The sequence below is a fragment of the Nuphar pumila genome, chromosome 10 (genome assembly GCF_984573655.1).
Source record: "Nuphar pumila chromosome 10, dmNupPumi1.hap1.1, whole genome shotgun sequence".
NCBI lineage: Eukaryota > Viridiplantae > Streptophyta > Magnoliopsida > Nymphaeales > Nymphaeaceae > Nuphar > Nuphar pumila.
The window spans coordinates 113,647,612-113,708,559 of NC_143258.1; the positions used below are offsets into that span (position 1 = coordinate 113,647,612).

At 34.9% G+C, this 60,948-nt stretch overlaps 2 protein-coding genes across 5 annotated transcripts in view; one reads left to right on the top strand and one right to left on the bottom strand.

The window, feature by feature from the left end:
* Nucleotides 1-5,104, bottom strand: part of LOC149827973 (uncharacterized) — a 9,533-nt gene extending 4,429 nt beyond the window's left edge. Inside the window, exon 1 of the mRNA XM_090018304.1 lies at nucleotides 4,260-5,104. Within this exon, the coding sequence (XP_089874430.1) occupies nucleotides 4,280-5,104 (825 nt within the window). The 3' untranslated portion in view covers nucleotides 4,260-4,279. The remainder of the gene's footprint in view (nucleotides 1-4,259) is intronic.
* A 30,728-nt stretch (nucleotides 5,105-35,832) lies between these two features.
* On the top strand, nucleotides 35,833-53,053 carry LOC149827974 (E3 ubiquitin-protein ligase makorin-like). Of its 4 annotated transcripts, none has more exons than XR_016434990.1 (8): nucleotides 35,833-35,918; nucleotides 37,523-37,610; nucleotides 37,749-38,536; nucleotides 50,045-50,114; nucleotides 50,987-51,075; nucleotides 51,198-51,249; nucleotides 51,395-51,567; nucleotides 52,753-53,053. XR_016434990.1 is itself a non-coding variant. In XM_090019768.1 (7 exons), the coding sequence occupies exons 1-6, from the start codon at nucleotides 35,908-35,910 to the stop codon at nucleotides 51,229-51,231; spliced, it is 1,080 nt and encodes a 359-aa protein (XP_089875894.1). In that variant the 5' UTR covers nucleotides 35,833-35,907; the 3' UTR covers nucleotides 51,232-51,249; nucleotides 52,753-53,053. The 4 variants fall into 4 exon arrangements, 2 of the variants coding, with proteins under 2 accessions (XP_089875894.1, XP_089875893.1); XR_016434989.1 differs by lacking the exon at nucleotides 35,833-35,918 and adding an exon at nucleotides 36,181-36,269; XM_090019768.1 differs by lacking the exon at nucleotides 51,395-51,567.
* The last annotated feature ends 7,895 nt before the right edge of the window (nucleotides 53,054-60,948 follow it).

Here is a 60,948-nt window from a genome sequence, read left to right on the forward strand (position 1 = left end):
TGTGAAGTGGGTACAGCAAAGTGACTATAAAAGAGTCAAGAAGTGAATGAAAACGAGAAGCAAAAAGGAGCAACATTGTCATCTATAGTATGCCACAACTGCATCTAAGATTAACTAACTAAATCTTTATCTTCAAATATAGGCTCACCATGTTACTCATCGAGTCCAAAATAATTTTCACACTTTTCAACAATACTATTATGAATGGGCCTTATATGTATTAGCTATAGAGATAAATCAATCAGTATGGGCAATTTAAATCCAAGCAAATCATTATTCACTAAAACTATAATAAAAATTTAGCAAATAATAACAGATAAACTTAAGCACAAAGCTATATAAAATTATTTCCATAGGGGGGTGCATAATAGCGTTTGCGTTCTTATAATGACAATTAAATTTTCAGTGCCTTTACCTTGACTTATTCTCTATAAACACCTATAAGAACTTTGGTGCTTTATAAGAATGAATGGTGAAATTATAGAAAATGAGTTGTCATTTATTTCTAAATCCAATTAAAGTAGGTCAACTATGGTTTTCTTACTGTAGGAATCACAAATCTCTTAATTTGTAAGTGTTCAATCTAATTACTGTCTAACTGCCATGTCCAGAAACCTTTTTGATTGGCTTGTCCTTGGAAGCATGCTTCCTCAACATGAGAAAACAAGCTTCCAAGAAAATGAACTCCTGAAGATATGTATGAGGTTTTGGTAAACACGTTTCACCTTTTTCCTTTTTTAAAAAATGATGAAACTAAGTTGCTTTTTTACTTGCTACATTTCTTCACATATATTGATAACATAATGCTATAACAAAACCAATCTAGCAAGAGATTAGGTTTCCTAAAAAGCTGCTAATGCCCTTTTCACATCACTAACTACAAAGCATATAACTTCTTGTGATGTTTGTTTTTTTCATATATATTCATCCAAGAATTATGGAGCTATCTAAGCATTTTCTTTTAAGTTGCTACAGTCTTTGCAGTTTTGACAATAACACCATGATAATGAGCTAGCAAATTCAACTATGAAGAGATTAGGTTTATTGGAAGTTGTTAATGTCCTTTCTGATATTATCACCTGTGCATCTTATGATAGATTCAATGTCATGTGAAGCTCCTTTCTTTCCCACATACATTTGTACTGCACTTTGTTCAGAATTCAGTGTTAGGCATAAGATGATATTCTAGGTGGTCCATTCCTTTCCATGGGCTTCTATGCTATTGTGAGGTAGCAGTGCTGAAAGTAGCAAAAAGTTGTGGAAGATAAGGTTTATGTATTGGAGGTGCATAGAGGATGGTAACTCTTTTTACTTTGTGAAGGGAAAAGAGTTTACTATTCACATAGTTTGAAAACTCACCGGATCAACTCGTTGACTAGATTGACTCGGCCCGGATCACCCAGTTACTGGGTCAAAACGAGTACAAACTCGTTTTGTACAAAACTCGACCGAGTCACCGAGTTGACCCAGCCGAGTCATGGGCGAGTCATGCATATATATATATATATATATATATATATATATATATTATTTTTTATTTATTTATTTATATAATTACATATATTATATGAAATATAATATGAATATTATGTATGTTATGTATAAAAATATGGTTATACATGTATTAATACAATTATACATTAAATATATTATAAAAAATCATATAATGCATATTATAAATAATATATTGGTAAAATACTATAATATATACATAGTATATAAATATATTTATATATTTTATATAAAATATAAAGTTAACATGACCCAGCCGAGTCACCGAGTTGACCCAGCCGAGTGACATCAACGAGCCGAGTGACGAGTCACTATGTTTTAAAACCATGACTATTCAAGTGGGATGGAGAAGAAGAGACTCTTCTAGGGCCATCTTGGAAAAGTTTGATGTTTAGCTTGTTCTTCTACGCTGAACACATTGTTTATTCATAATCAGAACGATCAAACTATCATCACATTCACTTCATCTTGGAAGCATGTAATTGATATATCATTCATGGATATACATTTCAAAACCAGTGATCAAGTTAAGTCAAGACTAACTTTATTGTTTTTGAGATATATTAACAGGAAAACGTCAAGTTAATGTCCAACAGATTTTGGGGTGTTATCGTTTGTTTGAAACATCAAGAAATGTTTACTGAGCCCGTAACCATGCCAGACTCATCAAACTATGCTAGCTCAGCAGGTTGGGAAATACTTATACTCAGAGACAGCAAAATGTATGTATCTTCCTTCTAAACAACTAGCCGAAAGAAATATCAGGATAAGCTTTTGTCACAAGATAGAGAAAAGAATGCCGCTTAAATAACTTGAACAGTAAATTGAAGCACCATGAGTACAAGGAGAAACACCAAAATAGCAACACTACTCACAGCACAAGACCAAAAAGAAAAAGAACCTTCCTCATCCTCTAAGAAGTTGCCACGTGATTGTATTTTATCAAGTAATCACTGTAATTTAGAAGTTGGTGAGGTTTCATATGTGAATGTCAAAGGATTGATTGAAAAAAAAAATACAAAATTGAGCTGGAATGGATTGAAGTGGCAGGTCTTGTTGCTCAATTCATCCACTTCATAGAGATCACATGCTAAAGACCATGGGCAGATCCAGGGGGATGTGGAGGGGCTTGAACCCCTAGTGAAGTTTTGAAAATTTCCCGGTGGGGACCGAGTTAGGTCTTAGATCATTGGGGAATTGAGAATGGCATTTCAATGGGCACTGGACTCAAAGTTCACCAAACTGTGTGGACTTTAGTTTGTGGAGCCTGGAGGTGCTGTCAAACCCTTGTGAAAGAGGGAAGTTTTTGTTTTTTGTTTTTTTTTCTTTTGTCAAACCGTGTGAACGTTTGTTCTTATGTGTGCATTTACGTAATACGGTTTCATTGGTGACCTACCATCCAAACGACATTTTTTTAGCCGAGATCAACAGTTGACAAGGGATGAGCACGACTTCATGCTCTCTCTCTCTAAAAACTCTCACATCTTTGGTTTCTCGCTGACATTCTCGATCCCTCCATCTTCATTGATCTCTTGCAATGGAAGCTGTTGCTGATTAGTTCTGGTACTCTCTCTCCCTCTCTAATGGGCAGTCGGAAAAACATATACATGGGGCTCCTGAGTTCCTGAAAAGCCGTTTTTTGGGTTCTTGAGTACCAGAAGAAGTAAGTTTCTCTGGTGGCAGGAAGCCCTTATCCGAAAAGCCAGTTGGGGAATCCTAGTTAGTTCAGAAAACTCTTTTTTCGGTAAGTTCCCCAACACCAACAACCCCAAAGTCTAGTGTTTTCTTTGAAGCCATACTGGATTGGAGTGTTTGGCTACTGTTGAAAGCCTCCTGAAACCTACATGAAATCTTCTGCATTACACAACTGCAGTGCTCAAACTCTTGGTTTTCCGGTATATGGGTGCTTGTCACAGCATTAGATGAAACGTCGGTTGCCAGAAAACACAGAATTTTGAACTTTCCGTCCATCGGAAGACCTTTATGTATTTGAAAACAATGCTTGATTGCTTGGTTTATCAGTTTATGTATTTGAAATTTGAGTTTTTTGAAATTCTGCTCTTACCCATTTCACCTAATTTTAGTATTTCATTAATCTGGTCAATTTTTTTTATCTTTATTTCTACATCTCTGATGTTGGGTGTTCCAATTTGATGTATTTCTATGGGATGAGGCCCATAAATAACCTCATTTTGGACTATTTTATTTTATTTTATTATAAAAAAAATTGCCCCCCTTTAAGCAAAATCCTGAATCCGCCAATGCTAAAGACAGTTGTGGAAAAGGCTGGACAAACAACAAGCATGCCCATATCACACGTCAATTTCACCACAAAACTACACCACTGCAGAGTCGCACACGTATAGGAAATGTAATCACTTAGTTCCCATATCCATAGAACAAGTATTTATAACTTGGCCCACTAGAATTACATAGAGCAGATCGTAAATTGCTTATGTAAGCGTTCTCCCTATCATAAGCATCAAAATTTACAGACTAAAACCAACCAACAAACTGCGTTTTGTGCCAAAGTCCGAACACATACAACAAATTTCAAAAACACGATACTGAGGGACCAAATCGAAACCCATTTGAAGAACCACCCATTATCAAGAACCGCACATTTCCTTGATCCTAATTCAAACTCATAACAAATACATCAACCGCAAGAGAAAATCCCAAAAGAAATCATACAGTACAATTCCAGAAATTGTCACAACTCTAAACATCTCAAGAACATGCCATACCTCGATCTAAATCTTACCGCCTAGTGCAACCAAGCTGCGAGCAACAACCCGATCAAGACGCCGGCGCCGCAGAAGATAGAGATCACGTGAATCCTCCGGACCAGGAGGTCGACGCTCTTGGCGACCTGCAGACTCAGCGTCAGGATCTGCAGCCTGCCCATCTCCTCCATCTTCCTGAAGAAGCCCATGGGCTTCGCCGCCTGCCTCAGCAGGAACGCCATCGAGAAGGGGAACGCGAAGGCGGCGAGGCCCTGTACCGACGCCTCGGGGACGATCCCGTGCCTGGTGATCCAGGAAACCCAAGCTCCGCAGATGAGCTGAGCGACACCCAGCAGTGCAACGGCGTTGCTCAGGTTGTAGACGTTCCTCCTGAGCTTGTCCAAAACCTCCCTGGTCTCGTTGGCGAGTGGGGAGAGATCCCTCTCGACGGTAGGGCCCTCGATCTCTTGGTGCTTGAACGATTCGATGGTTTCACGAGTTGGGTGCTCGGCTTTAGGTGGGTTTTGGGTTTCGGAGTCGACGGAAGGGCTGGACAAGTATCTGATTCCGATCAAAGTGGTGCTGCAGTTGCATTTGGGGCTGAGGGGTGCCTGCCCCAGTGAAGATGGTTGCCTCCTCCTGATATAAAAGGAATCTGTGGGTTTCTGGAAAGAAGGTGGTGCGGTAGGGGAAGATGGGTAGGAAGGACATCTCTCGGGGGATGTTGGGGTGGTGGTTTCTGAAAGGTGGTTGCCAATGAAACTCTGGGAAAAGGGGTGAGAGTTGAAGATGGAGTGGGTGTAGTAAGCAGGTGAGCAGCTTGGGAAGAGCCTGGTGGCCAGCCTTCTGGTGTACAAGGAAGCCATAGACTCTTTGGCAACCTGGCCTCTCTCCTGGGAGGTCAATATCAATTCAATTAGGACTCTAAAGTCTAGCTGACGCAGACGAAGAATGCCCCGTGTCCCTTGTCCCGTGTCTCGTGTCACGTGTGACGTGTGACGTGTGACGTGTCCTTCACGCCTGAGGGTGCAGCTGGGTCAGACGAGAGCCTGATTATGGTTGATTTGAATCCGGAAGCGAATTTTTAAGCAATATGTCTGAAGAACAGGAAGAGTCCCACGAAATAAGTCTGAATCCGATCTGAAACTACGATCGGATTTTTTTTTCAGGTATATATCCGAAAATAATCCGTCAATTTTGGATTGGAAGTCCAACTGAATCCTAACAATTTGCACCCTACATTGCAAAGGATGAAAATGGGAAGGACTCAGGCCAAACTATGTTGATCCGATCCAGTTTTGACTTTTGATATATGGATCTAGGGGTGCAAATGGGCCAGTTGGGGTTGGGGTTTGTCAAACTCGGTTTTGAAACAAGTCTAAAATTGGACCTGACTCGAACCAATTTGATTTGTGTGTAGATTTTGTTAGGCTGTGATTGAGATTTAGACTAACATGGATTAATAGATTTGGGCATAAATCTGGTCATGCATTAATAGTTTAATCACGTTTAAATGTTGGACCCAGGCCCAGACCAAAAAATATTGTAACGGGTTCAGGTTTAGTTTTGGATATGAATTAGGTCTTTATATGGTTGGTGTTTGGTTCTAGGTATGTATTATTGCCACTCTAAAGGCTAAATTAATTTGTTGTTACCAACTAAATCCAGCCAGACTCCTATCAAACCAGATTCGTATTGTAATCTCATGCATTGTCAAGCTGAAATCTGCTACAAATCAAAATAAATAAATATAAATATATATATATATAGTAATGATATGGTGCTCCCGGAGTACCTACTCCCTTATCTTATCGTTGGATTAATTCTAATCCAACGGTTTAGATAAGGTTTAAATTTGTAAAGCCTTCCTTTATAAAGGATTTTCAAAGAAATAAATGAGGTAGGAGTGATAGTTTTTAAAGATGAAATCAATTAGAGTGGCAGTTTCCAAAGATGAAATCAATGAGTTTTTCTCTCGGTTTCTCTTCTACACGTAAACATGAATCATGTGAATGAATGACATGAATGCATAAAATGAATGGTTAATGAACATTAATGCATGCATCCATGTTGATCAACTCACTAGAAGACATGGTGTTTCTCTTTCTCTCTCTTCCTTTTTCATGTTTTATAAATGGATGCATGAACTGATTATAGACACGGATGAAAGAATGACATGAATGCATGATGGATGATGAAATGGATGCATGCTCTCTCTCTCTTAACAATGAACATTAATGCATGATGGCAAGTATGACCAATGGAGGCTCCACTTGTCTGGTAGGAGCAGCTTGTGCAGGTCACCTTCTGTTGGGACGTTGCAAGTTCAAATCTCAATGGTATCGTTATATCTGCCACATGGGGCTTAAGAGATATCAGGGTTTGCTTAACCTGGGTTTGTTTTTCAAAAATATATATATATATATTTTTAATGCTTTAAATATCATTTTTTTCATCAAAAACACATGATCCAGGTGCAGATTCCTCTTAAATTGACCATGCCCAATACATTTATGAGGTCGTGCAGGAAAAAAAAACACAAGAGCATTATTGGGCATGGTCAACACCCGGATCATTTTGAGGAAAAAATGCTATTTGGAGCCTCAAAATTTTACAAATATTTTGGCCATGATCAATTTAAGAGGAATCCACACCTGAATTATGTGTTTTTTGGATGAAAAAAATTGATATTTAGAGCCTAAAAAATTTACAAATATTTTAGACCATTGATTTTTCAAACCTTAAAAAAACTCAACCATGTGTCAGAATCCAACACTTCAAAGAGTTGATCCCTATAAAATCAAGTACATAGATCACATCTGTAAGGCATGAACATCAAACAGCCAAAAGCAAGTCACAGCCAATACAATCTAATCCTCGAAGACAAACAAGGAAATCCAGGTAACAATAAACACAAATGGTAACATCGGGCCCCCTTTCCTCGGATGAAAGTTGGACGCATGGTGCAATGCTGTGAGTTTTTTTCTTTTCTTTTTTTAAACTTTTAGCAATGGTTTTGAACTGCCTCTAAAGGACAAAAATTTCTGACCCCATAAATGTATTGGGCATGGTCAAGTTAAGATGAATCCACACTTGGATCATGTGTTTTCAATGAAAAAAATGATATTTAGAGCCTTAAAAAATTTACAAATATTTTAGACAGTTGATTTTTTGAAACTTAAAAAAACCTAACCACAACATCTAACACTTAAAAGAGCTGATTCCTATCAAATCAAGTACATAAATCACATCTGTACAGTGCGAACATCAAACAACCAAAACAAGCCACAACCAATCCAAGCTAATCCTCCAAGTCCCAAACAAGGAAATCCAGGTAACAATAAACACAAATAGGGATGGCAGTGGGGCGGGGCGGGGGACAAGGTCTCCACCCCTGCCCCGCCTCAAGATTAGAACCTCCATACCTGCCGCTCCCCGCCTTCATCCCCGTTTCATGTCCTCCATCCCCGGTTCAAACGGGGATGAGGCAGGGTGGGGCGGGGAAAAGTGGCAGGGACAGGGCGGGGACGGGGCAGGACGGGGAAAAGGGTACGTCCATCCCCGAACGGGGATGGATTTTAACCTTCATTCCCGCCTCCATCCCCATTTCATACCCTTCATCCCCGGTCCAAACGTGGCGAGGAGGGGCAGGGCCCCGCTTTCCCCCGGTCCACTGCCATCCCTAAACACAAATGATAACAGTGGGATCCAAAGGGGTATCATCGGCCCCCTTTCGTCAGATGAAAGTTGGACTCATGGTGCAATGCCGCGAGTTTTTTTTTTCATTTTCAGACTTTTAGCGTGGTTTTGAACTGACGCTAAAGGCCTAGTTTCTCCCGTGCTTTTAGCGGCATTTTTTAAGTTTTGGGCAAATCTTTTTGCACTACTGATCGCTTGCAAAACAATCCGATTGAGGGTCCGTTTTTTTTTATGTATGAAGATTCACCCTACTCAGAGTGGGACATTTATTAAACTAATAACGGGGTACCCAGCTTCATTTATTGAATCAAAGTGAAAGAAACAAATTTCAGTTCCCACGTACCAATCTTAAAAAAAGCAAAACAAAGGGTTACATGATTCCTTTATTTCATCTTCAGGATGCATTTTTTTTTTTTGCTCTATACCTTTTTTCTTCTTCCAAATTTGCCATTTTCAATAAAAGCTTACTGCATGTAGAAGGCAAAGAAGGACAGAAGAGAGGCTCCTACTAGCGATCCCATCACAGGCACAGCAGTCATCGATCCGCTTGTGGGCGAAGGCGCAGGTGCGCTAGCATCAGCGGCGAGCGCTGAGCTAGCCGTGGCAGCGACGACGAGGAGGGCATAAGAGATTTTCCTCATGTCCATGGTGGAAGATTGGAAAATCTTGCCCCCTTCAACCGGTGATCCAAACACACGCTTTGTTCCTCTCTAGCAGGCCTGAGGCTCAAGAAAGGGGTTGAGGGGGCTTTATAGAAAATACAAAGTTGAAACGTGTGGGTCATCCGTAATTTGAGGTGGTTGCTGTGGTTGCATGCAAGAGAAGCTATCCACGTGTTTGCTTGGTTAAAGAGATGAAAACGGGGAAATCATATGCACCGAAAGACCTGATCCAAAGTCCAGCTAATTAGGTGGGTCGTTAGAATGTAAATGGCTTCAATTCAGGTCGGACGTATCTAATACCAGATCCGAATAATCGGGTTCTAACTAAAATTGTATCCCAGTCTGGGCGAAACGGTTTACATCTTATTCATGTTGCAATCTTAAAGCACACAAGGGGCGACTTGTGAATGTCACCAAGTTGACGGGAAGTCACAGGTTCGAACCCACAGATTGCGTCCCTTCCTGCAAGGTCGAAGCTGGGTGTACTTCCTTGTGGGCAGGGGGACCTTAAGGTTACCAACCGGAGGCTAGCCAATGTGTGGTTGATGATGAAGGATTTTACTCTTGGATTACCAAAAAAAAAGCACAATCTTAAAGAGATTAGAAAATGCTACTCATCTTAATAAAAATATTAATTCTCTCAAATCTCATGAGACAGTCCTCCAATTAAAATTAAATATCGTTTTCACGACTTTTAATAACATTCCGTAATCTCTCTCTCTCTCTCTCTCTCTCTCTCTCTCTCTCTCTCTCTCTCTCTCTCTATATATATATATATATATATATATATATATATATATATATATATATATATATATATATATATATATATATATATATATATATAATACGGGAGTATCATCAGACAGACTGATTGTCTGATGACAAAGCGCTGTTGTTGATAGCATGCACGATGAACGGTGACATTGTTTTTTTTTCTTTTGGCACTTTTAGCGGCGGTCTTGAATTGTGCTAAAAGCAAAAAATGGATGCGTGCATCCCACCCTTGTCTGACGAGAGTATTGTCCAATAATACTCCTGTCTATATGTATAATAACAAGTGTAATAGCTAGTGGACACTCATCTCATGAATGCCACGTGGTTTTGTTGACTTTTGAGCTTTTTAAAATGCAAATTGGATGGCCACGATGTCAGCATGAGCAATGACGTGATCTGCTTCCCATTGATGCTTGTTTGTGAATTTTTTTTAACGAAAAATGATCGTATTATATGACAAAAATGACATTTTTTTAAATGCTCCACAATTTTTGAAATCTGCCCCATCTCCAAATTTACAAAAATCTGATTTTTTATGACCTTTTGTCATTCACACAAGCAAACTTCCTAAAAATCGCGTGAAATATAGGTACATTATCCCGACCTCACAACCTCTCATTAAAAATAAAGTATATTCGCACGATAATTTTGCTGACCTCACAAAGTTTGCATAACCAAATTTGCTAACCTCCCACTATAAGAAAATTTACCTTTACTGGCACAAAAATTGCAACAGTAAAGACAAGACTAGCACTAGTAAAGGATTTTACTGGCAGTATCAATACATCAGTAAGTGCGCCATAGTAGGTCTTGTCGATATAGCTTTTATTGGCATGAAATGGTAGCGGCAATAAACATTGTCTTTATTGGTGCTAAATTTGCATCAATAAAAATCTCTTTACTAGTGCTAATATGGTGCTAGTAAAGAGATTTTTTGAATTTTATTTTTTAAAAAAATAACATCTTTATCGGTACAAAAAAATTGCGTCAATAAAAGCCACTTTTTGGTGTATTTTTCACGCCAAAAAACATCACTTCACTAGCGCGAAATACGCGCCAGGATCCTATAACTAAAATTTGTGTACCTTCACAAATACCGTATAAAATTAGCATATATAAATGACATTCGCGAACTACCATACAAATATCCTTTAAGTAATTGATCCTCAAGGAGGTCTACAAATGTGTGGCAACATTCACATATTATTGTTTTGGAATATCATCAACCTTCACACTCCACAAATAAGAAACTACCTTCGTATATATAGTACGACATTTGCGAGTTACATACAAATCTCTTTTAAGTAAATAATCTTCAAAGAGGTCCACAAATGTGTGGTGATGTTCACATATATTTTTTGTGAATGTCCCCAACTTTTACACTCTTGTACGAAGAATGCAAATATGCTACTACTTTCTCAAATAATGTACAACCTTTGCAAAAAGTGCTTGCAAATCTCCTTGAATAAAATTCTCTTTAATTAGATCCGCAAATGTTGACATGCGCAAAACACAAGTTCATTAGAAAATGAACATACCCGATAATAATGTATTGTTTCTCTTACTTATTATTCCTGCAGTACGCACATCACAAGTTTCAATTTAGAGAAGACCACTTGAGGGTCTATTATGCCATCTATTTTAATTACCCAAGTGACTTATTGAAACGAATTCATTACGGGTGGTTCATGACCCAGAAAAACCCCACCAGTGGCAGCACAAACATGATATATTCTAACAAACGTTTGCAAAAGAACTTGAACATACCACCTATGATAATATTGGTAGTCCAACCCCCTAACTTCCAAAGCGTAGAGACCAAATAAAAGTTTTCGATCTCAAAGAATTATAATATAGTCTATCGTAGTGTGTACCATCTACCCTCTCTAAGATAGATCTAGAATCAGTAATTGGGTTATTTTTATTAAGGGCAATGGGTTAAGGTATTTTTATTCATGTGTCATTTACCATTCAGCTTTTCATGGCTAAAAGGCCCAAGTACCCCACTAAGATAACTTTTCAATTTTTTTCTTTCATGGTAAGAGCATCCACTACAACAAACCAGTGGATTAGCGACGACCTAAATCCGTCGCTAATCTGTCGCTAATCCGCCGCTAACCACATTAGCGATGGATTAGCAATGGATTAGCGTCGGATATCTTTCATCGCGATTTTTTTGACGGTAATATGTGACGGCATATATCTGTCGCCTGTTTTGTCGCTAAGTAGCGACATACTCTATCTGTCGCCAGTTTCGTCGCTAAGTTGCGACAGAATAACGAATGACAATTTTCGTCGCTAGGTCGTCGTTACTAAATGGCGACTTCGGTTTGGCGACGGATTTATATCCATCGCTAATCCGTCGCTGACTTCAACGGTAATAATAAATAGCAATGGATATATCCGTCACTAATCTGTCGCAAACAAGGAAAAAACTTTAAAAAAAAATTATTTGAAAATTAAATATTGAGAAAAAATTTCTCGTGCTACAATTTATATTTCTTGTACAATTTATATTTCCTGTGAATAAAAAACAAAGTACACATAAACATACATATAAAAGGAAACTAAAACAATTAATTGTTCCACTTTAAAATTCGCAAGTTTTAATTATTTATAATTCAACATTTATATTTTCGAAACAAAAAGAAAGTAGAACAACTTCAACATATTAATCTAATTATCGCCAAGATTTTGTGTATCTTCTTGTTCATTGCCTTGATTTGTCCCTTCAGCTCCACTAGGTTGATTATTGCAAGCAACCTACATAAGAAAAGAAAGGTCAATATTGATAAACAAAATATATTGAAATAAATTTTACACTATCTGTGATTCTATCATGAATGATATGTGTTCTAAGGCAATAAAAAAACTCTATATGTGATTATATAATGCTCATATATGTTCTAAGGTAGTCAGAAAAACTCTATATGTGATTCTACCATGCTCATATGTGCTCTAAGGCTGGCAAAAAGTTGTATATGTGATTCTATCATGCTCATATGTATTCTAAGGCAGTCAAAAAACTGAATATGTAATTATAGCATGCTCATATGTGTTTTAAGGCAGTCAAAAAAACTTTATATATGATTCTATCATGCTCATATGTGTTCTAAGACAGTCAAAAAACTGAATATGTGATTATAGCATGCTCATATGTGTTCTAAGGCAGTCAAAAAAACTTTATATGTGATTCTATCATGCTCATATGTGCTCTAAGGCAGGCAAAAAACTTTATATGTGATTCTATCATGCTCAAATGTGTTCTAAGGCAGTAAAAAAACTTTAGATGTGATTATATCATGCTCATATGTGTTCTAAGGCAGTCAGAAAAACTCTATATGTGATTCTACCATGCTTATATGTGCTCTAAGGCAGGCAAAAAACTTTATATGTGATTATATCATGCTCATATGTGTTCTAAGGCAGTAAAAAAACTGTATATGTGATTATATCATGCTCATATGTGTTCTAAAGCAGTAAAAAAACTTTATGTGATTCTACCATGCTCATATGTGCTTTAAGGCAGGCAAAAAGTTGTATATGTGATTCTATCATGCTCATATGTGTATGTGATTATAGCATGCTCGTGATGTATATGTGTTCAAAGGCAGTAAACATATTATACTGAAATAAATTATATTTAATGCACCTAAGTTAAGGCAATCAAAGTTATATGAAATCTAACGACATGCAATATATCGCATGAAACTTTCATACCTGAGAGGCACCTACAATCGAAGTTCCTCTGTTCAGCAAAAAACTATTGAACTCAGCTCAGAGAACATCGGAGATGGTTTCATGGAAGTAGTCACGCATTGTGTCCTTAACGATCTGGCGTATATCATCATCGGAAAAAATAGGATGCTTGGAGCTTATATCGATGGAAGAAGTATGTGAGTCGTGACTGAAGGAAGCAACGACAGATGAGGTGTTCATATTACTCCCAAACCCGAACACACGACCCTTTTTGGGTTCACCTGTTGCAGTCACCCATGCTGCAGGATCAAATGAGGGATGTTGAGTAGAGTCGTCGTCATATCGCTCTATGATATGTTGCTCATATGCCTCATACAAAATAATGTTTACATTATGCATTAATAATTAAGAATTACAATGTTTATGATAACTTGTATATTACAATGATTATTAATAGAATAAATGCATACCATTGTCGTTCTCGTCTTCTCTGATACAAAGTCTCCCGTGGTCATTCATTTATGTGTTTCAACAAACACATCCTTATATGGTACAATGCCTCCTTTTTTTGCTTCCTGCGAAGTTAAATGATAAAAGATTTAGTTAACAGGTTTGCAACAATACTTATAAAATTGATAATCTATATTGATGATTTACCATTTTCTTCAAGTGGCTCCCAAAAGTCTTTGATCCACCTGTGTGTAGATGGGCTTCGGGCATTTTTGCTCGATTTTGTGCAGCCTTCGCAAAGCGATTTTGAAATGCATCCACCGCCCACTTGTCACACATTCCCTCCCAATAATCTCTCCTGATAGTAATAGGGTTATGGCCCTTCCACTATAGTGGATCATCTAAAGTGTAGATAGAATTTTTATTTAAAAAAGAATAATAACCCTAAGTATTATTTGTATTCTGACTAGGGTCATAAATACGAATTTTACTTAGGATTATTTATTCTTCATCAAATGGTGCACATGCCATTTATGTTTTTTATGGTGTATTTCTTAAAAGAAAAAAGAAAAATAAATGAAATACATCAATTATAAAATTTAATCTAAATGCTCATTCATTCTAAACTAAGCATAAATTGAAAAATTCTCATTAATATAATTATTACAACCCTTGAATGAATTACATCAAATGAAAATAAAAGAAAGAGAAAATTCTGCAAAATGAGCAAACATGTTAGAAATAAATGTAGGCATTTATGTTTTTTTTTAAGAATTGAAAAATTAAGAAAAATCCATAATTTAGCCTTTTTATGCCCCAAAAAATAAAGGAAAATCCATAAACATATTATAATTTGATGAAATTTGATTTGAAAGTTTCTAATAACTTTAAAAGTATCCTAAAATCAAAAAATGCAGAAAATATTTGGAGTAAAATATGAATTTGGTTTTTTTTATCCAAGTAAAACAAGATATTTCAAAATCGAGATATGTAAATCGACCTTATCAAAGTATTTTGAATGAATGAAAGCCTAAAACAACTCAGATTAAGCTAAAAACTGATTCTATGGATTTATAACTCTTTAAGAAAGCATCTCGTTTTTACAGATCTCAAAAATCATTTTAAAACTTGAGATATGATTGAAACATTGATAAATAAATTTTAAAATCAGGAAATTGAGTCTTGATACACAAGTTTCTATAATTTTTGAGTTTTAGAGACTAAAATGATTCAATTTCTCCCACATTTATGGGAGACATTGCTCAATTTAACCATGAAATATTTTCAATTTATAAATCTAAAAAATAATCACCCATTAGGGAGATCCAATCTGATTAAGTTGACCAAAAATTTGTAAAACCCTGTGAAAAAAAATCCATAGGGTTCTGGTCTTTGATCCAAATGACACATGAAAACTAAATAAAAATTTATAAAAATTGACATGCATAAACTAAACATTCTAAGGAAAAAATGCATTTTTACAGATTTAAAAAATGATCTCCTATTAGAGAAATATGAATGCAACACATTGATTTTAAGTCTGAAAAATGCCCAAAATTAAAAATAGATAGTGTCTTAAATTAAAATTCAAAAGAAATAGAAATACTTCATATAAATGGCTAAAAATTTACACGACAAAACTAGATATGCACATAAAGAAAATCTTTTTTACAGATTTTAAAAATGATCTCCCACTAAAGAGATATGACTCTGACAAAATATATAAATTTCTGAACCATTAAAATGACACAGAGTAACACGATCACAAAATTTTACCCAAACCAGATATCAAAACACCATAGAAATTGATTAAAATTTATATTAAAAAACTAGACTCAATGCTGGAGACTTCCCTTTTTACAGATTTGAAAAATCATCTCTGGTTAGGAAGAAATCACTCAAACAAGTTGGTCTAATTTCAGGGAAAATTCGGACAACTCAAAATAGTGGAGTCTGAATCCTAATTTTTTTTTAGGGACCAAACCAACTCAGATTGATCTGATTTTTTGTGTGGATCTTGAAAATATACTAAAATAAATGTGATAAAAAAATCAGATCTAAATAAGACTTAATTATATGCAAAATAATGAGGGCAAAAATGGACCAGAATTAAAAATATCATCTCAACACAATTGAATGAAATAAAATCTCATAAGTAGTTTGATCCAATGATCAAAAATGAGATCTATCATTCTAGATCATATATAATAATGAAAATGATATAAAAACATAAATAAAAGCATCTAAAATGAAATCAAAAGCATTTGGGCATAAATTGAAATTGATTTGTCCCATAGAATGTAGAATTTGATCTATTGAAGATCAAATCATAATTCTAAATGACTAAAATGAAAATACATAATGTAAATAGCAATTTAAATGCATCAAAACATAAAAAATAGAAATTAACATGAAATTAAACTAGATCTATATTGATGTTACATGATATTGAAAGAAAATGCAAGAAAAAAGAGAAGAAAGGGGGGCGGGGCGATTTTTGAGAAATTGAAAAAAATCGAAAAGAAAAGAGAAAAATCAAAAAAAAAGGAGAGAGAGGGCCTACCTTGGGCTTCTTCTTCTTTGCTTCAGCCACCAATCCAAGCTTGAACAACAAATGCAAAGGAGAGTTTTCTTCTTTGGAAAACTCGTCAACCCCTAAAGGGAAAGGAAAGAGAGAGAGAGGAGAAAAGAAGGGAAAGAGATAATTTTTTTTGTTCTCTCAATTTTTCAACTTTTCAACTTATGGAAGAAAAATACCCACAAGGGGTCTATTTATAGTTGAGATTGGGGATAGCTTAAGCAAAAATGAGTGATATGGGACTAAAAAATCTCAAAAAGGTGGTGCCAAGCCTGTGTGGGCATTTATTTATTTTTCAAATGGATACAATTATCATTTTACAAAATCTTTGACACATGGCACCCCTTCTTGCACATGGGTACCCATGTGGCAAGAGGCTCACATGGGGTTGGCGCCAACCCCACGTGATCCTTCTTATTTTGTTAAATGGGCAAGAATGTCCTTTTGTGAAAGAGGTTGACACATGGCACCCTCTTGTAAGAGGGTGCCCATATGAGTCGTTTTTGGGTTTTAAAGATGAGCAAAATTGGTTTTTATTGAAAATTTTGACACATGTCATCACCTTATGAGTGATATTCATGTGGGGTTTTAAAAGTAAATGGCTTTTTAAAGGTTTTATAAAATTGTTTTTTGCTTTTTTATTTAGAAAATACCAAGTGGCGACTCTTTGAAAAATATTTTTTTGAATTTTTGTTTTGAAAAATAAGATAAAAGGGGAATGAATATGAGAATGAAAGGAGGATTTTTTAAAATAATTGAACTTCAAAATTCAATCTTTGATTTATAAAATCCAAATTAGGTAAAAACCGGATCCAGCTTGAAATTTTGAGAATTTTTGCCAAACACTGATTTTGGTTTCTGAAATTTCAAAGATATCTTAAAATTGGGGATAAAAATTTGATTTTGATTTTGAATTTAAAATTCCCAAATTGATTTTGAATAAAAATTGGGTTTTGAAATTGGATCTAGTACTATTTTGACTTTTCAAAAACTGGATTTTGAACTGGATCTAGGGTATTTTTCAAAGGATTTTTGAAATTTGAAGGTTTATTTTTGAATTTGGGGATAAAAATTAGATTTTGATTTTGAATTTGAAATCCCCAAAATGATTTTGAATAAAAATTGAATTTTGAAACTAGATCAGGATCCATTTTGAAATTTTGAAATCCAAACTGAATTTTGAACTGGATCTAGGGTATTTTTCAAAAGAATTTTTGCAAAATGGTGGATTTTAATGTGAAACCCAAAGATTGGTTTTAAAATTAGGATAAAAATTGAGGTTTGAAAAGAATCTGGATCCGAAGTTCTGAAAAAGATTGGATCTGGATCTCGATTTAAAGGAAATTGGTTCGAAAATGGAAATTGAACCCTGAATATGGATTTCTGAAGAATTGAAAATGGAAAAAACCCCAAATTCACAATACAAATTCAGATTTTGATTTTGGATCTTGGATCCAATTCCGAGAATAGAATTGAATCTTGGATCTGAATCAAAAATCAAGAAGTGAAATTGCATCTCAAATGTTAAATGAAGTTGAGTTCGGAAATTTGATTGAATTGAACTTCTGAATGGATCAGAAGGTGGATCCAGACTGAAATAGATCCAAAAGTGTTTAATTGGATCTTGGATATCTGATGAGATATTTCAGGTTTAAAGAATAAAATCAGACTCTAGATATGGATTTTTGAATGACTCAGATGAAAAATCCAGGTTCGGGAAGAAATTAGACATCAGATCCAACATTGGATCCAATATCCGAATTGAAATGGATTGGATCTCTGATATTAGATAAAGAAATTGATCTGAGTCCAAATTGGGACTTGCCCCAATTCAAAAAAATGTCAGAAACAGTGTTCTGAAGAAATTTGTATTTTTTTGTTTTCGCCCTGCAAGGGGTAGAAACACGGTACAGAACAGGTCTGAACTAATTTGAGCTGGACTGGCTCAGAATGAACTGAATCAGAAGCCAGTTATACTCAGATGAACTAAATTCGGACCCAGAACACTAGCTCAATCAGCTGGAGTCAGCTCGATTTGGACTGAATCGAGCTCAAATAAGCTAAAACAAAAGTATGAGTGACTTTGAACTGGAATCAAGTTGTTTGAACTCCTGGTGAACTTAGATCTGACTCACTGGGATGAGATCTAATAGATTTGACTGACTCAGAGATAGTTTGGTTAAGATTTGAGTTTAAAATAAGCTTATTTTGCCCAAAATGAGCTGAAATGGTTAGGATTCGCTCATCGTGAGCTCTGAAGAGCTAGAAATGATAGTCATTCTAACTTTTTTGAACTTGAGATAAGTTCGGTTAAACCTAACTGATGAAAGGTCTAAGGGTGACTTAGAGGTAAAATTGTAATTTATTGGTCGAACGAGATAGACTGACCTCTAGACTGGAGTAGACCTAGGGGTGAGACTCGACACTACCCTACAGGGGTTTGGCATCTGTGAAACAAGGGTGTCTGGAATGGATTTAAAAAATTTGAGGTGTTTACACCCACCCACAAAGATATGGAAAACCTCTGCAATATACTGCAACGTAGAGCGTAACAAACTCATGAGTGGAAGTCTGATGCATCAGGTTAGAGGTATTGAAAGTCTCTCTCGAATTATCGTTCCACACCCAAGACTGGTGAAAGGTGCCTGGCCAGGTCAAAGTCACTCTTGTATGAAAATACATCTACGCCATGGCCCTGATCCAGGTTCATGCCTATGTTGTACCCATGGGGCTAAGAAATGATAACTTAAGATGTGTGTGCATTAGTTAGACATTGCATGGATAATTTAAGAAAGCACATATAGTTAAAGATAACAATTGGTTCATGCATTTAGTGGCTTCTGCTTTTGGTAAATTCATGCATTTTAATTGTTCATGCATTATACTTGCTTTGGTTGAAATAAATGAGGCATAGTCATTTGCTTTCGTACTTAGTATGCTCGTTGATTTATTTAGATGCATGTTCAATTATTCAGATTTAATTTATTATAAAAAGTTAGTTGTAATTCCCGTTATGTACTTCTGTTTTGCTTGGTTAGTATAATTTATCCTACTGAGACATGTTATGTCTGACCCCATATAATTTAATATTTTTCAAGAAGTGAGTAGATGCTTGCATGCGAAGGCGGGAGGTTGTGACGGGGACTGAGCCTATATTTTCTATACCTTCAAAGATTTTGGACTCTAATTAGTTATTTAATTTTTTATTTTTAATTCAAGGGACAAATATAACTAATTATGATTGGTTGTGAACTTTGATTTATTTTATGAATATTGAAAATTATTTTTTTTAAATTTCTATAATCGAATAGTTATAAATTGTTACGAAAAGTAGCACGCCAAATTTTAAACTTGTTGATTTTTTTGTTGTATTTGTTAAAGTATTTTAAAAAAAATACACCATTTTCCAGGTTCTAAAAATTGGGGTGTTACAATAATAGTGCATGCATGTACAAAGATAAGTACACATGAAACATACATCTTTTCAAAATATGTATAATATAACATAAATAATAATGATGCAATCTAATAAACAACCATAACAATTGAATCCATGCAGCATTTTTTGAAACATGAATATATCCATGACTAAGCATTTGCATTATTAGGGCATGTTTTCAGTACAAGTTTATCATACAATAAGTTTGTTAAAGTGTAAGGCTTTTGTTTCGCTTTTTACCACTCTTGCGGGCATGCACAAGAAAAGGCATCACATCAAAGGAGACCACCCGAGTGTTTAATATGCTATATATTTTAATTCTCTGAGTGACTTATTGAAGCAGGTTCCACTAAGGGTGGTATAATAACAAAAAAAAAACAACTGTGGCAGCAAACAAGATTCATCTTAACACTTCTGCAGAAGACATAAACCTGCCACTTATGACATAATTGGCAGTTCGACCCCCTTACTCTTATGACCTGGGGACCAATGAGGTTCCCTTGCTCTCAAAATACAATAATGGTCTAATGGAGTTTTGTACCACCTACCCTCTCCAAGGTAAACCCGATCTAAATGGGTTATTGGATGTTTTTATTAAAACAAGGGTTAATGCATTTCATCACATGTGCCTTTCATTCAACACTTCATGACTCAATTGCCCAAGTACCCCTCCAGGGCAACTTTTCACATTGTCTTTCATGACATGAGCATCATACCACTTATTCATGATAGTTACACAGTTATATTATCTCATCCATATTAATAACTCATTTAGAATGCTCTGGTACATTTAAACCAATCAAGCATCTTGCCTGTGAAGGCGATAACCAAATTATTATGTGTATATGTGTTTTTTTTTTATAACTTGGTGCACTTTTAGCACCCCATGGGTCCTCATCATTCATGAGTGATCCTATGTGCATGCATGCTTTTAGTGTCTTACAACACATCATCATCATCATCACATGCCACACAATATATTCATGCACTCATGACACCACATCAGTTCCTTTGAACTACAGGGTCATTCATGAGTATCAACATGTGCATGTATACATTATAACATATCATAACATCATATAATAGCATGCTGCATATCATCATATCATGTTGCATATCATAACATATTATATCGTACATTCACATATCATGCAACCCAGTAAAACATTATGATAGAAAATGTCATCATAGCATTAACAAAATATTTACAAGTGATAGCACAACCTTACAACCTCATTAGGCCCACATATAGTACACCAATAGGTTGTGTGTCTATCTAGTTTATCTCTAGATCTTAGCGATATCCATCAGGTTCACTTTTAGAACCATGACGTGCATTCAACCATAAGTTCCTAATTCGAGACTGTTAGGACATAATTTCTTAGTCATTAAAAATTATGCCATAAATCATACAAAATAATATTGGCAATGAGTTTTTTATTGCAGATTCATATACATGTTAGCTGCAAAGACACTCAAACCTAAACTCATTCCAGATCAAGAAAAAAAATCCTAGGAACATCGATTATTTTTTGTTCCTAGAACAATCTTGTCTGGTTCAATTTTTCTAATGAAAAATCAACCATGCATCACACAGAATGAAATAAATTCTAAGATTTTTACAGTGGATTGCTTGATATGTCTAACACAAGTTTCCAAAAACCAAAACTTAAATTCATTTTCCATAAATAATTAAAAGTTTTGTGACACAAGTTAGTTTTATTATTTAACTTACTATTTTCAGAAATTATCATTTCTGGACCGAACTTCAGTGATTGTTAAATTCCAAATAGTGAAGAATTGGCCTACATGATTTTTATAGTGTATTCTTAAATGTACAAACTAACACACATAAAAATATCAGTTATAAATCCAAAATAATTTGAGAGGTGTGTTTTTTACAAAAATATGCAGCCTACACAAAGTTCCTATTAAAACAAAAAAATTGTGTCGACTTGCAGAGGTCGTATCTCCCAACACTTAACTCAATTGAGTTTAATTTTTTTAAGGGATTGCTTTTATATGTCTGAAACATCCGTACAGGAATTATGGGTTCTCCATTTTAGAGAACCATGTTGTTTTTAAGGCTGGTCGAAATAAATTACATAAACAATATGCTGTTTTCAAGAAATACATCAAGAACTTTATTTGTTCATAAAGAATACACCAAGAACAAGCATCCACTTAATTTTGATCCATCAATACACATCTAAGCATAATGACAATACAAAAATATCAAGCATATGATGAATCTTCATCTTAAATCAAATACTATCCTATAAAGAATATATTTTTTCTCAAAAATGGTTTTCAAAAAAAGATTTTGGTTTATTAAAAACCTTTAAACTTAAAATAATATCAATACCTAGGTGAATCTAGACTGATATGCATGCTGATACACATCTGAGAATCATCCCATAGAATGTACATGTATCAAACCCCATACACACACAAGCCTATGGTGTACCTACATCAAAATAAAAAAAAGCTAAAAAAAGGTCATTTCGCAAGCATGAACATAAACAAGATTCCTCCTCCTACGTATGCACCTCCAAGATGCAGCCACCAGCCTTCAAACACCACTCCAAGGGAGGGGCATGTAGGAGGAGAAGAAAGGGAGATGTAAGAGAGATAGGGAAGTAGGGAAATAGAGAGAGCTAGTTCTCTAGGGGCCGTGTGAGAGGAAAAGGATTAGGAGCCCTTTTATAGTTTTCTTTTTAGGTTCCCAATTCCCATAAGAAAAGTTTCTAAAGGTCTTAGTTAGATTAAATTTCATCTATATTTCATGTATATTTAAAAATCCTATGCTAATTTGGATTCTTACATGAAATAAAAAACAATTCATAAGTTGTCAACTAGGTCTCTTAAGGAATTTAGGAAACTAACTAATTAGCTTGTTTTTAATTAAAGTAGATATAGTTGGGAAAGTAGAAGGGTGCCACATAAGGGGGCATCCTACCCTATGGGTCTAATCTTCCTTAATTAACTCAAATAAATTCCAAATCTGAATCTAAATTAAATTCAAATCTAATTTAAATTTAAGTTAGAATTCAAACCCAAATTGGAATTAAATTCTAAATTGAAATTCAACACCAAATTGAAATTGACATCAACTTGAGTTTTGAACTCAAATTGAAATTCAAGTTAAATTATAATTCAAACCAAATTTGAGACATAAAATTCACCTTTATTTATTAAATAATTATAAAAAATGTGCATGAATTACAATGTGTGTGTGTGTGTGAAACATGTTTTTAGGATAACTGGTTTTATTCTTGTAGTTCTATGTGTAAAATGGTATATATATGTATATATGTGTGCGTGTGCGTGTGCGCATGCGTGTGTGTGTGTGTGCATCATAAACTATTATTTTCTCATTAAATCAATAATAGTGTCTATTAACATTCCTTCACACTTAAAAAGTACATCAGTAATTTGGTTTTGTTCATAAGCATTATGTTAAATTCTAGAGAAATTGGTTCAAGTTACTTGGTAATCTTAATTTTATATTAAACCTTTTATGTTAATTGACTATTTAAATAATTTAAATGTTAAAAAGTAAAAGTGTCTAATGTGACATTGAATTATTTAATCATTTTAATTAGTTGAATGTTGCTAAGGTTACCACTATCCATGGATGCAACTGACTAGTTGATTGTTGATAAGGGTACCACTAATCATTTCAACTAGTTTGAATATTGTAATTGATTGATTAGTTTGTTATGTATGTATAAAACATGTTTTTAAAACAACTAGATTGTTAAAATGTTATATTTGTATGTGTATAATTTAATGGTTAATTTGACTGATTTTAGTAAAATTAATTGTGATTGCAGGATCCACTGCTAAAACATTCAGAAGATCTAACATCCTGCATGCACTGGTTCTACTGGTTCCAAACACACTAGTGATTTCTAACACTAACATAGAAAGTGAAAGAGTGGTTACATCAAATGCAATCTAGCTACCAACATATTTCAATTAAGAGATCTTGAAATGACCATCACATTGGAGGACATGGTACAAATCACAAGATTTAAGTGCCATAGGGAGGCATAAAGTTAACAGCTATGGAAAAATTTTAAATACCTATGTGATCTTTATTTGGATGTGAAGGATGATGTGTTCACTGAAGAAAGGCTTCAATTATCATGGTTGATGAACTGCTATGTCCCTAGAAGGAGGAAGGATGAAGGGGAAGCTATCGTGTGTTGGAAGGGTAGTAGTAGGGTAGAGAATGAAGTGAGAGCATTCTTGCTCTATTTCTTTGGTACAAGCTTATTCATCGACATTGGTGCGAAGTCGATTCATGCATCGTATATTAAACTATTGCAAGACTTGATCACGTCAATCAATATGTGTAGGAAGCAACCTCACTTGCATACCTGTATGCAAGTTTGAGTAGCATAATGAGTCAAAGAAAAAATATGGCTGGGATGTTGGTGTTATTGAAGTTATTTATTTCTACAATTTACCTAAACATTTGATTTATACTCAAACATTATTTAACATTGTTGATGTATTATATTGTGTATTAATTCTTGTTAACCCTTGTATTAATTCTTGCAGGTTTGATTAGACAGTTATGATTGAATGTAGGATGAAACCCATCCTATGTCAAAAATATGAGTGAACATCGAAACTAAACTTAATTAAAAAAATTACAAATACTTGAAATAAGACAAAATAAATCGAATTACTCAAAAATTCGAGTTTCGAACTTGTCTTTCACGTTAGGGTCCAATATTCTATCTTTTTCAAACACATCTTTAACACATCCTCTTTGATGTTGTTAGGATGTGTTGCATCATATAAAAATGTATAAACAAATATAATTACACCAATGAAAGAATTGGGTCAATCTCGGTTTGTTTTATGGTTTCTAGTTGAAAATCAAGGTTTTCTTTTTTACTTATTTTTGTAGTTCTAGCACTATGCTGTAACAACAGAAACTTTTGAACGACAAAAAAAGTAGCCAATATCCTATGAGAAATTGAAATTTCATATCTCTTGTCTTTTTGTCAAAAAATATCAACTGAAGTAAATAAATTAGTAAATTAAGAAAAAATATATGGTGTATAAATAGTAATATATATATAATATAAAAAATCCATGATATACTCAATAAAATCATAATATTATGTTAGAATCATGATATTTTCAGGAAAATAAAAAGTATCATGATTATTCGATCTACTGACACTACTTGTCACGTCGCATAGAGCCTATGATCCTTTCCAATACAAGCCTCATTGTAAGGTCGTAGCTATGTTACATGGACACATCCAGATAAACACACACACACACACATACACATACACAAGACATGTTTTGTGCTATTTTCTATGAGAAACAGGGTGTTTGTTTGCATGGACAAGATTGTGTAGAACAATCCTTTATGAACAATGCAAGTTGGGCACAAAGTGTGGATCCCCATTATTTTTAAAAACAAAAACAAGAATTTTTACCAAAAACAAGTTTTAAAATGGGTCCAAAAAACCATATTCGAATTTAAGAGAGTGGGGGGTCATTCTTTAAGGCAATGTACCTTCTTCTTTGACCAGGGATCAGCCTAACCAGGAACTTTTGATCTTTGTTTTTTAGAGCGATGGCATTGCGAAAGCTTGTACCTCATACTCAATCCTATGAAAAAGGTGAGTTCAGTGGCGAGAACCACCAAAACTCAAAAAAATACCTGAAACAAGCAATATATGAAAGTTAAAACTATCAAAACTTAAAAAAAATGTATGCAATAAACAAAATACAAACTGAAATAGAAAACCAAATCTCACATCAGGCTTAGGTAGCCTTTTGTACGGTTGATGAGCACAGTGGAGCACGAGCGGCTCTTCGGCTAGGCGCAGGCTAAATAAAAAAGGTGAGACCGGGGATTTGAGTCCTAGACTAGGCTCAATGAAAGCTTAAATTGGGCTAGTCGGCTAGGCCAAGTGGGCTAGGAGGGTCGGCTAGTGTAGGTCTAGTCTTTGATGGGATTTTGGCAGAGTGATAGTGATAGGAATGCAAGAGCCAGATCTGAAACAGAGGAAAGTGAGCACCTCTATTTATAGTTTTTCTGACGGATCTGGATACATTTTCTGTATATCGGGGATCGATCTAGATGGACGGTTGCGAGATAGGCTGTTTTGAATATACGATTGAGATTTGACCAATATTTGTTGCCTTGAATCATGAGGCTTTCTAAGGAAAGAGAATTTGGGAATGGGTGGCCTTTCATTTTCGAGTTTGGAAGGCTGAGAAGACAAATCATGTCCCAAAAGCACAAAAAAAAAAGGTGGTTGATGACAGATTGGTATCGAAAGAGGCTGGCGATAACTTGCGCTAATGACAAGTAACACTGACAACAACTCTTGCTTTAATGACTAGTTGCCATTAGAGCTAGTCATTAATGACAACTGGCAACACAAGCCGACCATGGCAACAATCAGTGGGATCTTGACAACAATTTAAGGTGCCATTAGAGGAGGATGTCATCTTTTTAAAATGGAACATCCTCTGACAACAACTCAGAAACAATGATGACAATTTTAAGATAATAATGAAAACAAAGCAGGTACGACAACAATTTGAAGAGACTCTGATGACAATAGAATAGGGGCTAACGACAACCTAACTTGTAGTTAGAGACTAAAAAGTTGTTTTGGCCATAACTTTCAATTCTGATGTCAGATTGACTTGATTTTTGGCTTATTGAAAAGTTGAGAATCTCTTCTTTAACTCTTCATATGGTAAAAAGTCTGAAGAGATTGTTTTGGAGGCAAAAAATTAGAAAATGTGTCTTTCTTTAAAAAAAAGACGGAATTTTGGACAAAAAATATCTCGATCAAAAATTGGGTATCTACAAATTCCCTTCCTTGTTGTTGAGTATGCGAAGCTTGATCGATAACAAAGAAGTAGACACACCAGCCTTTGAAGAGAGTGAAAGATTGACTTTGACAAAGTTTTCTAAACAAGAGATATTTGATAAAAGACATAGACAGCTTGACGGTTGACGTTAGCTAAAGACGTGTATGCAATGCTAGACATATATAGGCAGATAGGTCTGGCCAAATGAGGTTGGACAATAGACTAAGCTAGTACCTTGTTTCACATGAGGGTTTTCCTATGAACTCGGTGTTGTGAGTGGGAAGTCTTGCCTGAGCATGATTAGACAAAGATTAAACAAGTGTTGTCGCTAGAAATCGCATGAAAGACTGTTGACGATTTTAACAAAAACAAAGACTTCCTTTTGAAAAGACGAAAATAAAGACAAGCTTTTTAGAGAAAAAACTTCAAAAAGACTAAAACGTTCTTGACTTTTGACTGGATAGAATGGAGTTGATTTCCAAAAATTCACCTTTGAGACAAGGACTGGGTTTAGGACGGTTGGTACACTCGTCAAATGAGTTATCAAATTGCTCCATCAATTTATGGGACATCCTAAGGATCTAATGTTTGTCTATCTATAAGATGATCCTAAGATGGGACTGGGTAGGAGTTTTCTAAGAATTTGACTGGGATTCTTGTAAGAAATAGGTTAGAAGATGCAATATGCGTGTGATGCATGGAAAAAGTTTTCAAAATTACTGACGATAGTTAGAGGTGTAGTTAAAGATCTTTCCTCTATGCTTTGAGGACAAGTCAGATCAACAGGCTTTTCTTTGGAAACTTTCCTTATGAGTTGAAAACAACTAATAATCATGTCACTTTCCTTGATGACACCTGAGCTTCCTCTCTAATGACAATTAAGTTGTCGTTAGAGTCATTTTAGTATTTTTTTAAAGTCTAAGGGCTCCCTTCTGTATCATTCTATTAGGAAGTTTTTTCAATTCTTTCTTTCTTGCAATTCCTTTTCTTTTAGCCATGGTGATGATTGGGAAAGAAGACATTTTACCTTGCTTTGATGTTATGGGGCTGACTCATGAATAGTATCGCCTGGAAGAAGAGGATATGGTAAGGTTGTATTTTTCGTTACTCTTTTCTTGTTCTTTTTTCTAACTTTGTCTTTTTCTTTTTCTGTGGGCACAAAATTTGGACATTGTTCCTTAAATCACTCCTCTCTATTGGTTTATAGACTAGGTGCTGGTATTCAAGCTTTTTTATGAGTACCTGATTGTTTTTAATCTATTGATGGTTGCTCAACTTTGTTCTTTCAAGGTGAATGGCTCACTCATCTCGGAGCTTGCAGAAAGATGGAATCCACACTAATATATTTTGGCTTTCAATGGGAGAGTTCATAATTATTCTAGATGAATAGATTACCATATTGGGGCTCACTTCTCCACCTCGCGATGAGATGTCGTAAAACCAATTTTCTTGAATTTCCCTCCCTATGATGAGCGGACAACTTTGTGAACCTTGACTGGTGGATAGCAACGACCACACATTGATCATGGCGGGGTCTCATGCTTAGCTCTACGATAATTGTGGGAAGCATATTACAACTTACTGACACCAAGAATCTAACCTAACAATGATTGACAAGGCTGAGAGGTTGCTTCATGATGTGCCTGGTTGCTTTCATTATCTTTGGTGAGACTTTTTAGATCCTCATCATGTTCACTTCTTGAAGAATTGATTCTACCATGGAAACCGTCTTTTACTGGGTATGGCAGACTTGGCTTGCTTATATAGAGGTTTGAGTAATTTGGCATATCATCAAGACAAGGGCTTTATTGGCAGTAAAGTCCTCTTAGAGATTTGGTTCTACGAGCACCTCCTTAATCTTTGACCTTCTCAAGTCCTCTCGATAAGGAATTTGCCAGAGAAATACATTGATTTCATGGGATCTTTGAAATGTCAATATATGAAGATTTATTGTAAGTTGTTCAATGATTTGGAGGGTGAGTCCATCAATCAAGACATCTTACCTTGGTTTGACAGAATATTATTGGTGGTTTATACAAGACTTCTCACAAATTACCTTGCCTATGACTAAGCTCCTAAGGATGGGAAAAATTCAAGTGAAATGGTAAGTGTGAGCATGGCTTTCAGAAGCTGAAAGAGAAGCTCACAACTGCCTCTGTACTAACCTTGTCTTCCGGTCAAGGTGGTTTTGTAGTATATCCTGATGTCTCAAGTACAAGCCTAAATTGTGTCTTGATGCAACATGGTAAAGTTATTGCCTATGCATCGCGACAATTGAAGATCCATGAGCATAATTATCCTACCCACAATTTGGAGTTGGTGGCACTGGTGTTTGTTGTAGAGATATGACGACACTACTTATATAGAGAACAATTTGAAGTGTTTACTAATCACACACTATAAGAAATTTGACTTTTATTTGTGCAACTTTTATGCCAATGAAAGTCTTTGCTAGTGCAATCACAGCGCCAGTAGATGCACAAATGAAAGTCTCGCAGGTAAAGGTTTCTCTTCAATTGTTCTCAATTCAAAACATAGCATGATCCACGAATACTCCATCCTTCGAGATCACATGACCCAAAAACATGACTTTCTCAAGCCAAAATTCATATTTTGTCAACTTAGCAAATAGTTGATGTTCTCAAAGAGTCCCTAATATTGTCCTCAACTGGTCCCAATGATGCTCTATGATTTAGGAATATACTAAGATGCCATTAATGAAAATAATCACAAATAAGTCCAGATATGATTGAAATATCTGATTCATCTTCATTACTGAGTCTGAAAGGCATCATTATGAACTCATAATGCTCATATCTTGTCTAAAAGGTTATTTTTGTGATGTCATCATTCTTAATCATGAGTTGATAGTACTCATATCAGGTCAATCTTAAAAAATATCTTAACCTTCTGCAACTGATCAAATAGATCATCGATATAAGGCAAGGGATACATGTTCTTAATGGTGAATTGGTTGAGCATTTTGTAGTCGATGCATTGTCTCATCGAACCATCCTTCTTCACAAATAGTATCGGTGCTCTTTAGGGTGATACACTCAGTCGAATAAATCTCCTCTCCATCAACTCCTTTAATTGCTTCTTCAGCTCCTCAAGTTTTGTCGATGACATACGACAGAGTGCCTTAGAAATTGGTAAAGTTTCAAGCATCAATTCAATACCAAACTCCACTTCACGATTTGAAGGGAGTCCTAGAAGCTCATTAAAAAATATGTCGAGAAACTCACAAACTATCTTCAACTCTTTAATCGGTTGGGTCATAGGCTTCACTAAGTTTACACTAACTAGAAAAGCAGTGCATCCTTTCTTCAAATATTTTTTATCCTTCAATGCAAAAATAACTTGGTCCTTCAGAATAGGTCTAGAAATTCTGAATTCTATCTCTGAAAAAACTGGTCGAGATAATACCACCTTCCCTTTCCAACATAAGACATTAGCATAATACTCAAATAACCAATTCATAACCAATATGATGTCATACTCAGTCATATCAAGTATGATAAGATTAGTAGATAGACTCTGCCCATCTAATTCTATGTCTATGTTGGATACATACATCACACACATCGAGTTATAGCCAATAGGGTTATATACATCTAACACATGATTCAGAGGCTCAATGTTCAACCTTAATTGTTAGGCAAAATGATCAGATATAAATGAATGGGTTGCACCACATTCAACCATGCCACATATCGAAACAAAATTAATATAAGTTCCTAGGTCATATAGTCATGCCTATTGTGTGATATCACAATTTTTTTTTCTAGGTTCTCGATTGTACACAAAAGTTTTCATAAAGTAATAACACAACAAACATATCAACAATTAAGTTGGTACATACTTACTTGGTGATGCCGGATTGCTAGATGGACCATGAACCAAAAATCTTGGCGTAGCTCTGATACCAAGTCTGTAACTCTCCAAAATTTTAACCCAAAAATATAGCCAAACTTTTTTTTGAAAGGTGAATGATGCAAGGCCTTATTGATGGCAATGCTCCAACCAGACTAAGCACTAGGGGGCGCACCTGAGCACAAACATATATTAGCCCACAATAACTAATATCGTGAAAGAGAACCAAGGGCAATAACTCTTTATCATTTTTTTTAAAGTACAACGAAGACACATATTTTGGTTTTGGTTAAAAACTTCGGGTGAGTTACAGGTTTTTAAACTCATCATGAGACTGAATCCAATTCTCGTATTGAACTTGGGTCATTAGACAAGTATAACACTTAGCTTCATGCATACAGCTGAACAATTATAGCAAATTCATGCAATAATATTCAAAACAAAAACAAAACCATGATTAAGCATTCATATTATTAGGGCATGTTTTCACATGAGTTTTCACACAAAAATAAATTTGCTCAAGTGCAAGGCTTTTGTTTCTCTTCTATATGTATCCATGTGAGTACTCAAAAGGCCAAACATCGAGACAGAGAGCCCACTCTGGAGTTTATTATGTTATGTATTTTAATGACTTGAGTGCCACATCAAATCAGTCTCATCATGAACGATCTTTGTGTAATAATTATGAATTTTTACTATTTTATTTAATAAAATAAATATGATTTTTTGGTGTAATTATCTGGTGTATTTAGTCCAGGATTAACCTTGATTTACTACAAAATTTAATCCAATGATCCGATTTAATTTAAAACGTCAAGTTAAAGTAAAATTACACCTAAGTTGAATTTAGAAGTGAAAGCGAAGATCGATTTAATTACGAAAGTGTAAAACAATTTTGAGTTTGAAATTCAAGCTAAATTTGGCTTGAATTTGAATCGAATGTGTACGTAAATCCATGAATATATATGTAACCTTGAAAGTATTTCATAAAAAAATGAAAATTTTATGCTTCATATGGGTTCAAATTTAATTTGAGTTAAATGTACAATTTTATGTTGGATTTAAAATAAATGTGCATTTTACTTAGATTGTGGATTCGAATATCAATTTAGGTATTGGGCAATTTGGACCCATTGGTTGGGACGCTTCTGTGTGGGCCTCAGTCAGTTACTGAACCTAATAGCAAGTGGGTCCAATTTGGTCGAACCCAATCCAGGTTGGGTGGGACGTCCCCACCCAATTGCCATATCCAATAATTCAATCAAATATGGCTAATAAATAGGGAGGATTTTTAAATAAGGTAAGATTGAATATTGTCTTTCTCTCTCAACATTTTTGGGAAAGACTACACAATGAAAAAGAATGAGGATAAGGCATGGTTGAATTTTTCACTCCCTCCCACACGTTTTTGGGAGGGACTCCATATGAGAGAAAAAGAAAGGAGGATTGGTTTGAAAATATACCTCATCCTCTTTCATGTTTTTGTAGTGTCATATGGGGTAGGAAATCTACAAGAAAATTAAATGAATAATGGTGACTTTAGGAACTTACCTATCTCACTCTCTCCCAAAGTTTTTTTTTGTTTTGGAAGGGCCTATAGGAATTACCAAGTGGGCGTAAAGTTTGAAAATTTTAAATTTTCTTGTGACTTAAGGCCACCTCTTTTTAAAGTGAGGAGACCTTTTCACACCCTACTGTTCCCTCTTTCTTTTCTAGCTTCTTCCTCTTGCTCTCTTCAGTTTTTGTTTCCTCCCCCCTCCCCTTTTCCTTCTTTCTTCCTCACGTTGGAGAGGCCTCTATTGAAGGAGGTGTGGCTGATTGAGGAAGGCACCGAGACACAGGAACCGACGATTGGATCCAAAGTAGGCGCCAAAGAAAGCGACGCACCTTTTTCCCGGAGTCTTGACACTTCGAAAGGTAGGTACTCAAAGCCTTATGATTGTGCATCGTGTCAAGTGGCACATGTACATCGTTCATTTTTCAAGTATATGTATTATGATACATACGCTCAACCCGGAATTCGAATATGGGCTGAAACATAAAATGTGAACCAGTCTTAGGGTGTTTCTCTCTAAGGAGCGCAGGTTTATTCTTTATCAAAAATATACATATATATATATATATATATATATTTTAGGGGCTGTGTTATGGTTGTGGATGCTGATTTGGGTCTGATTGGTTCATGACTTCAAGGTTGGACCCGAAGCTATTAGCATATCAGACTTGGGTCCCTTAACCAGTTATGTACTGACATATGTGTATATATATATATAAACATGGTGAATTGTGTTATGTTTTAATTATTTTTCTTGGTTTGAGTTAAGTACACACATGAAACATTATGGTTTATGATTCAGAATTTGGATATTTGGAGAATTGTTTGCGAAATTCTACCCTGAAGAGCTCCCCCTTAGCTGATGTCCCACCCGACCTACCAGTCCTGACCCTGATTCATCATCTCTCTAATAACAGTTGGATGTTCCAGCAAACACTATACCATTTACCCTATAAAGGGTCAAGAACTGAGCATGCTAGGAGCATTAATGTTTTTCTTTTTGTTTGAGACAATCATCTGTTGTATAGTGTTTGCTTATCTTTTCATTGTTCACCGACTTTGTGGAGGTAACGGGATGTGATAATACATAAATACTCAAGACATTGTACAATAACAGATTTGAAAAAAAAAGAAATGTATATACCAGCGTAATAGGGACCCGAATAGTTGCAGGGACTCTATTAGTACACGTTGCCTCATGGAGGGTCGTTGCAGGCTCAACTCATTAACTGGTTGGGATCTACTAATTCCCCGGCTGGTTAGCTAGTGCATGACCTCAAGTGTGGGGACGTGGCAGTTTCAAACAAAATATCAGTTTGGGGTTTGTCCAACCCTAGTTGATCTTTAAAAAACAAAAAGAGTTACCAATGGGGGCTTTGCTAGTATGGCAAGACCAATTGGTGCATGTCAGCTTGTGTAGGGACGTTGCAGGCTCAATTACAATAACAGCTTGGGGGTCGACTGGCCCCGTTTGCCTGTTTGCCTTTCAAAAAATAAAAGAGATATAGGTAAAATGCATAGTGAGTTTAAGGCTCGGTTTTGTTAGGCCATGAAAATTATTAATGGTCGGGTTACCTTCTTCCTTGTCCATTCAATATGTGCTATCGGTAACCCACAACAAAGTGTTTGAAATTTATGAAACAACAATTTTTAATGTGTTGTAACAAAATCATGTTCACCTAATTTCATATGCATGCATTTACGACAAATAAATAACATAAGCAAATGAGCAAGCATGATATTATAATTGCATATTATATACAAGTAAATGCATTGTGCATGACAATACGATGATTTTTCATGAAATGAATTGGGCACCCTAATCAATGATTAGGTGCAATATGTAAATTGTGGCATGCTACTGGTATTATATGAAAATATTTGTTGAATTGTGCATGTTGTTGCTATATGTATGCATGCACTGGTGCTCAGCTCGTGTATGAGCCTGCAGTTCTGAGAAACCATTGTGCCATAAAAGCACAAGGTATGTGTGTGACATGGGACATAAAATGCCCTGAGCTGGGCACGTGGTTAAAGTAACCAATGGTGCATTGTCAATGCACTAAGTGATAAAACAAAATAATACATGCACACATAATGTTTTTTGTTAGAGTGAGGTGTCTCACTTAGGCTGGACTATCAATTTGTCTTAGGTGGTAGGTTAATATCTTCTGCAAAAGTTTAGGATGTATCCTGTTTTTATGCTACCACTAGTGGATTTTTTTTTGTCAAAGACTGCTCACAATAAGAACGATTTGATGAGGCATTCAAGTCATTAAAATATATAGCATAATAAACCTTCGAGTAAGGCTTTCTGTCTCGATGTCTAGCCACGTGAGTAGCCACAAGAGAAAAACAACAACCTTACACTTAAGTATATTGATTTTTGTGTGAAAACTTGCATTAATAATGCAAATGCTTTATCATGGTTTTGTTTCTATTCTAAATATAGTTGCATGAATTTGCTATAATTGTTCACCTGTATGAATGAAGTTACATGTTGTAGTTGTTCAATTCAATGCATTATGATATGGTATTGCATTGCACATGTTTTAAAAGAATATATGATTTTATGTATGCTTAGTTTAATATATACATGCATTGTTATCGTGTTCTTACTGAGACACGATGAGTCTGACCCTTATATCATAACCATTTAGTTAATAAGTAGATGAGTTGAAACAATGGCAGAATGTTGCGGGTAGTTTCAAAGACCAATATCTAGATTCAATATTTGTTTTAGAAACAATTTATGATTTATTAATACTTGTTATTTTTGTTAATCATGTTTCCAAATAATTCAATTAATTCATGAATGATATTGTCTTATTTATATCTTGGATTTCAGATATCTTATTCGAATCGATCCATGATTTAGACCTAGACCCAAGTTCAATATGAAAATTGGATCCATTGTCATGCTAAGTTTAAAAACTTGTAACCCGCCCAAAATTTTTAACAAAAACCAAAATGCATATTTTGGTTGTACTTTAAATAAAAATTTTTGATAAAGGGTTATTGTCCTTGGTTGTCTCCTTCGTGAACTTTATTTTAGTAGGTTAATATACGCTCGCGCTTGTGCTCAGGTGAACCTCTTAGTGCTTAGTCTGGTTGAAACATTGTCAACGATAAGACCTTGCATTATTCACCTTTCAAACAAAAAAAATGCTTATATTGTTGGGTTAAAATTTTGGAGTGTTACAATAACTCTAGATTTAAGGACAAAGTTGACATTAGAGTTAGTCATTAACAATGACTATGACTGATTGACAACAATTGACATGATCCTGACGCCATTTCAAGGTTTCTTCAAAGGAGGAGGATGTCATCTTTTCAAAATGGAACATCCTTTAACGATAAATGACAACAATTTTAGGACGGTAATTTGAAGAGGCTTTGTTGATAATTCAACAGGAGCTAACAACAACCTAACTTATCATTAAAGTTTGAAATGTTGTTTTGGCCATAACTTTCAATTCTGATGTCAGGATGACTTAATTTTTAGATCGTTACAAAGCTGAAAATCTTCTCTTCAACTCTTCTTGTGAGAAGTTTGGAAGAGAGAGCTTTATAGGCCAAACATCAGATTAAATGTGTCTTGCTTTGGAGAAAAGATAAAATTTTATATGAAAAATATCTTTGTTAAAAATTGGGTGATACAGAAAGGCATCTCAGAGACATCGAGTTTTTGTCTCAGATGTTCTGCTCTTTTTTTTTGTCCCAGGAGTTATGAACACTACTGCTCCCGATGAAAGGGTAACGTGAAACACTGGACGAGCAAGATGCCTTGTTTTGTAAGTCCTGCGTGTCCGCCATTTGGGAAGAATGCGTGGGTGGCGGAGACTGTTGTCAGCGCAATCAAACACATGGTAATCGTATGAGAGGGAATGGATGCTTAAGTAACTGAGGAGTCATTCGACAAATGACATCAATAAAGGGACTGAATGGTCATTTTCTTGAGAGAATGGACTATATAAGGCGGCAACCGGGGAGACAAACGGTGAGGTCGCCCGCCTATCGCTAAATCTTAGGCGGCTGAATCGATAACCTGATTCCCCCCTTTCTTCATCGCTATGTCGAAGAGGTAACCCATATCCTCACCTCTCAATTATCGGTTTTCTCTATCATTTCTCCAGTTTTCCGGCGCCATGATCTTGTTGCAGTCGTTTACCGCCTCAAATTCTGGAGTTTTTCGGGTTTTTTTTTTGTGATTTTTTGGTCAATTTGCTTATGGGATTCTAGGGTTTGCACGAGAAAATCGTGTTTATGGCTAGGTTATAGAAATATTTCTTTTCTTTGATGTGTGTGAAATTTTCATGGTAGGGTTCATCAGATAAAGAAAGCAGGGGGCGTATGGGTTCGGGTTTTGCTTCAATTGGTGTGGTTGCTCTTGTCTTTTCTTTTGTTGATAAATCTTGATGGGTATCTTTAGAGCGTACGTTTTTTTTTGAGCAATTTTGTGCTTTTCTTTTTATTTGTGATGATTTGAGGGTGACTTTTATTTGGCTTTCATTTTTGTGTAAATTGGAAGAATTATGTTTTGAGCTTTGTCTTTTTCTTTTATATGGATTGTTGCTTTGATGCTGATTATACCGAATGGAGCGATATTGGTGGTCTGGACGCTTTCGCTAAAACGCCCTATTAAACGATTTGAATGTTATGAGGAATGAGGGAATCCTGTGTGAGAGGAATTTGGTGCTTCATTTTCCTGTTATTGTTATTCTGGTGCACTTCATGTTTGGTTGATTGTGAACTTTATGTATTTGGAAATTCGATTTTCTTGAATGAAGAGCTTTAAATGTGTGGGGGTGTCTAGGAGAGGTCCAGCTTCTATACAAAACACTTTTGGTGGGAAGTGATAGGTACATGATGATGGTCTACGATTCATAGCTTTTTGTTGTATTCCTTGATTATTATGTGAAGGGCCATATAATGTGGATTCTGGGTTCCAGACCATTTGGTGCAATTTCAAGATGTACTTTCCTCTTATTTTTAGGTGTAGTATTTGCCTCTTTAAATATATCTCTCAGATGTCGACCATTTTCATCTTGCGATTGATGTACTCAGTATGTTGGTCCACTGAAATAGTACCTTATCTTTGCCTTCATGCCAAATGCATTTCTTTGCTCCATAGATCCAAGTATATGTCTTAAAAATGGCCATCCAATTCTGACTGATGCAAACACAACAACATGCGAGAATTCGAAGATGTCTGCTGGAAATTTGTATATTATTGATTGCCTTTAGTACTGTTCAATAATTGGCTTGCATTTCTATCCGAAAAATTATTTAAAATATGATCTCTTGTGCTAGTAGTGATGGCTACATCACCTGAGCATTTGGAAGTGGATGAGTGGAAATTTTCTTCTTTAATGATTATTTCTTAATGAAAGAAGGGAGTTGATTGGCATCTTTACAAGTTCCCCCCACCTTTAGCCCTTAAGATTCTTATGTGTTCGAGCAGCCAAGAGTTTATATTACTTGATGATTTCAAGCTGTCACAAGCTGTATATAGAACTGGAATGGGGTTATTGATACACCATTTTCAAAGACTCATCTGACACTATTTGGTGGATTGTCTGTTTGTGTTAATTCCAATTTTTCACTTGGAGGAGGTTATTGTGTTTTGAAGGATACCTGGTATCTGTTGTTCAGCTGTCTTCCATGACAAAATTACTTTTGTTTCAGAATACTTTGCAAGTTTTTTGCACATGGGGCATGCTTGAAGGGAGATCACTGTGAATATTCTCATGATTGGAAGGATCAACCAAACAATGTAAGTTTTATGTTTTAAAGTTATTTTACTTTTTACTGAAAAAATGAATTGTTGTTCTTCCCCCCTAGTCTTGTCCTGTGCTTAGAATATGTTTTTAGTCTTATGCTTCAACATAACTGAGTGGATTCTTGCTTGCAGGTTTGCACCTTCTATCTGAAAGGAGTATGCTCCTATGGAAGTCGGTGTCGGTATGACCATGTAAAGGCATCTCACCTCCAAGCACAGACATCATCTGCACTTTCTCACTCCCCTTCAAACTTAGCTTCAAGTCCAAGTAATTCTTTGAGTGTTTCCATCTTGGGAGAAAGAACTCCAGCTTTAATGTATGCATCAGAGCTTTCAGCTTTGAGCAAACCTTTCTGTCCTCCTGATAGGCATGTTTGGAATCACTGTTCTGAACACCTTTTGGTTTCTAAGCAAGAGTTAGATCAAAATTCTACAGTTGTATCCTCATCTGATCAGCCTATATGTGCTTTTGCTGCTGCCGGGAAGTGCCCTCGTGGAGACAGTTGCCCTCATATCCATGGGGATTTATGTGAAACCTGTGGAAAGCACTGTTTGCATCCATATAGGCCAGAGGAAAGAGATGAACATATCAGACAGTGTCAGAAGAATAAGCAAAATCTTGAAGCTTTAAGGCGAAGCCAGGAAATAGAATGTTGTGTTTGCCTGGATCATGTACTTTCCAAACCTACACCTGGTGAACGTAAGTTTGGCCTGCTTTCTGAATGTGATCACCCATTTTGTATCTCATGCATCCGCAATTGGCGGAGCAATTCCCCTACTTTTGGGATGGATGTGAACTCTACACTGAGAGCTTGTCCCATATGTCGCAAACTCTCATATTTTGTCATTCCAAGTGTCATTTGGTATTCATCAGCAGAAGAGAAGCAAGAAATAATCAACAGTTACAAGTCAAAACTCAAGTAAATATCATCTCTTCCATCCCCTTTTTTTCTCATTTATTTGTATTTTCTTTCGGCTATATGCTTATGTGCCCTATTATATAGGGCTGATTAGTTATTTTTGTATGTTTTACGGATATCATCTTAAAGGATGTCATTGCTGATCCTGAAGTTCTTCAGTAACAATCAATTATTTGGTTGAGGTCATACTGTTCATCTTTATAATAAAATAAGTTTATCTCCTCCATCTTATAAGGTTCATCAATCAGACGCTATGTCACATAGGTGCGGGTACAGAGGTGCGGGTGCGGCTATGCAGCACTTTAAAAAAAACTTGGTGCGGGGGTGCTGGAGTATATATATATATATATATATATATATATATATATATATATATATATATAAAATTTTTAACAATTAACATTAACACTAATGAAATAAAAAGCAATTATCATATCATCAATTCAAAATCAAATTAACAATCTACAATTTTATTCTTCATCAACAAAAACTAACACCATAATTAAATCAACCTAAATATATTATAGAAACAATCAAACAAGTAGAGCATAAATGAAGTAAATTATACTAATAAAAGAAGCAAACAATGCATAATTGCATACCAAAAGTATCTCTTACACAATATATATGACAATGAGGTAATGATTCTAATAATTTTTTGCTTCATCTTCAAATTCATCATAGGAAAGAAGAGTTGTCTTAGATAAGTCCATATTTATAATTTTGAAATCATGTTCTCCCTCTTAAGTCACACTCCTCTGGGTTTACATCTCGAAATTTGGATGATCTATGTTTGCATTACAATTAAAATTTTAAAATATTAAATACTTATATTTAAATAAAGAAACAAAGAAATAGTCAAATAATTAAGAGAGCAATTAATACCTGTATTTTTCATTGGTTTACGAAAGTAATCGAAGATTGGAATGAACAAATACTAAATATTCTGCACGCTTGATGGTGAGTTTGTTTTTCTTTATGTTGTGGATTTGGGTATATGTGCTCCAATTTCTTTCACAACAAGATAAACTAGCAATCTGGATAGCAATCCCAATACAAGATGTTAGAGAAGAGGTGTTTCTGATTTATTTGTTGACAATCATGTGATAGGATCTATATCCTCCTCTCTCGCTATTAATGCCTATTCATATAACTTCGAAGATGAAAATTTTCAAACTCTTGTGTAACTTGATTTAGAATATGTGATTCTCGATAAAGTCTTGCCATACACATATTTTTATACCTTGATAGCTCTGGGTTTAAATTTGGAGGGACACGACCAACACCACCTTCTTGCCATTTCTTTGCATAATATTTGGGATTGAGAGAATGTGTCATGCAATGCAAATGAGTGTTGCTCTTATCCCATCTTCTGACTAAAATTAATTGTATATGATTAAAAAATTATGAATCATCCACTGTAGGTTTTTTTCACTCATGCTTGAAAACTACAACTTGAATTTTTCAATCATATTATCTCATATTTCATAAACTTTATTAAGCATGGGCTCATCCATATCAACTTCACCATCACAGTGATGAACACAAAGTGTGTTTCGGCAACCTTCAACAATATCAGATCAGAATGCCTATTAAATATGACATTAGCATGACGGTAGTTCACAACAAAATTCCTAATGCTTTTGACATTTTTTTATAATTCCTCAATTCATGAACATACAGTATATGCTGGTAAATTTTCTTCTTCTCTTGGGTTGCAGTTGCCCTTGAGGGTCAGATTTAAGTTGTGTACTATATAGAGAGTCAAAAAACTAGTAAAAAAAAATGATACTCACTCTCCAAACTCAATGATGCACTTTTACAAACTGGAGCGTTGTCTGTGATGATTTTACCTACTTTTGATCACCCACTTCTTTTATTACTTCTATAAATAACTCTTTCAAATACTCAGCGGTTTTATATTGCCTAGATGCATCAACTGCTTTCAAGAATACTGGGTCACTAAGCAAAGAAACAATGAAATTAATGAGTGGACACCTTTGAATATCTGTTCACCCATAAGAAATAATAGAAACTCCATTTTGTTCTCATGAATTTTTTTTAATCTCTAGCAATCTCTCAACATTTGCCGTCTCTTGTGCAAGAATTGTCGTTCGTAGTTTTTCTTAGCTTGGAGGTACATAACCACTCTAGTTACAATTTGTCAGTGAAGGAAATTAAATCTTTCTAATAAGTATTTTTAGCTGCATTAAAGGAAAGTGAATTAGTATAAAAATACCTTCTTACTTTTATATCCATCTCTTTCCTTCTATATGTATTGAATGATGCTTGTATCGTTCCTCTTCCTCTACCTCTTGCATCCACTTTTCTTTTGTTTTAAGTATCTTGGTTTTGTTTTAAGTATCTTGGTGGCTTAAAAATGGTACATTGATTGCACAAGAATCACTCATTGCCTTCCTCTTCTCGTATTCATCTTGTATTCTTTTTGTATTGTTTCCGCATTGCCTCATCAACTCTTTTGCATCTTGAAATGCCATGTCTTAATATTTTCAACAAATGATCCTTAACTCTTGTGTAAGACCCAATATAATCTCTCTCACAAAGCTTGCATCAAAATGTCTTATTTTCACCACCACCCTCAGCTTTTTCAAACTTATCCATATGTGCCTATTGTGGCCCCCCATCATCGCATGATGCAGCCGACAAATGAAAATCAATACTATCACTACCACTACCACTACGACATCACTAGCAACAAAACTTACATGTGGGGATGAGGATGATGCAATTCTTTTACCTTTGTTTGCGAGTCCTTTTCCTTTATCTGTCATTTTCGTCCTTAAAACAAAAAAAAATTAATAAAATTCATATAAGGTTTTGTAGAACTAAATTAAATAAAGAAAAAGGAAAATGACATCTGCAAAGGCGAACTCCTTGGTTCAGCATTACCAAACCCAACAGGGCTGGGTTCAACAACGTTGAACCTTGCCCAGAAGGGCTGGGAGCCGAATCTAGCCCAGAAGGGATGGGTTTGATTATGTCGAACCCAGGGCTGGGAGCCGAACCCAACCCTGACAGCCCAAAGATGGGAGTTGAACCCAAACCATCAGAAGAAGAAGAAGAAGAGAAGAGGAGGAAGAAGAAGAGGGGGAGGGAGAGAGAGACCTTCCAATTGCCAAAGCAGGAGAGGAGGGCTCGGGTTCGACAGTCGTAGCCCGTTGGAGGAGAGGAGGGGTCGAGAGTGCAACTGTAGAAGAGGAGTAGGAGAAGAGAAGGGGGGAGGCGTTGGGGTGAGGGGAGGGAGATTTGCCCTAATCTCCCACCCAACCCCATTTCGTAGTTTATTTTATTTTATTTTGGGTCCAAAATGGATAGTTATGACCCTGGGTGCAGTTGACCACACCTAGGGTCAGCTTGATTGTACCGGGTGCGGCACCTTGTTGATCGAATCCCTCTTATAGATCAAACATGGTTATCATAACATATAAAGTGCTAGTTGGTAGAATTTATTATTATATTTTGTCAACAACAAAAGTGTACATGCTATGAACTTAGTTGCTACCCGAACTGGAATAGTATATAGTCAAAAGCGCTAGTCCGTGGCTGGGAATTGTCTATTAACCAACATAAATTTAGTGGATTTAACACAAAAATTCTTAAATATTGTACAAAATCTAAGGATGATATAAAAAACTAGGAAATGTGACATTCCCCCCCTACCAAAGCATTCATTTAGCACCTAGGCCCAAGGTTGTAAAAAGGGTATCGTAACCTGTAATTGTTGGGTCCATTCTAAAAAATCATAACACAAAACAATAATGAATTGCACAAGATACAACAATAGAATCACATATAAAACATTTAAGTCTCTATGAGCTACATAAGATGTCATCAAACATCAAATAATAAAGATAATGTACATGCATATCTCATAAGAACAAATGCAGATTATGAAATATCATGCAATTAAGCGAACATGCCACAAGACGTAGTTTCATAATATGTCAACAAAAACAAAATAACCAAGTTTGTGAATACTTAAGTTTTACGTAACCAAGTTTTTTCAAAATATGAACAAAAGCAAATGAATATGATTTCAATCATCATCATCATTATTTTCTTCTTCTCCTCCTCCTCCTCTTCCTTATCGATCATCCACAATCACACCCTCCCCAATATACATATGCTCTTCATCATCTATCTTCTGTGCTTCTTCCACGTTGATCTACTGATGTTCTCTTCATTTAATACATTAGGTTCTTCTTGAACTTATGCATCTAACACATCAAAATTTTCTAGACTGATGAGATTAAATTGTTTCTTATGCTTCATTGATGATAACTTCTCAATTTGCCTAAAAAGATGATATATATTAAAAAGGATTTTAAATAAACACATAAAAATGCTAAATGAACTTTATAATTTTATATACTTCGCTCTTCATCATCTATCTCCTGTGTTTCTTCCACGTTGATCCACTGGTGTTCTCTTCATTTAATACATTGGGTTCTTCTTGAACTTATGCATCTAACACATCACAATTTTCTAGACTGATGAGATTAAATTGCTTCTTATGCTTCATTGATGATAACTTCTCAATTTGCCTAAAAAGATGATATATATTAAAAAGGATTTTGAATAAATACATAAAAATGATAAATGAAGTTTATAATTTTATATACTTCTATCTTAGTTATAAGTTGTAGCGAACATAGATGAGGTCATCGAGCCTTTTGTGCTCCAATCTATTCTTTCTTTTTGTATGGATTTGCTCAAAGACATTGGAATTTGTTTCGCATCCACTTGCAGTACATGCTTAAGAATGCGAATAACAAAAACTCTCAAATTTGAAATATCACTCTCAAACTTAGTCCACCACATGTTCAAAAATACAAAAAAACATAAATGAGAAAACAATAGACAAAATTCATCATAAATAAATAACAAACTAAAATTAAAATAGACAAAATAAATTACCTGTATCCATCATGGAACGGTTTCCCACTATTGTAGGTCTCCCCATATCATTCAATGCATTATTATACATCTCCATTTCTTTATGAATCTCATCTTGGTTGCAATGATCAAGGATCAACTTCTCGATGCAATCCAAAATGCCCTTGTTCACTTTCCCGTCCATTTTAAATGTAGGAGAGTATCTAAAAACAAGATTCAAATAATATGCTACAACATGAGGTTGATGAAGCTATTATGATTGATGATGCACCAAATAGGCTTGCAGAGTTTTTTCTTCCCATTCAAATTATCTCTAATGTCCTCTTTTGCCTTATCCATGGCCTCATAGAGATAACCTATAGCTGGTCTCTCTTCGCTATCTATCAATCTAAGCACTTTCACCAAAGGTATATTGTAAATAAATTTTGTAATTTCTTGTCAGCATTCAACTATTTGTTTTATCTCATCCATCTTGTCAATGTCCTCAAACAAGAGGTTTATAAAGTGGGCAACACATTGAGTCTAAAACAATATCCCATAAATTTTTGTCAATTCTTTAACACTACTCTATAATTTGTTGCATTATTAGTGATAAATTGGACTATATTTTTAGGCTAAACCTCATTAAACACCTTAAGCAATACATGTCTCATCTTGGGTGCATCAAACAAATCAATTGATTTAAAAAACATAGTTCCTTTGGGGCAATATACAAGGAAATTTATCAAGTTCCTTGTCTTTTTGTCAATCCTCCCATTTTTCATGATGTTATACCCAGTTTCCTTCCATGACTGCTTCATCTTATCACAATATGTCTTCACTTCCTTTACATGAACATCTAGAATTTTTTCTCTCAAATCATGATACACAGGCATTTTATATCTTGGCATAGTAGTGTGAATGTCAGGCCCCTGCCTAGGGGCAGTCCTAGGAGGGAAAAAACTCCTAATAAAGCCTCAAACTCCACCTCCTCTAGAAGAACTTCCTCATCCTCCTCTTTCTACCTGCACCACTACTGGTAACACCAGCCACACTTTTCCTCTTCACTGCAAAGCTTCCTACTTCTGATTCTATGCTAGAGTTTGTAGGATTAGAAGTGGGTAGTTCATCCGCATCATAAATATCCTTAATGGTTTTTGTATACATATATATTTATGAATATATATGTATACTTTTGTAATTTGTCATGACCCTTAGGGGTATTTTTGTCTTTTTATCTTATATAATTAGAATAGTCCACTAGGGACTACTTTGTACTTTTTCTCTTTTTATTTTTCCTTTTCTTTTAGTCTTTTGTCATAGAGTCGTTGGGACTCATCCCAACGGTCATAAATATGACCCCAATGACTATGGGAGCCCCCCCTAGTCCTCTTTGATGTATAAATAGGGGTTGTTAGCCCCTCTCTTTGATGCTTTTTAGCATATTATTAATACAATTGTTTGTATTTTTTATGTGTTCTTGTTTGTGAACATTGTGCATAGACCTTTGTGGCTCTTCGTATCTTGCTCATTAGTGGCTTCTTACTTGTGTGGTTGTGTACCTCTGTAGCCTCTTGTTGCATCTCTTGTGCACATGGATTTTGTGACATGGTATCAGAGCCCTTTGGGTTCTTTTGATCTTGGAGGCATTGTTCGTGGTGATAGAGGATCGTGTGCTCATGATTAAAGTGTTTGTCCTTGTTCTCTTCTTTATCCCTCTCTTATTGTTCGTCATGGAACATGAATTGAGAGTTGAGCTCTCTTTTAAACTCAACGGATCCAACTACTTGATGTGGGCTTCGGCCATGGAAAATTACCTCAAAGTCAAGAAACCTTGGGGATTTATGTTGAGCATTACTCTTGAACCCTCTTTGAAGCTTGCTAAAATCAAAGGTGTTGAGAAGGCCCTTGAAGGAGATGATCGAGTTAAAACTATCTATGAACACCAATCAAAGGTAGAAGATTGAGAAAGAAACTATGCTAAGATTTTAGCATGGTTCATGAACAATGTTGACATAAAAATATGTTCCAACATTGCTAAATTTAAAAAAGCCAATGAGGCATGATTCTTTCTTAAGGGTAATACCAAAAAAGATCTTGCTAGGCAATATTTTCTACAAGACAAGATTATAACTACTAAACAAGGGGACATGAATGTCCGTGATTTCTTTAGTACTTTGTCTCCTATTTGGGACGAATTGGCTCTTCTTGAGCCAAAATGGGTGGCCATTGAAGATATTGGGCTTAGAAGAGAGCAAGTTGAGAGAAAACACTTCTTCCAATTTTTATATGGCCTGAAGCTGGAATTTGAACAAGGTCCTCTCTCCTTTATAGGACTTTGGCTTTGCCTCTTGAAGATGCTCTTACTGAAATATGCCATGAGGAGACTTGCCTTGGCATGGCTATTAAGGGAGAAGATGTTTCTACCGTTTCTAGGCCGGGTATCAATGTAAGGGCCTGTAGGCCTCTCACTTTATAAGGCAAAATAACTATAATAGTGGATATAGGAAGGGTGTTATTTGTCATTTTTGTAATGAACCTGGACATATTAAACTGGTTTGCCCAAAACTTAAAGGCAAATTTGCTTCTATTGAAGAAGTGACACCCAAGAAGGAAGAGCCAAGCAAGAATAGAGGAGATATTAAAGACACACTTAGTCAAATATCGGAGGCACTACAACAACTCCTTAAATCATCTTCTACTTCGGGTGCTGCCATTGCATCTTCTTCATCTCCTCTAAGTATGTGGATTCTTGACTCAGGTGCTTCTTTTCGTATGACCCCTCATGAGAATGACCTTTCCGAAGTTTGCACTAATTTTACTTCATCTTATGACTCAATCTCCGATGAAACCTTTTTAAAAATAAATAGTATTGGAACTCTTGATTCAAAATCTTCTCAATTTTTTTTTGTTCCAAAAATAAGGGTTCCAAAATTAAATTTAAATATTTTCTTCATGCCTCAAATTTTCAACTATGGTTGCAAAATTTTCTTCATTTTCTTCTCATCTAAAGATTGCACCGTGCAAGGGAAGCTGATTAGGCAAGGCCTTAGGAGAGGCGGTCTTATTTTATGTATTTTTTGGCACTTCTGCCCAAGTCATTTTGTAATTATGCACAAGAGAAAAATATTGATACTTGGCATAAAATACTTGGGCATCTTAGTTTTTTGAAGATTTACCTCTTTCCTTTTTTGGAAAATATTTGTAATGAAAATGATATATCTTGTAAAGATTGCATTTTTGAAAAAATGAAAGTTATTCTTTTTCTCCATAAATCTTTCATTTCTACTCATCCTTTTGAATTAGTGCATTCGGATGTATGAGGCTCTTTACTGGCCATATTGAAAGAAGGTTAATCCTATTATATTATTTTTGTCGATCGTTTCACTAGATATACATGGGTTTATTTTTTAAGTCTTAAATCCGATGTGTTCTCTTTTTTTAAGGAATTTCATATAATGATTAAAAATCAATTTCTTAATAACATATCTATTCTTAGGCCCGATTCCGGAGAGGAATATATGTCAAATGATTTTCAAAATTACTTGAAACAAAATGACATTTGTTATCAAAGGCCCTAAAACTCCTCCACAAAATGGGTTAGCAGAAAAAAAAACATAGACATATAGTGGAAACCGATAGGACCCTTCTCATTTCTAGGGAGATTTCAAAAAGATTTTGGACCAAAGCAGTTTTAACTTTAACTTACTTAATAAATAGAATGCCTTCATCTTCTTTATAAAATGTCTCCCCATTTGAAAAACTTTTCAAAAATGACTTTCGATTTTAATAGACTAAGAATCTTTGGTTGCAAGTGCTATGTGCTTACTCATAAAAATGCTAAACTGTCTCCAAAAGGTAGAGTGTGTTTTCTTGGGATATTGGGAAAATAAAAAAGGGAATCGTTGTTTTGACCCAAAGAACAATAAACTCTATGTTTCTAAAGATGTCGCTTTTCTAGAAAATGAAAATAGATTTGATAACAATGAAACTAAAAAAGAAGTTGACTATACATTTCTATTTGATCTCTTACCAAGATATGATGAGTTTGATTCTATTGATGTTCTTGATTCTTGTTTGAATGATGATTCTAGTAATGAACATCTGGTTATTGATGAAGTATGTCATCAAAATGAAAGTTTAATTGAAGATGCATCTAATAATATGCATGGTTATACTTGGCGTGGACAAGGTGATCATCCATGTGCCTTTGACAAATTCTCTCAAAACATACCCTAAGAGGAATCCCAACTTAGAAGATCTAATCAAATCTCTAATGATCCTAGTAGATTTGTATCCTATGATTCTTTTTCTCCCAACTTTAGAGCATGTTTAATAACTCTTCACTCCTACTATGAACCATCTCATTATAATGATGCCAAACAGTACTCTCATTAAAATAAAACAATGAAAAAGAAATTTAATGCCCTTAGGAAAGTCAACACTTGGATAATAGTTGATCTTTCTCTAGGCAAGAAACCTATAGGATGTAAGTCAGTGTTAAAAGTCAAGACCAAAAGTGACAGACCTTTAAAAAGTTATAAAGCAAGATTGGTTGCCAAAGGATATGCTCAAGAATTTTAAATAGATTATGAGGAAACCTTTGCCCTCGTCGCTAGAATGACTAGTGTCCGAACCTTAATTTCCATTGCCTCTATCCAATAATGGCCAATTTATCAACTAGATGTCAAGAATGTCTTTTTAAATAGATAACTTTGTGAGGAAGTTTACATGGATCCTACTTCGGGGGTTGATACTAAGGGTAAAATTTTAAAGCTAAAAAAGGCTTTGTATGGTCTTAAACAAGCTTCGAAGGCTTGATATGATAAATGTAGTAATGGTTTGGGATTTATTTCTTGTTATACTGACACTACACTCTTTGTCAAGAAAACAAATACTAAGATTGTGATACTTCTACTATATGTTGATGACATGATCATAACAGGAAATGACAAAGGAGTTATTAAAAGTAAATTTGTTCTAAAGAAAAAATTTGATATGTCTGACTTGGGATTTTTGAGATATTTTTTAGGAATTGAGGTTGCCTACTCACAAAGAGGATATATTTTCTCTCAGATAAAATTGCTTGCTGATATATGTGCTAGGTCAGGAGTTTTTTTTGTGAAAAGAAGGTGGAGACCCCATAAGTCCTAAATGCCGAATTAAGACTTGAAGATGGCGTATTGCTCGAAGATCCTACTCCATATCGCCAATTGATTAGATTTCTCACCTACCTTTCTATCTCCCGACCTGATATCGCTCATGCGGTCCATGCAACAAGTCGGTTTCAGGCTCTGCATGCTCCTACCACAGTGCACATGGGTGCATTTAAGAGGATTGTTCGATATATTAAAAACACAATCTCAAAAGGTATTTTCTTATCCTCCTCCTCATCCTTAGATTTAACTGTTTACACTGATGCTGACTGGAGTGATAATCAAATGATAAAATATCAATTATTGGTTTTTGTGTTTTCTTAAGAGATTCTTTAATTTCTTGAAGGTGCAAGAAACAATAGAAGGTCTTGTTGTCTTCAACTGAGACAGAATATCGAGCAATCACTACGACAACAATGAAGCTTGTATTGCTAAGGACTCTTCTCCTTTACATGGGAGTTTCCATCTACAGATGTTTGAATATGTGTTGGGACAACAAAAGTGCAATTTACATTGCAAGCAACCACACTGTCACTATGTACGTGATGAGTATATGAAATGAACTATTAAGTTGTCGCATGTCACATCGTAGTGCCAACTTGTAGATTTATTCACCAAAGCTTTTCCTGCATCTCGGTTTATTTTTTTCCTTAACAAACTGTTGGTGATTTCACCGTAAGTTTGAGGAAGAGTATATATATATATACACACACACACACACTTTTGTAATTTGTCATGACCCTCAGGGGTATATTTGTTTTTTTATCATATGTAATTAGAATAGTCCACTAGGGACTACTTTGTACCTTTTTCTCTTTTCATTTTTCCTTTTCTTTTATTTAATAGACCAAGGGTTTTATGGTCTTTTTCCATAGAGTCATTAGGACTCATCCCTACGGTCATAAATATGACCATTGGGGAGCTCCCAACGACTCTATGGGAGGGCCCCTTGGTCCTCTCTGATGTATAAATAAGGGTTGTTAGCCCCTCTTCTTTAATGCTTTTTAGCATATTATTAATACAATTGTTTGTTTTTTTATGTGTTCTTGTTTGTGAACATTGTGCTTAGCCCTTTGTGGCGCTTTTTGTGTCTTGCCCATTAGTGGCTTCTTACTTGTGTGGTTGTTCCCTCCCTATAGCCTCTTGTTGCATCTCCCCTGTGCACTTGGATTTCATTACAGTTACTTGGTCAGGGCATCTACTTACTGGATTACATGCTTTAATGGCACAAGTGTTCTTGGTTATGGTGCATTCTTTTAAAAGCTTCTCATTGGATAACTCAATCCTCGAACAACAGATCATCCCACTTGGGAGTGTACTGTTGCAAGTCCTATTGATAAAGTTCTTATTATCTGGCAATGTTATGTGTAATTATGGTCATAAACCATCAGTTGGTGGACCATGTGATTGTTTGGTATTTTGAATCTTGGGTATTAACAGATAGCTTCTGTGACAGGTCTATTGACTGCAAATACTTTGACTTTGGTAATGGAACTTGCCCCTTCGGAACTAGTTGCTTTTATAAGGTACTGATGCTTGCCCTTATTCTTTAATCCTTCTTGTTTGTTTCACGTTGGTTAAGTGATATTGATCATCTGCATCTTTCTTAGTGTTGTCAAAATTGGAAAATTTTGTTGTCAATTGCTATTCCAAGATGTGGGGCCTTGCTGCTTTTGATAGTCAAAACAGTACTAGCTTTTGTAAGAGGTTTATCCTTTTAAACGACTCATGTTGATGTTGCACAAGATTCTGATTCTAGCATGTTCCTAATTAAAAGTATGGTCATATTTATTCTCTGCTTGGGCATTTATGTTTGAGTTGTCACTTGTGTATTCATCTGGCATTAGGACAGATATAGTTTTCATATATTTCTTGTGCCAGGGGCATGTCAATTTGTAACATTGTTTGGCAATTGGAATGCTGTCCTTATTACAGTAAATGGATAATAAGCTTTGTCCTTATTACAGTAAATGGATAATAAGCTCAATATTTTCCGTCTATCAGTGTATAAGGGTTCACACTTTGAATCATTTTGGTACTCCACTAAAATCCCCTCATTCTTCAGATTGATGGCACTGAGCAAATGTGGCGCCTTGTAAAGAGGACTGCCTAGATTACCTCCTTGTCGATATTGTGTTGGGCTCATCTTTTTAATGAATGTAAATGCTGTTGGGCCATTTTAAATGTCATCTCTCTCTCTCTCTCTCTCTCTCTCTCTCTCTCTCTCTCTCTCTCTCTCTCTGTGTGTGTGTGTCGGGGGGGGGGTATGTTTGTGTTCATGTGTGCAGAAACACCCAAATCCTGTTCTCAAATTCAAAAGTATGATAAATTGACTGATGGCTGACTTTGGTACCTTAGGTGAGACCATTTATTGATTATGGTCGTCTTTGTTGTGCAGCATGCATACCGTGATGGAAGGATTGAGGAAGTAAAACTACGACATCTTGGTGCTGAGGATGGAATTACCGTGATTGCAAAAGACGTTAGGTTTGTGCTGCAAACTCACTCAAATTGTCATTTTCTCCTTACTACATGCTGGTCTACAAATTATATCCAACTACAATTTTTTATAAGGTACTTAAACCTATCATACTTTATTCTGTTACCAGGCTTTCAGACTTCTTTAGGGGATTGCACCTGTAGATGGTGGCATACTAAATGGTAATACTGACAAATCTTCGCTATGGTGCAACATCTTATCTTTCTTCTGTAGGCAATTGTTAGATTGCTTTATCCCATTACAAACATAAAATAAGTATTTTTGGTATTTTTTATGATATCATTCTGATCACTGATGTCCCTGCAGGGTGTTAAGTATAGGCCGCAGAAATAATGCCATCTAAAGTGATGGCAGGTTTCAGTTCATTTTGTACTCAATATTGCTACATGGCATGTCTGCTAATTTGATGCCATGTTTTAGAAGCATGTGGGCAGCCAGCATAATTCTTGTCAGAGTTACCTTTTGTGATATAAACTATGGTAACTAATTTGCTGCTGCTCTTTTTGGTGCTGTTATTGCTCATTTAAGGTTGTGATCTTTTTGTTTTTTCTCCTTTTTTAAGATAAAAGATCATTATTAGATGTTGAACTACAAAATTCAACAGACTTTTAGAATTGTTCATCACTTTCTTTGTCCATTATGTTGGACATGTCACGCCCGTTTTATAAACAGCCAGACAATGGTAAACATGATTACAATCCTATCCTAATCCTAAATATTATAAAATCACACGGGTGGTAGGTGTCAAAAATTAGATGCTTCATTATTTTTTCTAAATTGACATTCTTTCTATGTTTTCTAATAATGTTATTAAAAATTTGTTTGCCCTTCTTTATATAGTTTTTCAAAAAAAAAAAAGTTTTACTTACATGGCATCTTGTAATTTTTCAAAAACTCTTGAATTTCCACATGTAACTCTCTCTCTCTCTCTCTCTCTCTCTCTCTCTCTCTCTCTCTCTCTGAATAGTAAAATGATGATAATCTCTCCCCTAAAATATCTCCATAAATCACTCTTTTCTCATTGGCCAAAAAAAAACCTTAATCTGTTTGAAATGCATAACGTCCTCAACAAAATCTGTTTGAAATTCATACATTTTTCTGTGTTTATTCATTTTATTTATCATAAAAAATTAACATAATCTAGGCCCATCCTTATGGATGGGTCATTATGTTTTAATTTAAGTATATACTAAGCCATGTAAAAGGGTATTTATTTCCTTTAGTTATTTAGTTGTATATTTTAAAAATAAGTTATGTGTTTTAAACATATACATATTTGTATGTCTTTATTTATTTGTTTGTCATAAAAATATTAATATAAACATGATTTATCTAGGCACTTCAGCCACATGGATGGGCCGTTGAATATATAGTATCTATAATGTAACCTATGCTTCAGGTAACCATGACTAAAACAAAACACTTGTTCACTGCCACGACAGATAAAAAAGATATACTTGCAATGGACAAGTTTCATCTTAAAAGACTAATTGTTTGTCAATTTTATTACATTGCCTATAATCATCTACATGCATGAAGTTCTAGATTTGAGCTTGCTGGAAATTCAAACTAGTCTGTATTTCATTTTTCTTATGAAAGCATATATTAGTTTTGATAGAAAGGAAATTAACTCAATGAGTTTAATCCCTTTTACTCCATTGCAGATATGCACTGAGACAACACCAGGAAAGGACTTGAGAGGATGCTTGCTATAATATCTTTTCTGTTGATTTTTGGTTTGTGAAAAACATGTAAAATATAAAGTGAAGTATCAAGTCCGTTGTGACCATTGATGTTATTTATAGACTTTCTCGAGTGGGGTCATTCTTGGTGAGTTTTAGACTAACATTGTTATAAGTGAATCTGTTGAATATTTCCCTGTTGAATGTGCTAAATGGTTCAGAATATTGATTGGTTGCTGATTAGGCACCAAGAAATGGAATTCATCTTTCAAGTTTAGCTTCATACCAACTTAGAAGTGTTTGATAAATTGCATCAACGGTGTGTTCGTTTCATTTCACATTTAGCATGAGCCGTCTACAGTAATTCTTCATTAGGTTGCCAGTACATGTGAATGTGATCTCTTCATAAATCTGAGGTCGAGTACAAACTGCCCTTGATAAATCTCTGCCAACATCTGCTTTCTGAATTTACTTGCTCAAGGCATATTTTCAGTAGCTAGCCTTGAAGGGGCCTCCTATGTAGCTGTCTGAAGCTTTTTTGAGAGACACCGTGCTTGTCAAATATCTACCACTGACCAGGAGAACAAGCCCAATCTGGCTGGTAGCATCATCCCAGTGAATAAGAGCAATGATATCAGGTCATTTTGGGATTTTGAGTTCAAATGCCTCCTGCTGCTGAGGGTCTCTTCTGCCAGACACTGCATGCCATTATGAGCGGAAACAATCACAATAACATCTTACTGTTCGGATGGTCACTCTTAAAATAAGTCAGGAAGGATAACCAACATAGAATTTAAGATAAAGTTATGGCTGTATTCAACAAATCAGTCGTTCTCTAGTAAATTCCATACAAGGGAAGAGGCACACCAACCCTACCCTTAACTCTGAAACAATGAGAGAGTCCTTTAAATGATGATTACTTCTCTTTGGTTTTATGCATTTAGCGATGGACAGGTTCCAACTAGTTTAATCTCCTAATCATTCTAACGTATTATAAAAAGCATAATTGCATGTATTTGCTGAATTTTGAAAATGGTATACTCTTTATGTGTGACTAGCCAAAAAGTATTAGCGATGGACAGGTTCTAACTAGTTTAATCTCCTGATCATTCTAACGTATTATAAAAAGCATAATTGCATGTATTTGCTTAATTTTGAAAATGGTATACTCTTTATGTGTGACTAGCCAAAAAGTATTAGGTTGGGTATTTTTCGTTCAAATGTGTTTTTAATGATATCAGAAATCAATCAAAACCAATGGCTTATGTTGCAGTGGAGTTTTATGATAAAATGTTCAATTTTTTATTTAAACTAATCGGATCCAAATCATGTCTGTCAGTACATAATAATTGATGAACATGTTGGTTCATATTGATCACCCTCGTGGCCCCAAACTCCCTAATTGAAACTCGTCAGGGGAAGTCATTTTGACCATATGGATGTATTCAACATGGTCAAAATAGTAGGAACAAACCCTTGGATTGTATCTTTTTCAACAAAAAAATTATGATTTATGGGGGGTTGAAAATCTAAAAAATTTCAACATATGAAAAATCTAACATGTATGTCGGGAAAAACATTATCCAATGACTAGTTTTTACTAAACCAAACATGTATATCACATCTGGAGGGTCTTAATGATATACGCAAAAAAATGATAAAAAATTCTAAAGAATAATTTTTATTAGGGGTTTGAAACCCCACAAGGGTAGTAAACATTCTCTCTCATATATACTAGAAAACCGTCCGCCCTAACGGGTGAGCCACAGTGAGATATGAGTCAACCAATAAATTGGAACCAATTGTTATTCTTACTTTATTTTTATATTGTTTAATATATAATAGAAAATAAGAAGATAAACAACAAAAAGCACATTACCTTATACAACTGTTAACATACAAATTCGTTTACAATTCAAAGGTTTCATTCATAAGCAAATTGAATTAACCAAGCTCATTCTTCTTGAGACACCTGCATTTGTGCAAGAACCGGTTGCATCCTGTTTAAATATACAATAGATACAACCTGAAAGCTAATGGGAGGCATTCTAAACTATGAAACCTGCCCAGGAAGTGCCAATAAAGACAATAAATTAAAAAGAGACAATAGAAAACCTATTCAAGACTCACCTCCATCACAGATAGCAAACAACAAAATACATTTTGAGTTAGAAAAATGTTATAATAAAAATTAGGTTAGAAGAAAAAAAAGAATAACTAACTACTCAAAACCAGTGAAATGCATTTCACCAATCAATGCTCACTTCTACATTTACAAAAGGTACAGAATAAATGTCAACACCATTAAAAGAACTGTAAGATTTAAAAGAATGAACAGCACTAACAGAGCACAGTAATAACCAACAGTCCCCTGTGTACGTGCCTTCACAAGCACCCTTTCTCCAGGATGTTTATGCTCATGTAAGAAAAAAACATAATAGTTATATTTAAATTATGCAAAACGATCATACTGTACGGATAATTTGATCCGATTTTTTAAAACACTACAAATTTTTATATTTTTTCGATGTTTAAAATCGCAAATATCCGACATCGTTAAGACCCTTTTACCATTTGTAACTGCAAATTGAGGTCTTATTGCGATAAAATTGTTTCGGCTAGGTCCAACTCTCACTTTAATCCAGAATCACATATTTTCCATGCGGACCTCACGAATTCGCATAAATTATTTTATGATTTTTTCGATGAGACTGAAACCACAAAAATTGCAAATATCCTACGCTTTTGCATATACATCAATATTTTGCATAAATATATTTGTGAACTCCACTTAAACTGAAATCGCTAAAATTACATATATCATACATTTTTGCATATAATTTATGATTTTGCATAAATATATTTACGATAATCCTACTTATTCGCAAAAATCCTTCTATTTTACAAATGAATTGAGTATTTGTGATTTTAGTTGTTTTAATGATTATACAAAATAATAAGATTTTTGTGAATCAGTAAGATTTTCACAAATATATTTATGCGAATTTGTGAATTATATGTGAAAAAATATGATATATGCAATTTTAGTGGTTTTAGTTTAAGTTGACATATGTTTAAGTGAAATTATGAAGTATTTGTGATTTTGGTAATTTCATTTTTTAAAGTGGAGTTTCTAATATAACAACCCAAATAACAATGAATGTAAGCAAATAGACATTCAAATCATTTAAACATTCAAATAATTTAAAAACATATAAACAATGACATTATATAAAAATTATTCAATAGTACTTTCAGTTTAAACATTCAATAGTGTTTTAAGTTTAAACATTCAAATTAATTAATGACACTTAAATGACTTAGTTGTTGTTGTTGTTGTACACTTAAATGACTTTATATAAAACTGTCCACTAACCAGTTCCAATGTGATGGTCATCTCAAGATCTCTGAACTGAAATGTGTTGGTTGCCGGATTTCAAAACTACACAACGTCCTTTAAGAGGGGGTCATTGATGTTCCATGGGTGTGATTTCCAAGAATTCCAACAACTACTTTGCTTCCTCCGTTAATGTTAAAAACCATTGGTATGCTTAGTTCTAGTAAAACCAATGCATGCAAGATGTTGGCTCTTCTCAATCAATGAACTGAGAATCCTACAATCCAAATTAATTTTACTGAAATAAGTCAAATTCAATGAATTTCAATTATTGAATATATATATGTATAGTAGCAATGTCAATTTTAATTTCAATTTCATTCATAGATAATAGCCACACACACACACACACACACACACACACACACACACACACACATATATATATATATATATATATATATATATATATATATATATATGTACATTGAGGTTAGCAACAACCTTAGAGCCAGCCAATGAGTCACCCTCCCCCTCCTTAGATGCTTACTGGATGGGAGACAAGATTATGCTTACAAATTTCCTAACTTTTTCTACACATTCTGCCTTAGGTACAGGTCACTTTGAAAATTGTAGTTGTTCATTATATGACAATTTAGGTTTTTCTTTCAGCTCACTATTTGAGCACAACTATATATAATTATCAAGGGTGCATTTTTTGTGAAAAATGTCAGACACCCACATTTTTTGTTTTGGATGTGATTCCCTTGATACGCACTTCTACACACTAAGTCGTGCTTCCAAATTAGCATGGTGATTTAGTTCATAGTTATTCGTTAGCTTTTGTTGTTGTACTACAACAAGAGAAGATGATGTGGGTGTGTACCCTTTCATTGTCTTTTTCTTGTTGGCTATATTATATTAATAATCATATTCATTTTTTTTATAATAACAAGACATGAAATATTAAACAAGCATTGCAAAAAACAAACAAATTATTTGCATTTAAAAAAAAAAAAACACTGTGCTTACCAAAAATATTGAAAAAACATTTCATTTAAAAAAAATAAATAGAAGCACTGTTTGATTCAACCATTAAACAAAAGGGAACATTGTTTGATTCAACCGTTAAACAAAAGGAAAATTTGTGCTTATCGAAAAAACATATCATCTATGGTTCAACAATGACGAAGTGCCTCCTATGAACAATTTTTGAAAATCATTGATGGAATGGAAGCAAGTTGGGGATCACTGGTTTGGAAAAAAAGATAAAAAAATACCCTAAATTATGTGAAAATAATGAGATTGGGGACCACAACGAGTTTATATATGATTCAAGAAAATATTTTGCAAAAAATAAGAAATATCACATATTTGTCATAATTAAACAAATATTTAAGTATGATATTTACGATATAAGGCGATTCACAAATTACTTTATGCAAGATCATACCGTATATGCAAATAAGTAAGATATTTATGAATTTAGTGGTAAGTAGAGTTTCACATATAAATTTATGCATTTTCTAGAAGTATATGCAAAAAAGTAGGATATTTGTGAGTTTAGTGGTAAGTTTTGCAGATAAATTTATGTGATTTCATAAAGTATATGTGAAACCATAGGATATTTGCAAATTTAGTGGTAAATAGAGTTTCACATATAAATATATGTGATTTCGTGAAAGATATGCGAAAGCATAAGATATTTGTGATTTTGGTGGTTTCAGTTTCACCAAAAATTCACAAATAAATTTATGTGTGTTCGTGAGGTCTACATAAAAAAACATGTAATTCTGGATTTAAGTGAAAGTTGGACCTAGCTGACGGGCGGTATAATTTTATCGCAATAAGGCCTCAATTTGCAGTTGCAAAAGGTAAAATGGTCCTATCGATGTCGGATATTTACGATTTAGACATCAGGAGAATATAACAAATTATAGGGTTTTTAGATAATCAAGTCAAATTATCCATACAGGTACGATCATTTTTCATTTATATTATGCCCCTAATTTGGGATTATGTAGAAATAACAAAAGATCTAATTGAGAAAGTAGAAAAACATAACATAACTGTTTGTTAGATTACCAAAAACGTCATTTGGGTTTTTCACTAAAAGTTCCAAATATATTAATCAATCAAAATTTGCATGCCAAGGCAAACTACCCGGCCTTTCAAACATGATATTGCTCTTAAGATCTAAATAAATCAATTATGATAAAGAAAAAGAAAAATGCTAAGGACCTATGAACACTCTTCTATAAACAATTTTTTTTTAACATAAAGTAATGTAAATCAAATATTGCTAAATTTTGTTTGGTTTTCATGCCATAAACTATATTTGGTTTTCTTCACTCGTAAGTATCACAACCATTCATTTCAAAGAGCAGGTGAACTTTATAGTTTAGACGACCTGTAGAAAAGAAAAAGAAATTAGAGCATGGAACAACTTGAATAACACTAACAAAAATAAAGATATAATAAAGGAAGAAATTGAAAGAAAGAAAAGCAGGCAACTCATTTCTTACCTTTCAACTTTGGTTTTAATTAAGAGTTTCAACTCATGCAACCTAGCTTATGTTTGGGACAACAAATAATCCGTCAGCCTTTGATTTCCATATGTACCTGAAAAAGTATAAGAAAGCCAAAACAAAATGAGAAACACAGAAAAAATAAATTAGTGTAAAAAAATAATAATACAATTTAGAATCCAACACTTACTGCTTGTCGTCATCATGCTTGCCAATGATTTGAACATACCCAACTCCAAATAGTCATATCAAGTTAAGGTCAATCCCACTCTACATTTTCTCCACAAAAGCTACGACACAATAAAAAATCGAGGCTCTGTTGAAATCTTACCAACCAGCAAAATTTTACCCTTTTGAAATTTACGTTAAAATGTACAGCAACATAAAGAAAACCTGAGGTCCTTGATTTAGCTATGATTCCCGAAATCTTCACAAACTCAGGCCATCTCTCTATTCCATTAACGAGAAAGGAATCCCTCCATCAATACAAAAAAAAAAGACAAAACGAACTAAAGCAACAGAGTGTAACACATAAAGATAGGAAAAAAGAGGGTCCTAGCGAAGGGATATACAAAGATAAAAAAATATGCATCATGCAAACAAAAAAATGTAAAAAAAAACCCAGATAAAGATAAAAAAATAGAGAGATATACCAAGATAGAAAGAGACACACAAATGAATAGACATAGAAAAAAAGGGAAAATGAAATCAATAACACAAAGATTTACTACAGACCTAGCAATGGTTGGAACTCCATTAGCATGTAACATTAGGAATTTAATAAGGTGAATTTAGCCAATATAAACGACTACATTAGCAGTAACTTGTAAGATTTTCTTTTAACTCATATAACCTATGTTTTTAATGGAATTTGTGGTCTTAATGTATTATAAGTCCTCTTTACCAACCTATAAACAGGTGGTCTATTAGTGATTTCCTATCAACCTACAAATAGACGAACCTATTGACAACATAAGAGTATAGCCTTAATTCTCATTTCCCCATCTAAATCTCCCTTTGAACTTTTAGTGCTTTACTCGAGAGCAAGATCAAGCATGATTTGTTGCAAGTAAAACTAGAATCAGGTATGCTTCCTTGTTTATGTTGCGGCCCAAATTTCATAAGATGGTGTAGATTCGAGTTCCAAGATCCACATGCTTTTTCTTGCAAATATTGAGGGTCGTTCAGGCCTAGGTGAGACCCAAGAGCAGTGATGTGTCAGCTGATGTATCCTTCTCACGTGTGAAAAAATCAATGCACACATGTTCATACTAGAATGAATGAGAGTGTGTCAGGACCAAGGAAGGCCACCTTGTAGAACCCACATAGGGGGCGTGAACCAGGAGACCAGCATGGAATATCCCCCATTTTCATAGGCTTCCTTGATCCTTCTTAAAATTGATTAGTTATTAATTTGTTAAAATCTTAATTGTTTAAGAGTTTTCATTAATATAGGATTTTTTATAGAAATTGGCCTCTAGGAGCCTTTCTCTTATTAAGTTTCTTATTCTTGGTAAGATTTTTTATGAAGTCAGAGTCAGTTTAGGATTGAACTTCAGGCCTCCACTCTATAAATAAAGGGATGGGGTTCTTCTTTTATGCATTGATTAACAATACAGAAGTTTCTTCCAAGGCCTAATTGTCCCCCTTTCTCTTTATTTCTTTTTGGTGTCCCTACCTTCAGACACCATCTTCTCTCTCTCTCTCTCTCTCTCTCTCTCTCTCTCTCTCTCTCTCTCTCTCTCTCTCTCTCTCTCTCTCTCATATCACCTAGTACTATGGTGTGGTGGTGGATCCAGCTTGAGCAAAAGGCCCAAGTCATTCATGTATTTTCTTTCAGAGATCTAAGAAGGCTACACTGCTTGAAAAAGCTATTAAGAAGCCTTTGTAGTTATGGTTCTCCTATACCGCACACTCTAAAGCCTAACTCAGGTACTCAACCCTCTAAACCTTTGATATTAGTTTTCTAGACCTATAACCAGACCCTAGGTTGTATTATTTTTTTTTCCATAGCCTTAGAACAAAAACTGCATTTACCTAATTAACCCAAAAAAACATGTTTCAATGTTTGACCTTTCCGACTACCTGACAACCTATTTTACGGTTATTTGACCTGTATCAACCCATTATAATACTGACACACATCCTTAGGTATCCAGCAAGTTCTTGGTTCAGTCCATATCAGATCTGAATCGAAACCATATCTTGATTAGTTTTCAGAGTTGTTTTTACCCTACCCTTTTTTTTTTGTTTTTTTAGGTATTTTCCCAAAACCACCTAAAACCTACACACGGTTAACCTTAGACCTCTACC

Excerpts from the sequence above, each read along its gene's own strand:
- LOC149827974 (XM_090019767.1), top strand. Across the intron at positions 37,611-37,748 it reads GGAAGGATCAACCAAACAAT|GTTTGCACCTTCTATCTGAA; the intron begins GTAAGTTTTATG and ends TCTTGCTTGCAG. Across the intron at positions 38,537-50,044 it reads AGTTACAAGTCAAAACTCAA|GTCTATTGACTGCAAATACT; the intron begins GTAAATATCATC and ends CTTCTGTGACAG.